Source organism: Mytilus trossulus, chromosome 2 (assembly GCF_036588685.1).
Source record: "Mytilus trossulus isolate FHL-02 chromosome 2, PNRI_Mtr1.1.1.hap1, whole genome shotgun sequence".
In the NCBI taxonomy this organism is placed as follows: domain Eukaryota; kingdom Metazoa; phylum Mollusca; class Bivalvia; order Mytilida; family Mytilidae; genus Mytilus; species Mytilus trossulus.
Window position 1 is genome coordinate 18,686,460 of NC_086374.1, and position 58,600 is coordinate 18,745,059.

Sequence of the window (58,600 nt, forward strand, 5' to 3'; positions counted from 1 at the left end):
ATTTCATCTTTTTACTGTAACAATTATCTCTTCTTCAACACTCTGTAACGGCTAATTACTTAAGGGTCAATTGCTTTAATAAGTTTCCAAAGCTATATATCCGAGGTATTATTATTAACACTTTTTCTTGTCATTTACACTGTTGATGTAATTGTGTAAACATTGTCGGCATTGTTGACCAGAAGATGCAATTTGCCAAAAAGGTTTTGAACCTAGCAGGTCATTTTATAACAATTATGTTGTGTGTTTCAAAGCTTTTTCCACCAAAATACATAATATAACTTATTGTACAAGTTATAGGTGAATTTTCGTCAAATTTTGTACAAATTGTGATTTGTACAGTCACTTTTTGTACAAATTACAATTTGTACTAAGTCAAAATACAAGTTATAATTTGTACATTTTTTTTTGTACAAATTACAATTTGTACAAAATGATAATAGGTATAGCTTAGTTAAGAATTGGGCGAGTACGGTTCAGACTAGGTCAAGCAAGGTTAAGAATTGGTCGAGAATGGTAATGATTGTGCCAAGTATAGTTCAAACTCGAATAAAACGGTTATGAACTGATCGTTTAATGGTCGAGAACAAGTTCAGCCATCACGAATTGGTTGAAACTTATGGAATAACCGTTTCACAATTGATATCGGATATATTCCTTACGTTGTAACTACAATCCACTTCCCTTTCATGAATGTGAACTACGAATAAGACTATTTAACGGATTTGTTATCACATAAGCAACACGACGGGTGCCACATGTGGAGCAGGATCTGCTTACCCTTCCGGAGCGCCTGATATCACCCCTAGTTTTTGGTGGGATTCGTGTTGTTTATTCTTTAGTTTTCTATGTTGTGTCATGTGTAATATTGTTTATCTGTTTGTCTTTTTCATCTTTAGCTATGACATTGTCAGTTTGTTCTAGATTTATGAGTTTGACTGTCCCTTTCGGATCTTTCGTCCCTCTTCCAGACTGCTTAGTAGGGGCCAGACTACAGTCGAGTAAAATCAAGTAAATTCAGACCAATTCAGACTGGTCGAGTGAAAATCAGTACAGTCAGGTACAGATATAGGCCAGTTAAGATTTTATTTGTTTGTAGTACTACGAATGTCTGCGCCTTTTTTAAGTCTATGTGGGTCATGAGTTTTGGGGTGTTTTTGTACACATTTTTTATGTTTCGTAAAATATTTTTCCAATAGGTATAGTATTTTTAGTACTTTCCATTTTATGCATTACAAATCAGTCTACTTAATACATCTTGAACCATTTATTCGCCAGTTACTGAAAATAAAACTTATTTGTGTGAGCTAATACAAGTTGAATGCTTACTAATGCTCAATATTGAAGTTTGCATTGCAAAATGCTCGTCTTGGGCGTTTTAGGCATACAACTCTTAGTTCGTGCCTTTTCCAGATTTACATTCTGTTGGACTATGTGAATTTACTAGAACTTTGTAGTTGATACAATTCAATGTCGCACATAATAACAGTAATTGCTTTTTTGTATATCACATTATGATATCATATATACCTTTTATGGTAATGACACAATACTAATTCAATGTATAAACATTTCTTATTGCATTCTCACAAACAAGATATTTTATTAAATGACTGTCACATATCCTTAACCGTTTTACTCCCAATCGTCATTTCATATCTATGTTTATCTTAATAATCTATTTAGTGTTGATAAGTGGAAGAAATGCAATTACCTAATTGACACTTTAAAACTATTTTGCGTATGCTTTCTTTTACCCGAGGCAATAAGCTAATAATGGGAAATTGTTTTAGAGAAACCAAAACGTACAATAGATACAAATTTAACCTGTTCTTCGGGTCAAATTTCCACTTATGAATTAATTTGCTTTGCAACATATAAGAAGAGTTTGGAGTGTCATACAATTCACAGAAAATACAATTATAAATTGTATCTCATAAATTTTTCTAGTTTATACACATGTTACCGAACTGGTCAATTATTGAAAAGCAATATTGAAAGTACAAACGCAACTGATCCAAATACACTTCCATAATCAATACGAGTCAAAATAAATGTGTCAATTTAATCAAGCTGAGGGTAACAACTGCCTATCAAAAAATATAACGAGCTTGGCAATATTGCATATTTATTTGTCTATAGATTTGTAATTGTAGGAAACTGTACGCTGACATTTATATACAAAAACAGGTTTCAGTGTGTCTTTGTGTTGCTGATTCATCAAGGACACAAATTGGTCTTTAAAACAACTGAATAATATGGGACGCTGATGCGGGCTTCATGTGGCCCCTAAACAAAAATGTGTACAAGTAGTGCAGAAAAATACCCACATCTAATATTGTGAGGAAATAAAAAAACACAATTTCTTATTTCAATGACATAAAAGTACAATGTTATTTAATTTACTCTTTTCACAACAAAGCAACTTTGTCTCATGTTTAGATATGGATCTTACTGGTTCTCCCCCCCCATGCAATTATGAAAAGGAGGAGAAAAAGTATATAACTATTGGCTTTACATTTCACCATACATCTTAATACGGACACGAAACTGAGCTAACCTTTACAGTCGTGTATCATAATGTAAATCGAGTCGGTTGAATCACTCCCATTAAAAAAATGAATAAATAAACAAACCAATAAAACAAACAGAGATAAACAAAATATCAGTATGTATCTTTGTTGTATAAAAATAATAAGAATTGAACTCAAGAATTTTATCAAAATCCTAGAAAAGCAAAATTAATGACAAGAAGAAAGATGCGTGTCATATGTCACAAATTTTAAACTTATAAGTATTACCATTTTAGATTCTTATGTTTGAGACCATGATGAATTATTCTAAAATTAGCTTTAGTTAGCGTATGTCCAAATGAGTAAATTGCAATGGTAAATTCTGATAAATAAGAACTCTATTATTGAGAGAAATTATGTACATATTAACAATCTCATAATTCGTAAAAAAAAATGACAACGCTAAAGCTAACAAGAAAAAGGACAAACAACAGTAAACAAAAAACAACATAGAAAAATAATGACTGAGCAACATGAACCCATGCATTCAAAAAACTTGGCGTGACGTCAGAAACTCTTGAAGGGTAAGCACACATGCACCCGTCCTTTTGCTTATGTTAGTACAAACCCGGTAATATGTCTAATAATATAGGTCACATTAAGGAGACAAGGAACGGAATTGCAGCTACAACATTTGGAAAATATCCTGCATCATAAAATCTAGAGAAGAAAAACAGACAAACAATGACATCAGAATTATAGAGCGAAAGCGCATGATTGAGATAAGAATTATAACAATGTCCCATAACATGGTCAGTAATTTGGCGATATTCTCAATACTAACTGCAGTTCCTTTTAAGATGAGTGTATAATGTGTTACCAACACCTACACATTCGCACAGATGGTAATTTCAGAAGGACCAGATTGTCCTTTGTGCGGAAACAGAGGAACTCTATAACATGTACTTTAAGGATGCAGTAACGCTCTTACACATGCGAGATGTACATGGCAACACAGTCAAGTACTGCGGGAATTTTTCTGAAGTGGTAAAGAAACAGAGGAAAAAAGCAAAACACATTCGAAAAAAACCTATTGAGTTTTAGTTGGTGAAGGAGGCGGAACCCGTTGGAAAAGTAAAAAGAGCCCATCAGGAATAATAAACCAATCGAGAGATTGGCAGTTAGAAGTAGATCTAGGAAATAAACTGTGATGTCATGATATCGTACCAAATCACCTTATACTAGACATGAACAGACATGGTTCTCTGGTCTTTTGGCAGTAGAAAAGTAATGATTAAAGAGTTGACGGTTCCCTTAGTGGTGATTTTTGTCGCAGCCAATGTAAAAAGAAGGCCAAAAAGTGAAGAGATAAAGGATGGTCGACATGGAACTTTCCTGTTGAGGTTGGCTGCAATGGATTCCCTGCACAATCAGTGTAGAGTCTGTTTTCTGTAGTAGGAGTGACTGACCGGCATAGAACAGCAGTTATTCAGAAACTAGGCCAAGCAGCAGGGAAAGCACTTTGCTGGATATAGACGAAAAAAGACAACAGTAGCTGGAAACCTACTAACAACGCGCTGTGAAAAGTAAAATCACAAAAATACTGAATTTAGAGGAAAATCAATTCGAAAAGTCCATAATCACATTGCAAAATCAAATAACAAAACGTACCAAAAACGAATGGACAAGAACTGTCATATTCCTGACTTGGTACAGGCATTTTCAAAAGTAGAAAATGGTGGATTAAACCAGGTTCTATATATGGCGCTAATCCTCTCACTTTCATGACAGTCTCATCAATTTCCGTTATATTTACATTGATGCATTACATAAGCAGACACAATAAATAAAAAAGTCAAGATATGGGTACATCAGTCATCATCGTATACAGAGTGTACAGAGCTAGGGATCAAAACACATGATGACGGTTGACGGATGGCCTCGGTTGGGGACATTGACGGTGTTTGCAGTAATTCCAGTATTGTATGTAAGTTAATGTTTTTTTCATTTTCATTCCTAAATGGAACTTACATATTTGTCTTATTTGTGAATGTGTTATTTATTTTACTCACAAAGGTCAGATGATTGCGTTTTCTTCCTTATAATCTGGAGAAAACAGTATATTTTTAGTGAGACCTAAAATAGACACTAGTAATTGAAACTTTGCGAAGATTATTAACAGACTATGTGCACTGGTCGTCCCTCGGAATCAATGGTATTGTAAAGAAAAATGAGGTGAATGATTAACAGGCAATTCGCCAGCTGATGTCTAGAACCAAATTACATTGTTACTGCTTGTCAGATGTGTCCCTAAACAATAATATATAAACCTAATCATATTTGCATCAAATATTAGGCAGAACTGGATTTAAACAAAACTCCTATAGTGCGTACAGTATTGATGGTAACCTTATTATAATTAATGAATGGCCTTTTAATTTGATGAACGTCATATACTAACTTTTGTTACCTTATTCGACAGTATGACATGTACCCCTACATACTGCTTCGCGAATGTTTGCCATTCTTCCAAGTTGTATACATGATATAATGATACTTTATGAGATCGAAAGCAATGTACATCATGTACATGTTGAATAGAAAAATAAACAAAAAAAGTTTTTTTACAAAGGTTCATGTTTGTATGGATATAGACGTAAATTTGATATGAATAATCATCTTAATAAACAAGTATTATTGTATAACACTATACACATATTCGACTCAGTGTGCACGGAATCAAAACCATACATTTTGATAATTAAATCCTTGTTAATTTTAGAGCCAGCATCACTATGAAACAAAACGTATTTCTTTCAATATTTTTCATGAACCACTGTCTTTCTAATTTCGATGTCGATAACAAATTAATCAGGAAAAGCACCATATCGACAATGATGAAATCTCGTGAGACTTGGTGGTTATGGGGGCACTGCCCACATCTCATTGATATGTTATTTGAAGGAATTCAATCAATTTACATATTTTTCTATCACTTTACTCCGTTACAGTCGCTTCGTGGCAAATGCATAGATATTCAGACTTGCTATTTTCAAGAGAATTGTTTTCTGTGACATTCAAAGAAAAATTGTTTCCGTCCCGCAAATAGCGAAGGAATATAAAACAGAGGTGTAAATGTCAAAAATGCAGAACACACTCATATAAATGGTGAAATAACTATTTCAAAGCATTTGTAACCTAATGTTTCATTAAATAAAATAATATTATTGATTGTGTGTTAACTAAGATGATTTTTATTATACGTTTAGCTTTAAAAAAATATTTGAATGAGATGAACATGTCATTTATTCCGATTTCTCGTGGGATTTGTTTAAAGCATAAAAATAATTATGTAACCTTAAATAGATCTAATGGATTAAATTTTCAAGCAGAGAGGTTTTCATAGGTATAAAAGGTAATCATTTGTATAATAATGACTAAAACACCGTGTTTCATACAAAAGCTAAATATAACATTAACAAAGGCAATTAAATTAAAGTAAAATTATCACTATAGAGTAAACTGGACCCTCTGAAAGATATTCTTAATGTGTATATGTTTATGTTTGGTTTTTACCTATGTTCGTTCATTTTGATCAATACCTAATTATGAAAACAAACTTTTGGCGCTGGATAAGATCCTTTTGTTCTCAAGATGATGTTCTTAACATAAGTTATAAACCTGGTTTCCGATCAGAGATCGAATGCATACACATCCAAATCTTAACATGAGATATCAGGAGTGTTTCCGGTCAGAGGTCGTACGAATAAAGACAACCGTAGTATACCGCTGATCGAAAGTCATAAATCGATTGAGAGAAAACAAATCCGGGTTACAAACCAAAACTGAGGTAACACATCAACTATTAGAAGAAAACAACAGAAACATTGAAGTGCAACAAAAAAAAAACCGACAATGCAACACACACAGAGAAACAAACTATAAGATAACAACTGCCATTTTCTTGACTTGGTACAGGACATTTTAAGAAAAAATGGTTGAACCTGGTTTTGCGGCTAGCCAAACCTCGCATTTATAGCAATGTTAAATTTAACACCAAAATGACAACATTACATGACAGGATTACAATACAAAAAAATGCAAGAACATTCAGGACATTTCGCCATGCTTATAGTCAAAGGTACCATGCTTATAATATAATACAACCTACGTGCGTTTCGCCTACATGAAACTCACCAGTGACGCTCAGATCAAAATAGAGACGAAGGCTAAACAAGTACAAAGTTGAAGAAGTACAAAGTTGGGATCAGAAAATCGTTAGTATTTAGAATGATTTTTACTTTTGGAAACACTAAATTTATAAAATTGACCATATAACTGATGTTCATGTCAACACTGAAGTGGTGACTAACCACAGAATTAAAACGAACACGTTAAATAAAAACAGTACAGCACACAAAACAGCACAAAAGAGCAATGCGCTGTCACCGACTGGATAAGGATACAAAATGACTTCACAGGCATATTTCTTAAAGTTTGATATAGTTCAAAATTAGATCTAAAATTATGGTAATTGATGCATAATATAACAACTATAATTTAGTTAATATAAAATTGTGTTAGTAATTAAATAATTAATTTTATTATCTAGCTTTGTCGGTATTTCTTTTAAATCAACTATGAAACAAAAAAATGTTAAACGTTAGGTCGCCCCAAACTTAAATCCTATAATTAACTTGGTGATTAATAATACTTCTGCTGTTGTGTTTTTTTATTTTGGTCGGGTTATTGTCTCTTTGACACATTCCCCATTTCCATTCTCAATTTTATTTACTTTTACACACGAATATTAGAATTACAACTACATGTAATAATTTCCGATCAGAGTTACAAAAACAAAATCTTTTATAAATACGTTAATGTTGATAACCTAATACGTCTTAAAGTAATGCGAAATAACTTAGCCAAACAGTCAAATTCTTGAATAGGTCACGTTCGGTACTGAAAAGACCAGACGAAGTAAATGGCTAACAACAGTCTTAGACTTGGTAAAAATTTCCTTAGTTAATTCAGACAGAGAAATGAGAGATAACTTTCATTCCGTTTGTCATAGATTTTAATGTTAAGTCTTCCATTTGTGTCAATATTGAAAAAAATTATCAAGGTATGAATCTGTCCTTTTAGTATCAGTAGTATCCTTAATTTCAAGTTCACTGGGATATATGAGATGTAAGTATTGGCTGAAATATGGATTAATCAGTGTAGAACATCATTTGAATACAGATCCAAATCTTAACATAAGATTTCAACCTAGTTGCCGGTCAGAGGTCGTATGAATACGGATCCAAATTAAGTCGCATGAGTCTTTCGGGGAAATTATAGTTTAAACATATTCATTTATAGTGGATTGGAAAACAAGTTTTGCAGCTTATATTGATCCCTTTCCACTTTGAGGTTGCGAGCGCTGCCTTGTAGCGGCACTAGCCTACTCTTTTTCGAAATCTACAAGGGTGTCTTTAATGTGCAAGAGATATGGCTCTCTCTTAACACGGGTCAGCCATTTATCGTCCCCTTATCGACGGACTATCATCGTTTCCTCAAGACCATACTCGCAAATGATGTCAAGGGAGAGCCGAAAATTGAGTTCCTGAAATTTTCATCCCGAACGGGAATCGAACCAGGAACCTTTGTTTTAGTAGTCCGATCCACTAACCACTACACCCCGGGAAATGATGTTTCAGTGTATGACAACAAAAAAACCAATTTGACCGCTGATAGCATGTTATTCAATGTTTGGCTCTTGTAAATGTCTGAAATATAAAACAAAAATACTTATGTGAATACCGCGTAAATCATATATATACCCAAATAAACGTGCACAGTTTTTCTGGATCTACTGTATTTTCGTAGAACCTGGAGTGACTTATTTTGTTATTTTAAAAGATATATCCTCTTGGTAAGATAGCCATTGTTGCAAATACGACGTTTTGAGCCTCGAAATGGGTTATATTATGTATGGTTGAGATCAGAAACATAAAGTACCCTTCAATTACAAACTTCATAGCAAGGCAATATTTTTGTCCCTATCCAACATGTGAATTTGGGTTTCTAGAATGAATAAAGACAACAGTTGTATATCGGTGTTTACAGGTCAGAAATCGATTGAGAGAAATCAAATCCGTGTAACAAACCAAAACCGAGGGAACACATCTTTTATAAGAGGAAAACAATAGAACAACAGGAACACCGAAGTGCTTAAAAAAGACCCACCAACAAACATCGAAACGAAGTATTTGAAAACAAAGGCCATATTTCTAAATTGGTACAGAACATTTTTAGAAAAAAATGGTGGGTTGAACCTTTTTTAAATGGCATGCAAAACCTCCTTCTGTATGACAATGTCAAAACAATACTGCTGAAATACTGCGTGACCGAAATACAGCACAAACACACGCAAGACCATTCATAACAGAGAAATGCAGAAACAAACATAAAAACCGCAGAACAACAACGAACATATTCCATTACATTTATTTGTAAGTTGTTCCTGTCCTGAATATGAATGACATATTTGCCATATGACGTTAAAAGAACAACACACAATCAATCATTTCCCTTTATTAAAATTATATAGGAAAACGAAAATTCAAAAAATCAGCCGAGTTATATAGACTTATCATATATAATGAGGACCGTTATTTTGATTTTTTTGTCGTTATAATGTGCTGCATGTATCATTGACGTTTAACCACTATCTCATTTAATCATATCTAATATTTTATAACCTAATTTTGATGATCAAAGCTATTACATTGTTCAGTGACTGCATCAATGTACGTTTCGGCAATAAGATCATTTTCATTATATAAGTATTACAATTGGCACAAATAGCGCTCCTTAAATAACATATAAATTGATTTGTTTGTATTACAAGTGTTCAACGCAACGTTAAGAACTATTTGTTATGCCGTGGTGATCATTTGTTATTGGTGGAACAAACTGGTGGAAACATTCAATATTCGGTAGGATGACTGATAATCCTAGTCAATTAAGATTGAAGTCAAGCTCACCAGTTACGTGCTGAATTCTAACTCACAACCTCAGTGTTGACTGTTTAGTATAAAGAAAAAATGAATTACTTAAACCCTCCGGACAGCGAGTTCAAAATAGGGGAATGAAGTGGTTCTTCAATTATAATGAATCACTGTTTGTCGGGAAATCATGTGAAAATTGATAAACTTGGCTGTTATCTTGATGATATTTTGCGTTGCTACTCATTACTAGTAGTTTCTTTTTATTCATTTGAATGTTTTAACTGTTTAACCGTACATGAATAAATTGAACTAAATTTTTATTAAAAGAGACAATTTGTCGTTCCCTTTTTAAATGCTTTTAAGACTATGGCTATCGCCCTACTCGTGGCATTTGTATCTCTAATTCGTTCGCTATATGTATGTACTTGTAGTGAACTTGTTGAGAGATGTATACATGAACCTTATTTTTTGTAATTTTAAAATAAAACTGTATCCTAATTTTTAATTTGCTATTTTTCAAATTCATGATGTACAATTCATGACAGAAACATCAAACATACTGGATTTTGTACTTACACATATTCTCAAACAAATCACAATAAAAAGAATAACCTTGAACTAAAAAAGTTGTTTTGATGGCTTCTATTATTTGCATTGGTCTAATTTTAATGGGCTTCCTATCCTCCTACTGTATAACAACAATAACAGTAGAACGTACTCCTAGGTATCAATAATTGGATAGCAAACACGTTGTATTATACGTGTACTTGATTAACCTGCATTTCAACACCTCCGTCGTATGATTTCATACAAAATCTTCCATAATTTACCATACCCTATAAATGTATACAAGCATACTAGTATCATATACCGACTACATAGTCACATTATTTTATGCTTCGTCCTTTTAAATTTCACCCAAAGGAGGGAATACAAAAATATACGTTTTTTTCATTCAAAACAATGGTTTCATTATGACTTTATTCCCACTGTTAAACATGATCCGACTAATTATTCATAATTCAATTTCACGTAGAACATCTAATTTACCCCCAACAGTCCAAAAGCATGAAATTTTAATAACTGAACGTGTTTTGTAAACAATAAATCTTAATTACCACCATAGATAGTAGTGAAATGACCTAGTAAATCATTGAATGTTATACAGTTCAGCGTTACCTTAGCGACATTTAGATGTTTTTGCATTGTTTATATGCGATTATCAGCTATATTTTAATTTTAAACGTCATGCATCACTTAATGCAATTTTTAAAATAAGATAATCATTACATTGCATTTATCACAATGACATCAACGGTATCAATTTAATGTGCCAGATGCGCATGATACTCGAGACCAACATATTTTGAATATTAAAAATCTTATACAAATATTCAACTATTTGTTTAAAAAAAAATGCATTAACTTTAACAAATAATAATAATGTTTTATTGAATAATAGTCGAGGAACGAATGAAACAGACAAAATATCAATTGCAGAACACTTTTGAACTGATGGATCGTTATTTGATGTTGTTTTATTTGTATGTGCTGTTTAGGTAACCAAAAAATGGAGAAACTTCAGATATACAGAGGAGATTCCAGTGTGTATTGGTGTGATTGTAATTTTTTTTTTATCACACTCTTTCTCTTTACCACAATTTTTGAAACGGAATGAAAAAATGTCTTTCAATTATTTGAAGAAACTGTTTCTAATCTATCCGATGCACATTTTGTTACATTTCCAGACTTCCGTGTCATTAGAATATTATACCATTAAATAGTTCTTTGTACAGTTGCACAATTAATATACTTCAGTCTAAGTATTGATATTTATATTGCGTGTTACAAAAGGTAGCTCATCGTGAAATAGATAAAATGTGATTCTAGGTAAAATCTTAAAGAAAATATTCAATTAACTAATAATCTGGAATGAGAAATTCGATGAACATTTTCTTTGCTTCTTACACTTGTGCGATAAATATGTACATCTTATTTCCCTATTTCGTTATTGACTGAATCTGTTATAGAATGAAGGCTATAAACAATGTGTATATGTAATATAACGCGTTCTCAATGCATATAAAATGTCATCAATATACCAAATATCGTTCAGTAATAATAAGAATATGCCTTTATACACCATGTCAGATATTTAAGTCAACTTTTCAGATATCTATAAAAGTAGACACATCATGAACGTGGATTTGTCACTTTTCTAAGTATTTTTTCAGATATCTTTAAAATTTAAGAAGGAGGCATACATATGCTAAATTATTTGATTATTGATAATGCTACATCATCGATAGGACAATGCGACATATGTATTTTGCGAAACATAATAGCTATCACATGGAGGTGTAAAAGCAGTGCATTTTAAATGTATCTGGTGTGGCTAAGATTAACAAAAAGAAAAATAATTTGTTTACATCGTGTTATTTTGAATGTGATACTTTTTGAAGAGAGGTTAATTTGGTAAGACACCTGGTCAAAATTATAACTTGTTTCGTTTTTTTCATTTAGACCAGCAGGTCCTACTCGGCTACTGATCGTTTTAAGTGAATAAAAAAAAATATTTCCATCTCCTCGCGGTATCCGACAATAATAGTTTACTTGTATAATTTGGATAAAAAAACTATGTATACATATACATGTCTAGCAATATGTGTCCTCGTATCAGTTGCTTCCTCCAGATGGATTTACTTTTGACTGTCAGATCGCTTACGTTAAAAGTAAAAGTATATTGTTCAAAAACATTTTGTCACATCTTCCCAAATAGAATGCCTGAAGAACGATTTGTCTGAAATATTAAATATTTGTGGAGTAAGGGCAAATATTGGTCTCCTCATAGTCCGAATAATGTGCCCGGGTAAGGTGAAATGTCTATCTAAGGACTGTCACCCTGTTAACTATCATTATGATTCAGTGTCTATTACAAAGAAGGATTAATATTCATATTACATTAACATGTTCTCGTCATGAATATGCATTCATTTGTCGTTAGAGGTTAGGCAGCCATCTATCCATCATCATAATATTTTTAAAAATGGTGTATGTGCCGTTGAGCGAGCACTGCTGTCTCATTCACACACATCGCCTTATATGCATGTCCGACGCAAAATTGTACCATTAAATCAGACTATCACCTTGCATATGTTACTTCTATTTCAATATGATTTAGTCAAAGACTTAAAAAAAATATATTATGTGATTGAGTCTACATATGATAGCTAAATAGGGAAATTGAAATTTTTTCTCCAATTACCAAGCACTTGATCTATGTTGGCTGCTGAATAAGGGCGTTGTTTTCTCAAATCTTGAACTAAATCTCGCCTCAGTACCTGAAAGTACAAAATAAACGGACTTTTAATTGAATGCATCTAAACTAAAATAAGATTGATAATTTATTTTTTATTGTTTAGTTTCCGGATCGTAGTAATGAAACCAGCTTTCGTCGGTTTTAATAATTCTGTATAAAAATCGTATGCCACTACGAGAATTTTTTTTAATAAATTGATTTGAAAATTCCATTCTTTTTGTTAAATGTTCGGCTGTAAGAAGTTGCGGTACCCATCTAGAACATACTCGATTCATATTCAAATGATTGCTAAAAGTGGTGCGTTGTAGTCTTTAAAATGTTACATTTGTCTGCAACTTCGCGAACTGTTAACCGCCGGTCACTGTAAATAACGTTCAGAACTTTATCTTTTATTCGTATAATTTCCTGAAAGATGGCGTACCTTCCCGCTCATCGTCTTCAAATTGCCTCTTCCGTCCTCAAATGTGATGCCGATTCTGGATTCAGTACTCCAAATCGAGATTTCGCCGCCATTTCTAAATTTTGACCATTTGAATTTATTAGATGTAACGTAAAGACTATTGCCGACGTCACAATGTAAGTGTCATGTATTTTTTGCGGATTTTGAAACAAAAAATAACCTGCATTTTATGCGATATTTCCTCCTTGCTCCGGGTCCCTATTGCATATATTTATATGCAGTAAGTGTAATTATTTCGCTTTTAAAATTGGACAAATATTGATATAACAGAACTAGGATATAGTTCAGAATTAAAAATATGCAAACAGAATTTACCGGCAATGATATTTTTATGCAGACTTTAGCTTGGCCACGAACTTTACGGAGAACCCTCATATACATGATTTAAAAAAAAACATCTATCAAAAGGGTTTGAATGGTACAAAACGGATACCAGTGGTCTTACCTAATCAACCTCTATTTTCAATTAGCGTCTTCTTCTTATTGAACGGTATTTGGTATTTTGATGACATTTTGTATGCATTGTGAATGCGTTAAACTGCATATAAACATTGAATCAATCATGTTTGTAGAATGAAAACTGTTAGAGATAAGTCAATAACAAAATAGTGAAATAAGATGTACAAATGTATATCAAAAATGTTGAAAGAAAAGAAAATGTTAATTGAATTTCTCAGTTGAAATTAGCACCTTCTTAATGATTTTACCTAGAATCACATTTGGTGTATCTCAAGTTACCTTTTCACACGCAATATAAACATCATTACTTAGACTGAGTTTATAAAAAGAAAATAGTATAAAAGAACCCATATGGAAAGTAATAAAGCACGACGACTCAAATCAAACTATATGGACTTAATATTCACACATAACGTGTCCACATTTGTATGTAATGAAGAAAGTTAACCTTCTTATATTTTTGCATATCTTTATAAAATTTTGCTTATTCATTATATCGCTATTAACTGATGAAAGTAAAGAGCAACAACCTGTTCCGTAGCTGGATAATTGCTTTAAGGAATGTCTTAATGGACCTGTGGATTTAGTTGTCGTTTTCTATCAATCTATCAACATACATGTTCAACTGTTAATTCAAGAAGGATGTCGTGCTAAATCTTTTACTTTTTCAAGTTTTGCTCGCATAAACGTGATATTTACAATTAGTTATAGTCAATAAAAATAATGAATCTCTTTCATCTATGGGACACCTGATTGAAATGAATGGAAACACTAATTTATGGTCATTTATCTATTCGATCTAATTGCGACAGAAGATAAGCGTGTACTAGAAACCAAAGTCAGACGAGAAATCTTCAGATAATTATTTTTCAATTTTGATTTTCAAATGTATTTTTTTTTTATTTTTCTTTATTTTTACACGAAGATCTCTTTTGTATTGAAAAAGAAGCCACATATACATGGTATTTGTATATATAGGATCAACTTGCATAATTTTAGTTTCTTTCGTGCAAGATTTTGTTTAAATGTTTGTAGACGGGATTTGGAAAAAGCTATTTATATGTATTTCTCAAAGGGTTCCATGTTTTACTCAGATTCTTGGTGCCAACCCTATTTGATTTGGATGGCACAAAAAACTTCAAAATTTCGATTCATATTTTTGAGCAATTGATCCGACAACGTTTACCATATTAGGCAATCAGAACAAATTGTTATGACCCTGTTATCGTAAAAGCCATAATAAATTTGTCATCAACATCAAAATCCAACATTTGTAAAGTATTCTCAATAAATTTTGACTTGGATTTAGAGTTTCTCAATGTATATCACAACTTTTAATGTCTTTAAAGAGAAGTTTCCTTCATTTTGGCACCTATGGTCATTATTGGTTTTCCAGAAGAAGATATGACACAAAACAAATGTGAGACAATAGAGTTAAATTGATGACACTACTTTGTGTGTTTACCCCAGTTTTAGTTTGCAACCCGGATTAGTTTTTTCCTCAATCGATGTATAATTTCGAACAGCGGTATACTACTGTAGCCTTTATTTTTTGCCATTTTAATCCCAATATTCGGCTTAGACATAAACAGGGTTAATTACCTATATGTTGCGAGTTCAGGAATTGTTGCATACAAATAATTTAGTATAAATTTTATAGCGACACCTACATATAAATGCAATCATTTGAACTTCGACATAAGTTACTATCGTATTTTATATACTCACTGATGAATATTAAAACATTTTTGTTGGTGATATATAGTTTAAGTATTATCATCCATTGAGAAAACACTGATGATGCGTATTATTGAAACCATTTTGTGTAAGACATTATGGTCATATATCCTTGTATTGTTGTCGTGTCATTGAATTGCTTTCAAACTGAAGTTTACGCTGTACCTTACTTTGAGACCTTTGAAAACGATTTATAAAGTACACAAATGCATACAAACACAAACACATATCACTACGATACGCTTATGAGTATGTGTATACTTGTAAGTATAGGCATTGGTGTTTCTTTTAATGACTGACTGACAAAAGTATACTGCTACGTTAATTCATCTAATCTTCTTTAGAGTATTTCCCAATAATTACGCTAGTTACACCTTTGAGAATAAACTAATTCATCAAAAGTTCGAGTTTGTAATCAAATTCATTGACTTCATCTAAATATCTCGAATATTAATACCAAAATAAATTCTTTCTGTTTTTAATATTGCCATGTCTACACATATGTATTTTCCTTCTTTATTGTGTTTTAGTCAACTAGGCTTACAATTTGGTATACGATTTTTTTCAATTTTAAGTGAAGAATGTGGATTCTCGACAAATATAATTTTGCATTTGCAATTGTGCACTCAAACTCTTGGGAGTGAGAACTAGTACTACATATATAACTTCAAATTTTATAACTATGGGGAGTTAGAAAATGATGTAATATATCATTAGATCAAGACTTAATAACCATCTGATAAAACGTTAATACAAACAGTGTTACTTGTTATGTTTATGCATCGTTTAATACTGCAATTAACTTTAAAGACTTTTCAAATATTGACTATATTTTTTTAATACATTTAGGTAATGGAATCTTAAACTCCCTGTAGAAATAGAATGTTCATAAGGAATGAAAGAGTTAGAAGAATGTAACATTTAGGATGAATTTTATACATGTAGTTCTTTGCCTTATGCAGAAATAGAAATGTGTTGGTTACATAAAATATCCCTCGTTTATCTTTAAATGATATTTTCTTTTGACATCCAGAAAATCGACATAAAATTTCGCATTACTTTTTGAATTTTTAATTAAAAGGCATAATTTTATAGATTATCAAGAGTTTTTTTTTCTCATTGATATCATCACGTTAACTCATAATGGGAACGTTTTTCGTGAGTGAGCGTAATGAACGAGCCGAAACTGTCCATGTTGGGTCGAGTAGCTGATATTGTACAAAGCGATATTTGATGAAAATATGGTCATTGATTTATCGATTCGTATTTTTGTGGTTTGTGAGACCGAAACGTGAGTTAAAACTATTATTTCAATAGTTTTAACTCACATAATTAAAGGAAAATCTAACATTTATTAACTGTACACCACAATATAAATATTATGATTGTTTATTAAAATTAATTTTCACTTTTTATTTTCAATAAATAAAAATGCTTATACAGCTGTATTTTTATGCAAAGGGCATTATGTTTTTCGGTTTGTTCTAGTGTTCGTCCGTCTGTTCAGCTTATGATTAAAGTTTTTGGTCAAGGTAATTTTTGATGAAGTAGAAGCCCAATCAACTTAACACTTAGTACGAATGTTTCCTATGATATGATCTTTCGAGTTCAAAGAAAAATTAGAGTTTTAACCCCATTTGCACTGTTTTCTTAACATTGAATATGATAGTACGAATGAAGCATCCGTGTACTATGGGAACATTCTTGGATGTAGTGACAAACACAGATTAAATGGTGTTGATTTAATAATGTTAAAATCATGACATTAGATATATGTTTCATTATAATACTTTTTCTGATTGGTTACCTGTACATCACGTGTTATTCCTTTAGCAGTTGCATCACTTAATAAAACTTTTCATTCATGATGACATGTGGTCCCACAATAAAGTGCACAGGTGAATTAAATAATGAAGTTATAAAAAATCGTGTTTTCATGATCATAGATAAAAAATGTCCGGACATTTTTGGTTTTTGGAATGAAGCGCTTCAGGGCTTCATACAAAATGTACTTCGGTCAACGCTTTTACACCCCGATGAAGTTACAAATAGAAGCATTCAATTTTTTATAAATGCAGGTCCATAATAAAAAATAAATGAGACGAGTGTACCATTTATAGAAAAAATAGATACATAGTTTACTGTTGAAATCTTTTCCTGACATGATAAATCTACTCAATGACATTACAAAACACCAGCTTCGTCTATGAATTTGTTATTGCATGTGAAATAACAGTTAAATTCAGTATATATGCCCTTTGTTAAACCAATGAAACGGAATTCAAGTAATATTTCCTTTCAAATTTAATTTACTTTCTATAATACATGTATATTCTGTTTGCATATCTGGCTTTTTATGCTTTACTTAAGTTGACATTCAATATTCACATTTTCAAAGAAAATCAAATGACATAAATGTGTCGAATTTCTGCAGTTAATACTTGCGTTAATATTCATTGTGATGTTAACATTTTGTTAATCAATGGAAATCGATTTAATTTCATGCATATTTTAAACCTTTTATAATGGCATTTTTTTAAATTAAAAATCAAAGATCGTCACTAACTGATGACTCAACTGATTGCATGTATCCATGATACTTAACGTTGCGAAAGATAAAGTAAACTCATAACCAATATTAAATAATTTTAGTACATGTATTTTGAACAAGCATTTTACTGGCATAACAAATATTCAATATTCACAACAACTGTCTTTTCATTGAAAAGATAGAAGTCAATCCCTTCGTGTTTGATGAACAAAAATCAGTAGTTTAGCCCATTTAGAAATAGTTCTGGTGATATCAAAATAAGTACCGTGTTTGACCAACCCGCGCTACCGACATTTCTTTTCATCTCCTTGGCATATAGCCTATAAACGTTTCTTATGTAAAATTGCACACCATTCCTGTTGCAACAGCTTTCAATGCTGTTTGAGGGTCTTAGGCGGATCTTTACGCTGATACACACGTTAATACAGTTGGTCTTATAGGAGATCAATCAGTTTTAATGCTGATGACTTGGAAGGCCATGCCGGTTAGCAAATTGATACACTAGTATTCGGCATAAACGTATTCTTCCATCAAAATACTGCATCGAAAACAGGACTCCATTTGTGTATGCGTAACTGCTCCTGACCCGCTTGATATGATTTTGTAAGACCTACGCAGATTTGTACTCGTATGCTGAACATACACACGATCTCGCTTAACCACGTCACATTCTATATGTTTGTACAAAAAAGAAGATGTGGTATGATTGCCAATGAGACAACTGTCCACAAGAGACCCATTGTTCCCGTCCAAAGTCAGGAGCCTGTAATTCAGTGGTTGTCGTTTGTTGCTGTGTTATCTGTTTTTTTTTTCGTTCTTTTTTTTGTACACAAATTAGTTACTCTTTTGAATTGTTTTACATTGGTTGTTTCGGGAACTTTTAAAGCTCTTACTATGCGGCATTGCATTTACTCATTTTGAAGGCCGTAGGTTGACCTATAATTGTTAAATGAGCGTGTGAACGAAGTAAGGAAGCCAATGTTAGTTTGTGCAAACGGACCCTTATTTCTTCATCAATATCACCTGAACGCCACTGTGTACAGAATTGTGTCGCTGTGATTAGGACCCATTAATGGCCCTCGGTTGTTGTTTTTTTGTTTTGCTATCTAATCGAATTGTTGTCTCTTTGGTACATTTCTCATTCCCAGACTCATTTTTATAGAACAATTCCCAGTCGGAAATACATAAATGCAAGATAGTGTAGTTTTCAAAAAATGCTGGACAGTGGATATCTTATAAGATACTTAATTTTGAAAACAACCACTAAGATCCCGACAGATAACAGAGTATTTCATTGATTCATATGAATATTGCTAGTACAAATCACGAAACTTACCATTTTGATTCTAGGTGACATAATCGTGCAAAGAATTTTAAAAGAGTTTACTTTATGAAATATCTTACTCAAAAAGTTTGTTTGAATTTAACTTAGTCTTTTGTTCTTTGTGTAGTTGTTTGGTTTTGTTCACTCATCTTTTCTTTATTTTGTATCAGCAGTATTTATTACTGCATGATATTGATCGTGCATGTCCGTTCAATGTTATTTCAAATGTCTAATATTTCAATCATCAGAATATACTATTGAAAACACTACTAGTTTTAGTGAGATTTGATGTGCTTTGAATTAGTACAGAATAATTATTCTTCTACTTTTCTCTGCCTTAAAATGAAGGCGTCAAACCGTTGTTACAAACGAATAAAATGAATGAAAAGAACAACCACAATTTGCCAGTAAAATTTAATTTAGAAAATGACATCGATTTTCCAACAATTAGCTATTAATTTCTGCAATTATCACAGCCAAGGAAATTGATTTGACAATTGTTGCTCGCAGTTCAGCACATTAGTGACAGTAAATAATTAATACAAAAAATATATAGCCGTTACAATTTGCTGTTTGATTTTTATAACAGTTTTGAGGGTTGTCAAACACAGAAGCTTATTGTTGCCGACATGTACATCTCGAGGGAGTTATATTCCTGCAAAACCTACCGTCAATATATTAATGTTTTTACTCTCAGTGTTTGTTTCATGAATGACTTTCATTTTTTCAAATTTTCATTGGCTAACCAAACAACTATTTTCATATCGATTCATTCTTTTTTGCAAGGTTCTGAAGGGTGAGATGAATATTTTTAGCGATAATCAGTATACCTTCTCTCCTTGAAAACTCTTTAATTGCTTGAGACCTGATCGTACTAAACATACATTTTATCTAATGAGACAAATGTTTTGCGACTAAAAAAGAGAAAAAAAATAACCCTTCATAAAATATCAACTATTACTTTGCATATTGAAATTTACCCTTTTCATCAGTGAAATTAACATAATAGTGATGATGGATTTTATCTTACCAATAGCGAGCCTAATGAATATTAACAATCGTTAATGTTACAATACATTTTCATTTGAAGTCCTGAATAATTAATGTCCCAACAAGCCTATACAAAACTCGGGAGACTACTGTAATCTTCCATTTTATCACAACTCCACTGAAGCAGGCACCGGAGACGAAGAAACTTTAAATTTCTATCTGTGAAAAATTAATTTTGACAAACAGCTAAACTGAGGTAAGGTATTTTATTCAAATTAATAAATTTAATTTGTTTTATTAGATTGCTGTTGCTCATTGATATTTAATTATGGCTATGTTGATGTAAATTGGAGGTTAATTAAACTTACATTAAATAGCTTAAAGCAACCTGCTTTAATATCCTTCGAGATATATTTAATTGTTTAGATTATCATTTGAAAACAATAAAATGAAGGTTGTCTGAAAAACGATTATTTCAACAAAGGAAGAATCGTTTTATATCGGTATTGACGACTGGTTTTCAATAGAGAATTAATAGAATTGCATTCTTTTTTCCGAAACAAAACTTTAAGATATTTGCATCATGCGTTTCTTGCTTCGTCCGTCAGTGTTGTTTATGACTATTGCAAGATTTATAATTATTCAATATGCAGTTTAAAAATTTGCATGAAATGAATATAAAAAAGAGTGATAATGTGGAAAAAAAGAAAATATTTTCGTACCAGATAGCTAAATTCGAATAGTAAGTATTGAAAAAAGTGTTCTGATTGATTGCGAATGTGATTTCGTCTTTACACATATATTTCATTATGTACATTGAAGATATTTTATTTTCCATACTGATATCGGATTAATTTGATCATACTGACGCTGGAAATTTATAATAGTAAAGTTAATGATGTAGTAGAGTTAAAAGCTGCATACAAATTTCAAATACTCTCACGTATACTTTTATTCAAAGTTTAAACAATTCAAAGTAGTAAAATAGTCAAGACTAACGTCTAGTTTCAAAACCAGTTATTAATTATAAAACACATTGCATCAATTAGTGTCAATTTTATACTGTTTTTTTCCATAGTGAATGGGATGGGATTCTGGCGAAAACTCTTTATCTATACAACATCCGTTTGAAAAGTAAAGTCACAAAAATACTGAACTCCATCGAAAATTCAAAACGGAAAGTCCCTAATCAAATGCCAAAATCAAAAGCTCAAACTCATCAAACAAATGGAAAACAACTGTCACAATACTGATTTAGTACAGTAGGCACCTTCTTATGTAGAAAATGATGGACCGAACCCGGAACCATAGCTAGTCAAACCTCTTATTTATTACAAGTAAAATGTATTATTTACAAGAGAACTAAAAACGTTTTTGGGAACGATGAACGTATTATGTCTAAGTTCTAGTTAATTGTTTGTATTAACGAAACGGGCTGTTGAAAAAGTTCCGATCAACAATGTTTGATACCTGAAACAAACACGACAATACTCAAGTTTATTTTTCATATATAGATAAACTCATCATAAATACCAGGATAGGAATTTTGTAATTTAGACGCGCGTTTCGTCCAACTGCACATACTCTTTCCCTTGGTTTGCTATTATTAAACTTTGTAAAAGGTGTACATGTGTCCGATCTTTTTTGTCTCTTTGCTTTAACTTCGGTAAGTTAACTGTTAATGAAATACTGAATTATATGAAAATTAAAAGTTTTTTTTTTACTAATGACAAAGAAGATATAGTTTTAGTTGGGTCAGACTTTGAGAATTTTTGGTTTTCAATACATGTGAATTCAGTATTTGAAGTGACCATCTAACTTGTGAATGTTATGTTAACGAAACGCACATCTTTCGTACCATTTAATAAACCTGGTATCTTTCGTAATCACAATAGTGATAAAGGTAAGCTATTTGTCTATTCATAATATAAGTAAGTGATATCATAACATCAATGAATTCTATAGGTAAGTCTGTGATAAAGGTAAGCTATTTGTCTATTCATAATATAAGTAAGTGAAATCATAACATCAATGAATTCTATAGGTAAGTCTCTTATCTTAGTTTTAACATTTTACTACCTAAGGAAAGGCTCTTAACCTTAGTCTTACTGTCTTACTATAAAAAATGCTCTGAATGTGGTCTTACCATTTTTCTGCCAATTTTTTTTCTGAAATTCTATGTGGCTCCTACTATCTTACACAAATGAACTGATTAAAAAACTCTGAAGGTTAGTCTTATTATTTGTCTCATTGGCACTCATACCAAATCTTCTTATATCTTATTAATATCTTTGACTTTAAATCTATCTATCATGCTGCCAAACCGACTATAAATTGTGGTCTTTCTATACATTTTACTACCCAAAACGACTTTGAATGTGGGTCTTGCTATTTTACAGTAAAAAACGATTCAAAAAGGAGGTCTTAAAGTTGTTTTCATTTTTTTTTTATGAGTTTTAGTTTTGATTTTGGCTTTTGCTAAGGGTCTTTCCGATTTTTCTCATCTTATTGTTTTCAATTATTCCGTAGTTTTCTTCCTACAGTTGATATGTTCCCTCGGTTTTAGTTTTTCAACCGGATTTGAATCGATTTAAGGCTTTAAAACAGTGGTATACTAAGTGTTAAAACGACCTTACATTAGGGATACTCTCTTACTTACAAAAAGACTCCAAATGTTCGTTTTATTATATTACTGTTAGGATGATCTTTTTTACTTTGGTTCCAAAAAGACCCGAATAGTGAATTTCAGTGTTACTGGTAAAACAATGGTTTAAGAGGAAACTATTTTACTTGTTAAAGACATGTGTTGCTGTCATACCGTAAGCCGCTATAAAAAAAGGTGCTACTATTGAATTGGTTAAACAATCTTAAGACAGGTGAACATTATCTCATTTGTAAAAGACTCGAAAAATATGTGAAATTTTCTGTATAACAGTCTAAAGATAGGAGTTATTATCGCTTACAGCCAAAAGACTGTAAATATTGGTCCCTCTATTCTTATTGATGATAACCTGGGATAACTTCCTCCTGATATCAGTGTTTGAAATAAATAAGAAAGCTTAAGGGAAAATCTAGCTTAATATCAAGAGTATCACGTTTTTCATAAGTTTTGTATAACATTTTCATTAAAAAAGAATAAAAGTAATAAACGAACCTAATGTGTCAAGTTTAATCTCACTCGTGCTATATGATTGTTCATGATATTAGATTCTACCGGAACATCCTTAGGCAAATATCTCTGTCAAGGAATGGTGGCTGAAGTAAGGTGCTTTAACGTCAACATTTCCATGTAAGACGACTGTAAATGCACAGAAATATATGAATCTTTTGTGTCTTTCGGGGGAAGAAATAGCTGTTTGTTTGTTGATTCACGAAGTGCCAGGCAATTGGTTATGTTTGGTGAAATAATGAATTTCAAACCCAATCTAAGGTGTCAAAATGCAATGCGTACATAACTGATGTAACTACTTCAATGTCCAGAAAACATTTAAGAAATGACTCTAATATTTTTCTGTCTATGAAGAAATAACATAAAAAATTTGGTGCTAACTGAATAACGCGCGTAGCAGGTTATTTAACAGTGTGCACCAAATTTTTATGTTATTTCGAATAGACAGAAAAAATATTACAATCATTTCTTATAATTCAATTCTATATTCCATTTTAAACCGTAAAAAAACACGAAAAACGTTGATGACGTCACAATCACATGACTAAATAGTGTCTATTGGCTGATACCAAAATAACGTCAGCCAATCAGAAGACGCGTTCCATACAAATTACTGAATGGAAACAAATGTAGTTCAATTCAAGACACAAACCGCCTTCACAATCATGCTTAACTGAAATGATATATATGCATGTGCTGTAGCACTTCTACGTACATATGATTATAGGTAGTTCATGCAGTTAAACAGTTTTATCTTTTTCAGATATACACATTTTCATAACAAATCGTAAGTAATCTTTTCCCTTTTCACATTTCTGACCCTTGGCATTCGCATGTATAACTTACGTACTAGTATTTCGATTTTCTTCGTGATACCTTCTTTTTATTATCGTATAGAATAATGTAATATTGAGTTAATTAAACTTTTGAACCTTGTTACTGCATAAGAAATCATTGTGTTTGTTATGTACTACCTTTCATACATTATTTAAACATATCCTACAATGTTATGTGCGATGATGACCTGATATGTAAACCCTGATCGATTGTTCTTTCGAGGAGCCAACATCATATGCATCATCTGAACATACTGAAGCCAAAAGGACATATTCTGTTGGTGAAAGTATTTTGTGGGATCTATTTTGAAATCTTTGAATGTCATTCAACTGGTGAAGCAGTGCAACAGAAAGTGTAAAAATATAACATGTTTTTGCCACACTTATTGTGCAGCATTCATTACGACGTGCTTCTTTCGCTTTTTGAATTGTCCTATGCTTTAAATGCAATAGAATTTGTTTGCGCATGCGTATATTGACTACTGCAGGATGATGAATTTTATCCCAGTGGCATGCGTTTAATATATTTCATTTACTTAAACCACTTCTAAACTCTTAAAAGATGCATATGTTGTTACTAATTCATTTATTATGACTGTAATGTGTTACAATTCGAAATTGACATATTTGACCTAGATACGACACCCGTTCATGCTGGCTGTTCAAAACTCCTTCCTCTGATAAATCGCATTGCCGGTCATTTGCTTGTTTACAAACAAAAAAAGGAGGTTCATGGAAGATCCTACATAAACGCTCTACACCTATACACATTGGACATAGATATTACCTTAATTGTCCTTATCAGAATCGACATAATTGATGCAAGCTATACTATACTATATAGTTTTAAAATGGGTAGGCATTATATTCGTGTTATTTTAGCCCTCATTATCACTCTTGCAAAAATAGTCACAAATATAATACCTACCCATTTCAAAACTACAATAAAGTATAGCTTGCATCAATCTTTTCTTAATACATTGGTTGTGCGATATACGTGTGTAAATTTCTTTTGGTCATAGAACGGAGATTTTGTGATAAACTGTCTGCGTAGTTTCTTGTTAACAAAAAATTAATAATGTACTGCCTTGAGGTATTTTATTTAAACAAATCAACCCCAAATCCATGCAACACATGTAAATATAAAAAGAAAATCCTATCGCATTTCAAAATAAAGAAAGTCTTCTTAAAACCGAGACTTCTTCATCCTGCTTATATAACGCTTTGGTTTATTTCCTTTGTAAATTATTTACAGATTAACTATGGTAAAAACATCCGATTTCTACATCCTTTCTGGATCGCGTCACCTGATGCTGATGCTTGATTGCCGACCTGATTGTCTTTTATAATCAACAGAGACTTTATAGTCCTAGTTCACACTAATGCATGGCGGAGTCAATAAAACATATTTGTTTTAATTCCACATTAGGAAATTGATGATTAAATCTCAATTGAACATGCTGATTCTTTATGCTTCACATGGATATTAAGATAACATTGTTATGCTTGTTGTTTTAATGCAGTATTTTTTGTTTGTTCTAGATCTGAAGCTTCTACATAATTGTATTCTGTAGTTTGTCTTTTGGAGAAAGCTTGAGAATTTTGAGCTTTTTCTACACCTTGATCGTATTTTGACAAGTTTTAAACGATTCTCAATTATTGAAATCGAGTAAGTAAAGTAAGAAATGAATTAGTAAAGGATAATGTACCTTAACGCCACTTTTTAAATAAAATAGAAGACGATGATGGTTTCAATTCATTTAGACACTTATCTATCGATTACAAGTTTTATATTGATCTGGATTATTTCAGTTTTATTGTGTTGGCGGGAAACTCTCCAAAATCATAAAGGACGGATATATGCAAATAGTTTTTAATCAAAACATTTTTGCAGATGATTCATAATGTAAACATCATGAAATTTTAATGAATTTTTTAAAAGGCCAGAAATTTATATGTAGTTGTTTGCTTTAAATTCGAAGCAGTTAAGCGAAGTATTATAGTATAGAATATTTAAGTTGATTTGTTTTCTGTGTATCTACTGAGTTAATGTAAACATCATGACAGTTCGTGTATTGCATGATTGGATCCTTTTGTAGTCGTTATCATCAAACTGAAGCGGATTTCAGGATAATGTCATTGTATTCTGCACTTACCATTGAATATTGTAATGCGACAGATCGAACATGTCTATTTTAAACATTAAAATGTCCTCTTATTCACTGTGCTTAAACGGCTGTGGGTAACTTAAGTTACCCACAGCCCAAGATGGCGGACTCTAAACTTGTTGAGATGATAGTTGATACGAAATCTACTTTGTGCAATGTTTTTCATGATCTATGTTAATATTGATAGGACTTTTGAATAAAGAAATCACTTATCATCAATTCGAATTTGTTAATTTTGACTTCATTTTAGCGCAAGGCCAACTTTTGAAAAATGCATAAGATGTCCGTAACTTATAAGTAAAAATTAATCATACTGTCCGTAACTTTATTTTCGGATGTGGGTAACTTTTTTTCAAAACTGTAAAAATTAACAATTTCAACACTTAAAGGACAATAAACACTATCAAACCCCTTATATTATTACATAGATTTATACAATAATAATATGCTTCAATTTAAACAAGCGAAAAAGCAAACTAGAGTGTCACGGCTTTTCCGTTAATTTTTAAAAAAATTATTCCCGGGATAAAACGGGATCTTACGGTACGGCGAAATTTTTCTAACATTCTTCTAGCTTTATAGATTGTTCACTGATGAGTCCTTGGTCGGTATAGCCGCGGAAAAATTGATATCCTTTCCTTTAAATAATTTCTCAATTGTTAGCCAAAAAAGTATGGTCTCTTCACTAAATCTACTGTAGTGTGGTGTGTTGTTGATTGTGAGAAAAAAAAGTGCCAATATCTAGGAATAGATGGAAAGCTATATTGTTGAACAGGATTCAGTTTATTATAGCAATAAAAGTAGATTTAAAATATTCTAAAAGTTTCATTGAATTCAGGGATTTAATCAGATCGGGTATCAAATCATACACATCTTCTTGAGAGGTTTGGACTGATTCATCTATGTATTTCTGCTAAGGATTGACCTCCGAACTTGTTCTCCTTAGGTCATTTTCATATGTTAATTCACTATTAATGTAATTTCTACAGTTGGAAATGGTGATATTTATAACCTGCATGTCATGATTTATCATCTAAAACTTAAGCAGTTAACAATCTATAAAGCCAGTAGAATGTAAGATGCATTTATTTTGCCGTACAATTTTCTGCATAAGAAAATGCCTGTACCAAGTCAGGAAAATGGCAGTTGTTATCCATTCGGTTGAGCTTTGGATTTTTTCATTTTATAAGGGACTTTCCTTTTTGAATTTTCTTCAGAGTTCAGTAATTTTGTAATTTTACTTTTTAATGCCTGTTACAGTACCAAGGCAGGAATATGACCGTTGTTTTCCATTCGTTTGGTGTATAAACTTGACTCGCTTTTGGCTTTGCCATTCTATAAAGGACTTCCCGTTTGAATATTACTAGGAGTTCGATATTTTTTTTATTAATCATTTTTATAATTACATCTACAAATAAAGATTCTTTGAAAGTTACCGACATCATGCTAAAGTTACGGACATCCCTATTGGTACAAGGAAAAAAGTTACGGACAAGTTGTTTTGAAGTTACGGACATCATAAGTGTTTTGGAAAATCGTGCTGTAATCGTTTATTTTGAAGTAACAAACCACGTTTTACATTGCAAAGTTTCCCTAAAAGATTTATATAACTTTTTAATTACTGAACATTTCTTTTGTATGCATGGCATTGTAATTATATAGGAGCAAACTTCCTAACGGAAGCCAGGCGGCTCCATCTTGGGCTGTGGGTAACTTAAGTTACCCACGGCCGTTTAAGCACAGTGTTATTACAGCTAGCATAAAAAAAAACATATAATGTCAATAAAGAACACTTTAAATAAACTCATCATAGACACCAGGATTGAAATTTTGTATTTGCGCACGAAGCGCGTTTCGTCTTCAATAGACTCATCAGAGACGATCGAATTACAAAAAGTTAAAAAGGCAAAAAAAATACGAAGTCGAAAAGAACCGGGGACCAAAATGTTCTAAAAGTTTTAGTTTAAGTGATATATTCTTTAGGTAGAAAGCCTACACAACACTGTGATAAGATCATTGAATATTGTTTTTATTGGTATAAATATTGACTTTGTTATAAGTAGACTAAAAGCTAACTAAATACAACTAGTATGTTATATATATATACATGTTCATGGATCTACAATATGTCGATACCTGTAACTTGGCATTGCACAATGTCATGTTTTTTCTCTTGCTGTTTATGACGTCTTTACACTAAATCCATTGTATGTTGGATGTGTACGGATTGATTGCTTAGTCTTAGAGGCATGCTTTTTTTATTAGTGTTTAATGGCTTTGAACTAGCTGTCAGGTAACTGCGAGTACTCTCAGATCTGTTCATTGTGTCTTTTTGTGTCGGGATGTATAAGTACCCGGCCACGTCCACTTTTTGTTTTGTCCATCTGATGAGTTAAGCCTTTTTCAACTGATTTTTATAGTTCGTTCTTATGTTATACTGTTATACCACTGCCCCAGGTTAGGGTGGGGGATCCCGCTAACATGTTTAACCCCGCCACATTATTTGTGTTTGTGCCTGTCCCAAATCAGGAGCCTGTAATTCAGTGGTTGTCGTTTGTTTATGTGTTACATATTTGTTTTTTGTTCATTTGTTTACATAAATAAGGCCGTTAGTTTTCTCGCTTGAATTGTTTTACATTGTCTTATCGGGGCCTTTTATAGCTGACTATATGCGGTATGGGCTTTGCTCATTGTTGAAGGCCGTACGGTGACCTATAATTGTTAATGTTTGTGTCAGTTTGGTCTTTTGTGGATAGTTGTCTCATTGGCAATCATACTACATCTTCTTTTTTATATAAACATTTAGCAAGTTTTGTAAACAGATAGATACAAAGATACCTTGAAATGGCGACTTTTTTTCAAACACATTTTTAAAGATGTTATTTGTTTGATTTGTGAGGAGCAAATGTTAGTTGTAGATTTTTGTTGTCATTTTATGTAAAATATGTATATAAACGGTGTTGAGGTAAGACTGTTGTTAAATTAATCATATATTGTAAAAGATTGTATGGTGATATATATAGATGGTTGTCTATCAATGCATAAGTATAAGTACGAAATCTATTAAAAAAAGAAACGATTCGCTTTAAGGCAGAAAGTAAAATCACAAAAATACTGATTTCCGAGGGAAATTCAAAACAGAAAGTTCCTAATCAAATGGCAAAATTAAAAGATCAAACACATCAAACGAATGTATAATAAATGTCGCATTCCTAACTTGGTTCAGGCTTTTTCTGATGTCAAGGAGGGTGAATTAAACCTGATTTTATAGCTTGCTGACAATAATGGGAGAACAAAACAAACATACATATAAGGTAAAAATGTCAAAAAGGGGTTCAACAGTCCACATTTTATCATAATTGTAATCGCTATAAAAACAAATAAACTAATAAGTAACATGCATTCATTATATGTAAAAACAATTTCAGTTTGCACTGTCCTGTCCCACTGTCCCATTTCAGGAACCTCGAACTCACTTATTTCTTTTCGTTATTCAGAAAATATGGTTTCAATACAATTATTTGATTGATTCTGTGAAAGGTAGATTCATGGTATACCGCCATCTTGGATTGTACTATCACAGTACAAAGTCGGTCTAGTTATTTTCCCAAATCAGCAAATTTTAAAACAGATTTGCAATTAAACACCATGTTTTCTTTTTATTTTCTTTAAACATACTATGAAACCTATCTCCTCACAATTTATTTCAAAATTCTATCTCATAGATTTTTTTTATGCACTCTGATGTGTTTTTTCATGAACAAACTAAACAAATTTTGGCAATTTTCAACGACTCATAGCTTGAAAAATAGCACGGTTACCCATACTTTTTATTATATTTTTGAAAAAAGCATAGTAAAATCTTTATTTTGGCAAATTATAAAAAAATTCTGTCTCAAAAAACATTTACTTATGATCTACCTTACATGTCTTAACTTATTTTATAGACAAGGGACGATTAAGAGCTTGTCTTGTTGTATAGACACCTGTCTAGTTCTACTTAGACTTAGTTTTTTTATTGTCTCTTTGTTTATTCTTCTAGAGTTCGTGCGATTTTTTTTATCTACGAATATATGTTTTATCTAGCTTATGCATATCCTGCTCTGTCAGGTTAAACTCATTCTAACATTTGCAGAGAAAGTTGCTTTATCCTTACCATATAATGCCAATCAATTATTTCAATAAATCACACCACTCTAAAACTAACCCAAAAAGTAATTAGGTATTCCCGTAAAGTGATTACCAACAATCGCAATCAGCCAAAGATGCAATATTCCATTGTGTAATATTAATCTAAGAAAAACTGGGATGGGGTTGTCATTAGGTGTCAGTGGTTCAATCTTTCATCATAAGGAAGTAAAAGCATATCATGGAGTGTCGGGTAAAAGCTTTTAATATAATTAAGTAATCATCTAATCGTCATCTTATATCGTAAACGTCGGGATAAATAAGCATAAAAGTATGAAGATCAATCCCAACACATATGCAAATCGATCTTTATAATATATATTTCTATCGCTTATTTTATACGGGTATTCGTAGACACATTGAACAAATTGTCTTTAAAAGCACCTCAAGTAACATGTTGCAATGTAACATACAACAGCGCTTAAAAGAGAAAAAACTCAATGACAAGTATCAAACTTGACAAAACTTCCAATTCTAAATGAAAACAGAAGAACTTTTATTTCATCAATTTACAATCTTTAATTTCATTAATCGATACCTAAACAGAAATGCTTTATGTTTTTAGAAGGATTTTTTTTTTATCATTTGTATAATGCAGATTCGGCTTTTTTATCATTTGTATTTATGCAGATTCGGCTTTATTTATTTTTGTTTCACCGTCATTTGATGTTGTTTGCTTTTATAGTTTTACACTCTTGAACTCAGAATATTATATTATTTCTCAAATTCATGCATTCGTTAAATTTACAAATCAACTGTTGGTTCTGTCTACTATCAATGCACCAGCAGTTTGGTTGTACTCACTACGCCTTTGCGTTTTTTTTTCTCAATTTAACCTCATGCATTTTATCCTCGCTTAACGATTTGACGCATTTGGTTTACATTATACAACATTAACAGTAGATTATCTCTTAGCATGTCATTGCGAATGTAGATTGTTACAGTTCTATTTGTGTATATAATAAAGCGTGAACTTTTCATAAAACTAGATAATACAAATACAGATATTGTTATATAATTCATAATATTACGAGACGTTCAGTTCTTGTGAAACATCACATGCCATTATTTCGTTGATGAGTGTACTTATTACTATTGAAAAAAAAATCGTATAGATACACCATAATCAATAATTGTAAACAATATTAACAACAGCTTATAAAGAAAGTAAATTATTTAAATGAATTTCAAAAATAATTTAATAGTTCCCATGATTGTTTGTGATAAAGCAAGCTAATGTGAAGACAAGAAAGTCCGTGTATTTATAGTATTTTGTAAACAGAAGATGTAAATATTAATGAGTCTAACGTAACGGAGCTGATAGAATTACTAGAAAACACTAAAATTCGTAACAAGAAAATTGAAATATAGCAAATCAGTCGATGGAATATGTAGTTATGACGTGTTATTTGAAAAATAATTTAAAATAAGTAGATCATTGAACTAGGTTTATTTTGTAACGATTCTGATATAGAAATGAAATGTGTCTAAAATTAATCAAGCAAAAATATATCCTACAACATTGAATCATTTCCAAAAATAGAAAAAAAGGGAATAACCATATTTTTTTTGCTTCAAAATAACAATAAAAGAACATATTGTAAATCAACTGAATTATAGGAGTATCTCTACATGCACCCTTAAACACAAAATGTATTAGATTAAGTTACACAATGTCTAGCTTTGTTAGAAGAAAGTACTTTTATGAAATAGAATAATTTCGATTTTTTTCTTAAATTGAAAGACCTGTAAATAATTGAACAAATGTATCACAACTTGCCTATTATATAAACAAAAGCCGGACTTATAGTTTGTCATACTTTTTTTTATTCCACATGGCGAAAAACGCACGTATATATTTTTTTACACATCATATTATTTTATTGCTATTTATAAAATGAGAGACGATACTGACAAACACAGACATCGATATACCCTACAACCAATCCCTAAAACGAAAAAAAAAAAACCCCAACAAACTTTGATAACAAAATACTTCTTTGAATACCAAAGATTTAGCAGCACAAACCGCATCAACCAAATACATGAAGTGTACTATGGTACTCCAAACGAGTAAAAAATTCCTTAAATACAAGTTACCTAAGCCAGTTATTTGTAGAGATTAACAATAAGCTGATAAGTCGCAATCAGTAACTTCACAAAATTGAAAAACAAAATTGTTGCTACAACAAGTAGAACATTACCGTGGTCAGTTGTGATACTTAGATACCATAGCGGAGAACAAAGTTACTGCGTTTGTGTCTGCAAACATAAGAAGATATTCATTACAATTTTATAATTTGAAATAGATTTGAAAATGTGAAAGCCAATGGAGGATATGTCAAAACAGACAAAACATTCGATGTAATAAGCCTGATACAGTAACTACCTTTTGTGTCAGAAGTAGGAAATGCCAACTTACAAGTGAAAAATTTCAAGTTGGAACTGAGATATGTTAAGTTGAAAATGAGAAGTGTCAAGTTGTAACTGAGATATGTAAAGTTGGAAGAGAATGTCAAGTTGGGACTGAAATATGTCAAGTTGGAAGTGAGAAGTGTCAAGTTGTAACTGAGATCTGTCAAGTTGGAAGTGAGAAATGTCAAGTTGGGACTGAAATATGTCAAGTTGTAACTGAGATATGTCAAGTTGTAACTGAGATATGTCAAGTTGGAAGTGAGAAATGTCAAGTTGGGACTGAAATATGCCAACTTACAAGTTAAAAGTTGGAAGTGAGAAACGTCAGTTTGGAACTGAGATATGCCAGGTTGGAAGTGAATCATATTTAGTCAGAACTAAGAAATATCAAGGTGAATCTAAGAAATGTCAAGTTGGATCGAAACAATGAACGTTAAATTGAAAATGTTAAATGGCAAGTCTCAAAAATATAAAGCATGATAAAACTCAGGAATTTCAACCGAAGTTATAAATGTCACAACAGAGTGTTACAACTATCTTTAATAGAAAAACTATAGCGTCGTCTTAGATAGTCCCATGCACTACAATTTCATCCCTCTTGTGTATACAAAAATAAAAGTGATTAGATGTATCATGCAGTCACGGAATAGGTGTTTATTTGTGTCTTTGCTGGCGCATCTGTTATTTCTTAAAATGAATTGTATATTACACTAATTATGGAGTTTCAGTAAATTGGACTTCTTTTTGTCTCATAAGGAAACTATTTTTACCATCGTAAAACAGAAAAATATAGGACAGACTGATTATGTCTACATATGAAAAAATATCATGTGAACATTTCTAAAAATATAAAGTCAAATAAAGTCAAAAGCAACTGATGACATATAAAAAGATGCAAAGATGTTATTACATGCTAGACGGTTTAATTTATCCAACATATATACCATTTAAAATATTTATAAGATGATGTGGTATAATAGGTTTATTTCATTAAAATCTATATCTGAAATGATATCATGGTTTGAAAGAATTTGTCAGGGATTATATAATATGTACTGTACTGGGTATATAGTAATAGAGAAATGAGCTTTATGTAGATATCAAACTCTAGGATGCCGAATGCATTATGTAAACACTTTCCGTCAGCTTAATATTTATTCTTTATAGTAAAACGGGAATGTAATATTATAAGTAAAAAAATCTTTATTTTTCTTAAACGTACAATTTTAGAACAACCAAAGGGCTAAGTTCAACGGATCAGATGTTGTATAGTTTCGACACGGTAGATCCAAAGACCTCGGGCCGGATTGTACTTTTTTTTTTATCAAATTAGTATATTATAACTTTCTGTGAAAATGGTCTTTCCTTAAATTATTTTTGTGAATTAAATACCATTATAAGGTACTTTATATTGACAACAATGAACAAGTTTTATATACCTAGCAGATTATGTGAACATTTCATATAAATGACTCCTTGCTTACTTAAAAAGGTATATCCTGCAGAACATTCTGTATCAAACGCCGACTAGAATGCTTTACACGTTTATACAGGATAATTAAAGTTTCATTCCAAATGGAAGCAGATAATAAATTATATACAAACAATCAGCAAGGCATATAATCAATGACATTTAGTCTTGAACTCGTCAACTAGTTGCAATGTGAGAATGTTTTCGTGATTAATTGACCATAAATAAGTTTCAATCTAAAACTAATGTTGGGAATTTTTGAATTTCTTGTGCAATTTTTATTATATTCTAATGCATTATGCGATGTTGAGTATTAACATTCACACAACATTTATTATATTTGAACGTCTATTGATATAGGAAGATGTGGTGTGAGTTCCAATGAAAACTCTCCATCCAAATAATAATTTATAAAGGTAAATGATCGGTCTTCAACACGGAGCCTTGGCTCACACCGAACAAGCAATAAAGGGCCCGAAAATTACTATTGTCTGAGTTTGACTGACTTGCTTATTAGTTATGAGTAGGCTTATCGCTGGTCTATACAAACATGAAATCAACTTTTAGCAACAATATACCAACATCACCAGCCCAGTAGTCACCACTGTTTGTGCTGACATGAATTATCATTGATATGGTTATATTTATAAATTAACTGTTTACAATTTCTTATTTTTGTGTTGTTTTCGTGATTTGTTTGTAAGTCTTTTTATTTTTCTTTGTTGACATATTTGTTTGCTTATATAGTGATTGATATATAACAACACAAGGTTGACTGCTGTATCCCTTCTTTGAAATGCTTACCGATTATGTATGTTTATTTTTTTCACACATTGTTGTTAACATAATAAAATTGTACACGACTGTCGTACAAGTGAGAGTATAAGCTTGTTATAAAACCAGGTGTAATCCGCCCTTATCTACAAAATAAAATTTCTGTACCAAGTCAGGAATATGAAAGTTGCTTTCAAATCGTTTGATTTGATTGAGCTTTTGAATTTGCTTTTTAAATAGGGACATTCTGTTTTAAATTTTCTCGGAGTTTGATATTTTTGTGATTTTACTTTTATGCAAAAAAAGTGCTCAGATTTATTTCATTTAAAGGGACACTAGCTGTATAATTCATTTCGGTATAAGTGGATGTATGCAATTCGCGTATATGAAAGATTAAAGTAAAGTTCAGAGTAATTCAAGATCTCGATATCCATGACTTAATATTGTGTTTATTACAACTAAAACTTTACTACAGCCACAGGCTAAGGCGAGTGAGATTGGATAAACAAATACCGTTGGTTACGTAAACACTTGCACTTACTTTACAAACATTCTTTGGAAGCTAAAACTATATTTCTTATTGATGTTCGAATATTGCATAAAGTTGTTAGCACGTCTATTCTGAAACGATTTTTGGTTTAATTATAGATATAGCCCCTACAAATTAAAGCTCCGGTACTTTATGTTAATATAAGTTTAAATAAGTAGAAATATATTGACGGCAGTATGCTCGTAATTAATCCTTTTACAGTCGTTTCCATTATAATAGTACCTGTACTTGAAAAGACAAGTTTCTTAACTATTTGGTATATACATTTGTTTTAACAGTTAGCAATTAAAATATTTTGTTCGCGCTTCAGTGCATTTTAATCGTCATTACTTACAACCCAGTTGATGCCAACAAACCTTTAAATACAGTAACAGATTGAATAACTCCAAAACTACTAGTCACCCTAATATAGTTTGACACGTAAATGAAATTTTTCTGTTGGATCATTTATCATGCTTGTATTTTGATGATCCCCTCTGTGATAATTAACTTTAATTTCCAAAGCAATAAGCAGAACCAGGCTTTAAATGGTGCATCGCAGATGTGTTGTGTCAACGTGGTTATAAGATTAAAATTGGTTATGAAAAACTTCACCGTGAGGAAGGTACACATTGAAAACTGAAAAAGCTGCAAGGTTAATTTGAGTAATTTTCTTAAGAAATTGTTAATCAAATTACTTTAGTTCGCTTATGGGAAAACAAAATAGTTGATTTACTTTGCAGAATTGAGCACAGCAAAAGCAATTTCAATATAAACACAACACGTTAAGTGAATTGATCCGTTTTCATTTATACATCAGCGGATTTTATCAGCAAAGATTTTACCAACGCTTCCAAACATAGAACATTTACTTTTAAACGATGAAAATCTTATAACAAAAGTTGTACGGAAAACTTTATGGTTGGGAGAATTCGCATATTTAGTTCCTTCATTTTCATACTACGTAAAGTTTTGTCTTTTATGAAGTGTTTTTGGAGAACATTGTGTGTTTTTTTTATTCCTATCATTGGCTTATAATTCAGTTGTTTGAAGGCTTCATGTATCATAGAATGAAGAAGATACCTTTAGGGTCACCAAAAATTTCACGATGAAGAACCTTCTGAATTTGGGGTATAATTCGAGTGCTCTCCCATGAAATACGGTCTCTGATTCATAAGTAGTTCTGTTTTCTTGAAAAGAAAATATCCCAAGATACTCGCTTATAAATGTGAAAAGGTTTCACACAATATCCACTCACAGGTAGAGGCAAAACAAAACAAAATTATGTGAGTGATTTATTTAAGATTTGACTAGATCCATTGAAGCCATTTAAGATTGCGCCATTTCTATTCATCAAGTATGGAGTTGTATAATGACAAATACTAAAACAGACATACCAATATTCTACAAACGGAATTATTCAGAATATTTCAATCATAACAGAAACATTCAAGAGTAAAATTGATTGATCTTTGTTTATCTAGTATTGAATTGTTTATTTTTCATAAATATCCAATGCGAATTCATCAAAAGATGATTAGGAAATTTAAAAGCACAACTGGAAGAAATGACTATCACATGAAACAAGAATATTGAAAATTGTGTTAAAAAGGTAAAACACATGACATATCCTTTTCAACTATTAGACCAAGAGCTGAACTAACTAAGTGTATCAATCTCTAAATATATAAATGTACACATTAAAAGTCTACCTTTACATTATAAAGGATACATCTTTATAGTTGAATCAACTACTTATAGCTAAATGGTTTAAAAAAGTCTACATAGTCATAAATGTCTACACTCCATTTTTTATCCCTAGATATGGTTAATTTGAGTTATCTGTAAGGTTTTGTCTCATTCTAAAACTACACTGACATACAGTTAAACACCTGCATCTTCTCGAGAACTCCTTAATTATTAAGGTTTTTTTTCTCTAGTTTTCAAAGTGATCGAACATATTTCAATCTTCTACTAGTTAATTAGTGCTTAATAGTATTGTCTTACACTTAAGGGATATAATTTGTTTAACAAAATCTATCAGCACCAACCATACCAACTAACTTCGGCTAGACACGCAATAAAAAGGTCATTTCTTATTAATAAACGCAATTCAGAATAGACGCAATCAGAATTACTTTTGAGTATTATAACTTCTGAATCTTTCTGCTAACAAATAAGTATTTTATTTATATTTGTAGAAACATTTTTGATAAATAAAGGCAACAGTAGTATACCACAGTTCAAAATTCAGAAATCGATAGAGAAAAACAAATCCGAGTTACAAACTAAAACTGAGGGAAATGCATCAAATATAAGAACTACGACACTACAGAAACACAACATTAAAATGTAACACACACAAAAACAAACTATAATATAACAATGACAATTTCTCTGACTTGGTACAGGGCATTTTAAGATAAAAATGGTGGGTCGAACCTGGTTTTGTGGCATGCCAAACCTCCCGCATTAATCTTTGAACAGTTGTTTTGTTTGATTAATGTCAAATAACCGATTTTGCTGTCACATTAAGGACGCCACAAATAAATGAGGAGTCAAATCTATAAATATGTAGGCTTACGAAATAGAAGGATCAGTTTGATAATTTGAGAAGACCTTTGACTGACGCATTAAGGTTCGCGTGGTATATAATCAGAAAAGAACTTTATGTTGTAATGTCGACTTACTTAGAAGATCGACAAAATAGAGATATCTAAAGACTCCGAGAGAAGTTATATTTTGTAACCAATAGTTGAATACTTGTGAAGAGCCTGGTATGACATTGAACATAATACAAATGCGAGTCTGCTAAACCCGATATTTATTGTGAATACAGCTTTAGTTTTATACTGCTACAGGTTTATCTCATTAGTAGCAAAATCTGTCTGCATGTCATGTGAAGATGAAAACATATGAACTACAAAATACAAACCAACGCAAACACCCTTAAGTTATTTCTTTTGTTTTGTTTTATTAAAATGCACACTCCTTTATCTTGGGAATTCATATAGCTAATCTATACTAAAATTTCAAAGGATAAATTGTAAAAGGAAAAAGAGACTGTGAAGTGTTCATTTGTAGAGTTTCATTTTGTAACCTGAAGGCGTAAAGACCACTTTAATCTTCACCGAGAACTTTAATTAACGTACATTACATGATTGTTGATCTCCAAGTTTGTCATCATCATGCTAATTTTGTGATTTGCGTTTATAGCACGTGTTAAATTTTAATTGTACCAGGAACTTCACAGAAATTGTCTACTTGGTGGTCCTTCTATTTTGCACTTTCGGAAATGTACAGGTTTTTATTATAATAAAGGAACTAGAGCAATGTTGAAGCGTTGACATTTGAAGGGTCGGTTACAAATAGTTCAACTAAATATGTGAATAAAATATTCAAATCCTAATGGTTTTCGTGTTTTATTTTTTTTAATGAATCCAGTCGTTAGCAGATGTCCATTTAAAAATATTTGAAATTCATACATTTGTTCTCTATCTATCGTCGGTCGAGAGTTGACTTAAATATTTACCTAATTAATGAAACTGAAATTTTCATGTCAAACCCCCACATGCAGCATGTGTTTATATAAAAACTGATATAGTGTAAACAAAGGATGGCGGTATAAACACATATTTTTTAACAATATCATATTTCCTTTATTGTAGAATGGAGATCAACATGATGACTGTTACATACTGTTTGTTGGCCTTTGTTACACTTATATCAACAGTTATTTCAATACCAATTGACACACAGGAAGCTACTGATATGGTAAGTCACATGTTTTTGTCTTCGTATCTTACACACAGTAAGCTACTGATATGGTAGATCACAGGTTTCCATTTTCATACCTCACACACAGGAAACTACTTATATGTTAAGGCACATGATGTCATCTACCTATCTGACACTCAGTAAGCTACTGCTTTGGTAAGTCACAGACTTCCATCTTTATATCTGACACATAGAAAGCTACTAATATGGTAAGTCACAGGCTATCGTCTTCGTATCAGACACACAAAAAGCTACTGGCATGGTACGTCACAGGCTATCGTCTACATATCTGACACACAGAAAGCAACTGATAAGGTAGGTCACAGGTTTTCAATTTCATATCTGACACACATAAACTACTAATATGATAACTCAAAGGTTTTTGTCTTCTAATTTAACACAAAGAAAGCTACTGATATGGTAATTCACATGCTTTTGTCCCCCTTTCTGACATTCAGTAAGCTTCTTACATAGTATGTCACAGGCTTTCATCTTCATATCTGACACATAGAAAGCTACTGATATGGTTAGTAACAGCTATCGTCTTCGTATCAGACACACAGAAAGCTACTGGCATGGTACGTCACAGGCTATCGTCTTCATATCTGACACACAAAAAGCTACTGATATTGTAAGTCACAAGCTTTCGTCTCCTTTCTTACACGCGGGAAGCTACTGATATGGTAAGTTACATGATTTTGTCTTTGTATCTGACACCGAGAGAACTTCTAATAGGGTTAGTCTCAGGCTTCAGTCTTCAGTCTTCGTATCTGTGTCACAAGACACAGTAACCTTTTGATTTGGTTAGTTACAGGCTTTCATCTTAGTTTCTGTTTCACAGGACACAGTAACCTTCTAATATGCTCAGTCTCTGGCTTTAGTCTTCGTATCTGTTTCACAGGACAAATAAACCTTCTGATTTGGTTGGTCAAACGCTTTCATCTTCGTATGTGTTTCACGGGACACAGGAACCTTCTGATTTGCTTATCCACGGACCTTTGTCTTCCTACAGAATCTTTGACATTATGTGTCCTTATTAAAGAAAAGCTCAAATATGTATAAACCTACGAGAATGAATTTTTCTCTATTCTATTTTTAAGGAAATCGGATTGCTAAAATTAAAAGACATATAATTCAGATTGTGGGTGTTGTTTTTTAATTTGAAGGTTTCTCTTAGAGGTTAAAAAAAAAACATATTCGTACGGTGTCCTATAGTTAAATCCTGTGTCATTTAATTTTATTGGCAATCATTTTCTATTTTTCTATGTTTGTGTTTATTTACAAATACATGGTCGTTTTGTCGTAATTTCCATTTGCCGGGTTCGTGATAAGTAAACAGATGCAATGGTACTTGCAAGGTGTCTTCTCGCCAAAACATCGTTACATATTGATTAACCAAGGCTAGTGGAGTAAAAGAGTACCTTTATCATACTCGATAAAGACCGATTTAAGTTTGTTTTTTTTGGCAAAAGGAAAGGCATTGTGTATATCGTTACGTTTCTTAAATAAGTAAGATTATATTGAATACATTGTTATTATCGAACTCCAGAATAAAGTCGTGTCTTTTCGCCTTAAGAGATGTTTTTTCACTTTTCTTTTTCGTAGATGCGTTTGTTAACCTTTTAAACCATATAATAATTTATAGATGTATATTTTTATTGAGTGGTGATGTTTGATTGGTTTATCATAGTTATAGGTAACTTAAAATAAAAATCTGAATAATAAATATATTAGAATTGGAATAACGTGCTTTCATTTTTTCTCAGCATTTAGAAGAAAAAAGGCCGAAATACATGGATACAAGAGATCTGGACTTCTTTAAAGAATTGGTATATGTATCTTTACAAAAAGTAAGTTGATTAAAATTTCGTAGAAATGCATAAGTTTGGCTTATCCCCTTGAATTGGCAACGTCTCTCAGTCGCCGAAATCAGGAAGAATTCCAATACTAAATGATCTGGTTAAATAGTACGTTGCAATATATATAATAAAACGATCAAATTCCTATCCGGTGCTTTAAATCTATATTTGAATAAGATATTGAAATTTGCATGTTGTGGTTAAATATTACATCGAAGGAAACGGTAAACGTAAACGAATGCATTCATATTAACAAGTTGGTATATACATTTCTCTAATTCTATGAAAATTTATCGCTTTCCTAACCCATTGTATAAAAAAAAATAATCAACGTGTGGTTGCCGGTGATCTCAGATCATCATTGGATGATTTTAAGGGTCATGACCTTTTTAGCTAACTGGATGAATCAAAATATGCTATCAGGTGTTAATGAAATTGACAACTTCGTGCAATGTGAAAGGCACTCGAAGGGGATTTTCGGTTAACAAAAAAAGAAAATGTATTGTTTAATCATTAGAGAAACAGATTCTTACATAGTTACTCGTGAATTATCGGATTTATCCAATCTCGATAGTTAAATTATAAATTTTAAAGTCCTCGCCGAGGCGGCTCGGGCTTTAAAATTGATAATTTAACTATCTCGATTGGATAAATCCGATAATCCACTGGTACCAATGTAAGAATCTATATTTATTACATTTAAATTTTTGGTTTTGTTAAGAAACATCTTCCCCGATCGTTTTATATAATCAAGAAATATAATCCTTTCAAAGTTTTTAGCCAGCTTTTTTATTAGTTTAGAACACAAAGATCGGATGATACGCCATACTAGTGTATGATCCAGAACATAAAAATATGAATCTGATATCCAGTCAAGATTGAAAAAATAAGAATGTAAATGGCACTAGCATTAGATAGACGTGTTAGAATTTGTACCTATAAACATTATCAAGAAAAATACCGCATTGATGCCACAATGGCAGTCATTAGCCTCTGTGAGTAACAATATGGCTCATGGCAATATACAGGTATACAAGTATACAAGACAATTCCTTTTAGAGCTGATTGACAAACTTGATTTTAAAATGCCCGTGTAGTTGTCAATATATTTTTGATTATGCGTTTGAATGTTCACCTTGTATCTTTCGCCCCTCTTTTAGCGTAAATAGTCCCAATAAGGTTCGTTGTGGTTCTGCAAAGCTACACGAATGTGGTTGTGTAATAAGACATATAACATAAACAAACAGTGTATCCGCAAGGGCTTTTGCATTCAGACAAGTCTGGTTTCCCACGCATTTAGAATTAACCCCGAATCAGTCAGACGGGACTGCATATTTATACATTCTGCATAGTTTACGAGGTTTATTTGAAAATGGGATTATATCTCTTGTCAAAATCCCATAAATTCGTTACTAGCTTCTATTGCGATAACAATTACTGATCAAGAATAGTTTAGTTTGCTCAGTACAGTGACAACAGTATAATACAAATCGTAATCAATCAGCAGAACGATGAGCTATTCCAGTTCCGTGGATGAAATAGTGCAAATGCAATTAATTCGACAGTATTATTGTCCCTTGTGCAATAGATATTTATTTAACGTGTATGTGAAAAATTTCATTGTGGTGACACTTCTAATGATGCCCGATTACAGATTTGATAACTTTTTAAAAGTGTGTTTGATTTATTTTTCATATATATCATAAGAACGTGCTACTTTACAAGCTAAACTGCAGTCCAGATAAAGACTCGTTATCATTACCGGACAAATCATTCTGACTCTGAATCGACTAAAATGTATTCAATCTTACTCACAAGTTGCGTACTTCACGGAGAAGTAGCAAATACCATTTTTCAAGCTTACGGCAAACCAATTGGTATTCGGCCCTAGTAAGACCTCCCACACTCTTATATCTTGCATAGTAAATCTATATGCTAAGTTTTCACAAAGTTTACAAGGAGTAGTTTGCAGAATAGAGGCGATAGATACCATAGGGCAATTCAAACTCATGACTCATAGAAATGGAATGCTACAATTGAGATAACTTTCAATGGGTTGTCTATGCTTAACACTTTCATGAATGGTCCGAGGCAGCAGCACCTGTCTCATTTATGTTGTACATGATTAGAAGGAAATTTTGGGGATTGACTTCAATAAATAAATACAAAAAATATCATATAGAAATAGGAAGATGTGGTGTGAGTGCCAATGAGACAACTCTCCATCCAAGTAACAATTTAAAAAGTAAACCATTATGCACCTTAAAATGGAAATAAAATAAGACGATATAAGATAGCACTCAAACAGAAAACTATAAGTACCAAAATGAAAGCTGTGTCTAGGGATCACAAACGATCTGCATAAGGTTTGTGGTATATCAAGTACATTAGAGTAGCCTTTAAGAAACCACACATATTTACTTTGATACATCAAGATCCTACGAGAAAAAAAGTGTGATATAGGCATTTTATTTACATGTACTTTACAAAATTATGGCTACATGTAAATGTAGGCAATGTAATGGAATGAACTCTTATGTGATCCTCTATGGAAAAGTATATAGAAGATTCGATAATTCTTTCAAATGCTATTACGGATGATCAAAATATAAATTTGTTACTTCTGATACCGTTCTAACACCAACTCCAGCTATTGGAGTGTCACATGACAATTAATTTAATATTGATTGGAGGAGATGACAGTATGGAAATGTCTTAATGTTTTAGTTTGTGTTTGATTAAATAGTGATATTAATTACATACTTTCGTATTTTTCTTCGTAGTCCCTTGATAACGTTATAGATTGAACTTTACCGAGTAATATCATTGACTAAGAATAAAATCTCATTAATATAATCCCAGATGATTGTAAGGATGACTCGTTTATTCTTAACATGTTTTCAAAAAGAATAAAATTGATAAGATATTAATTACAATATTTCATCTTATGATGTTAAATGTAGAAATTTGCAGTGCTTTGTTTTTACACTTAATTAAAGTTACAGGTACCTTAATGGACGGGCTCATAGAAAAATAAATAGAAATATACCACATGAACATGTCTACAAAGAAGATCAACCAAAACATAGTTTTTAATAAAATTGAGAAAGGAAATGGCGAATGTGTCAAAGCGACAACAACCCGACCATAGAGAAGACAACGGCCGAAGTCCACCAATAGGTCTTTAATGTAGTGAGAAACTCCCGCACCCGTCAGCGTCCTTCAGTTGTCCCCTTAGAAAATATGTATACTAGTTTAGTTATTATGAACGTCATACTAAACTCCGAATTATACACAAGAAACTAAAGTAAAAAATCATACAACACTAACAAAGGCCAGAGGCTCCTGACTTGGGACGGGCGCAAAATTGCGGCGAGGTTAAACATATATATGAGATCTCAACCCTACCCCTATACTTCTAGCCAATGTAGAAAAGTAAACGCATAACAATACGCACATTAAAATTCAGTTGAAGAGAATTCCGAGTCCAATTTCAGAAGATGTAACAAAAAAAAAAAAAAAAAATGACAATAATACATAAATAACAACAGACTTCCAACAGAGCTCCAGACCTCAATTAAACTGATTGAAAGATTGTGTCTTCATCTTAATATTTATACTTTTCAAGACAAAAGAGTTCGAATATATTCAATGAAATGAACGTCAAATTACACTATATCCATGAAGTGGCTATCGTACCTTTAATATAATTCACTTAGTTGTTCATTTTCAAAAACATTAGGCATACTAATTATACTATACAAGTATGCAACACAAAACTTACTAAATACTTACTTCTGGGTTATCATTATAAAATACAAAACATACTCTTCTAAATAATATAAAAAGCGAAATAACAAAAAAAAAACGAGCTCAAAGGAAAATTCAAATTGGGAAGTCTATCAAATGACAAAATCAAAAGATCATACACATCAAACGCATGGCAAAAAAATGTCATATTACAAATTTGAATCAGGCATTTCCTTATGTAGAAAATGGTGGATTATACATGGTCTCTTAAAGCCAGCTTAACTTTGTACTTGTATGACGTTCGCATAAAATACGACTAAATTGACAACAATGTCTAGACAAAACAAACCGACACAATTAGTTATAATGTTAATATTAAGGATACATTCCATATAGGAATATAATAACGCCTTATTTTTTGATTATAAAGCCAAAATGGTAAATATGTCTTTCATTCCTTACTCGTTATATAGTTGAAAGTGGTATACAATTAACTGGTATATCCTATATGGTCTATTTGACCGTAGCCGTATTTGTCATAACGATTTGGAATTTTAGGTTCTTACTGCTCTTCAAATTTGTATTTCTTTGGCTGGTATGCAACATAAAAAACATGTCTGGCGTATTTTCATTGTTCATGCCTTAAATCTTTGACGAGTTTCTACAAATAGAAGGTAATTGTTTCTAAGATGACACGTATGTGTACATTTTCATAAATGCACCTCGTCTCTATTCAATTTTTATCTTACAAATAAATGCATCAATAAAAATCGAAATGTTCTTATCTTAAGTTTGGAAAAATGTGTAACCTGTGTGACGTCAAACGCGCGATTCTACGTCAGAGTTAAATTTAATTTAACCATGTGTCTGTCAGGGTAAGGATTCAGTACTAAAAATTTATCAATCCTTTAAGATTGAATTTTGCATAGTTAATTATTATTGTATAATAAAAAAGCAAAATGAGATTGTTCAATTTGATGTATGCCTTTTTGTGCTTCTTAGATACATTTGTTTGTTTTCAAAGTGAATAAGATGATTACACACTGTTGACTGCTCTGCTCCAAATTTCTACAATTTTACCTATTTTGTCTGTTTGTTTTGTGCATGCATCGTTGTCAATATAACGGAATTCGATGCAACTGTGAGAGGTTTACCTAGCTATAAAACCAGGTTAAATCGACGATTTTCAACATAAGAAAATGCCTATACCACGTCAGGAATATGACAGTTGCTATCAATATCCATACCTTGTATGCTGACATTGCCTATGTGATATTTAAAAATTGTTTGTTTATACATTGAACGACAAATATATGTGACGTATAACATTTTCTGACGTCAAACTCGCGAATCAATGAGTGTGTTTGTAGATAGATGTTTTTGTGTTCTGTTAAATTGTTCATTTTAAAATTGTTACACGATGATGACTGCTGTACTCCTATTTTGACTACTGTGAATTCATTAATATTCGTTGGATACCAATTTTCGTGGATTTCGTGAAGACAGAGGAACGAATTTAAATGTTCAACGAAATACAGATTTTCTACAAGAATGTATGCAAAATTTGCCAAAACAACGAATTAACATATCCACGATTATGCAAGTTGTCATCAATCCACGAAAATTGGTACCCACGAAAATAAATAAATCCACAGTATTTGTTTTATTATGTCTGTTTAGTTCACGCATCATTGTAAATATTACGGAATTTGATGAGACTGTCATCAAAGTGAGAGGGTTAGCGTTATAAAACCAGGTTTAATCCACCATTTTCTACATTTTAAAATGCCTGTACCACGTCAGGAATATGACAGTTCCTGTCCATTCGTTTATGATATTTTTTGTTATTTGATTTTGCCATGTGATTATGGACTTTCCAATTGGATTTTCCTTTGAGTTCAGTATTTTTGTGATTTTACTTTTTGATATGTTTGAGTTTTTTTTATTATGCCGTTTTAAAAAGGAGTTTCTTTTTTTTAATTCTTCTCGGAGTTCGGTAATTTTGTGTTTTTACTTTTCATGTACCAAAAGTATATGTATATGTATACTTAAATGTTATGTTCTTATGTCTGCTGTAAACGTTAAAACGATGGTAACTAAATATTTGATTAGAAACCAATACAATACCCGTTATAGGATGATATAACATATATGAGACATGACTCATTCTAAATCCCACTTGTGAGATGTTTGTCATTGCCTTCCTCTTTAACGTATTTATATTTAACTTTTACTTAAACAATAGATACGGAATTCAATTAGAGATATAAGAGAGATGATTAATGTGTCGTTTTAGACGTCAATTCGCAAGTCTATCGCATGTCTTGAAAAAACACATTTGACATTCTTAAGACATTAGATATGACAAACTCGATTGACAAAATATCTTAGCTTTTCTGGTCACGATATTCGAAACATGATTAAATTTGTTTGATTCATGTAAACGGATATGACATTGTCCCCAGAGGTGAAGAAAACATGAGTTCGCGCCGTTCAATAATTTTTACATAAACCAGACAAGATTTATCTGTTCTATAATTTGTTTTAGTTTTTTTCTTTAATGGATATTTAAAATGTTCCCTTTTTAAGTTATTTAACGTCGTATACATATTTCAGTGTTCTTCTTAACTAAAACTAGTCAATTCTGAAAGGCACAAAACGAAAGGGCATTGTTTTTCGCAAAATAAACTTACACATACATATTTGGAAAATATTATATTATAAGTATTAAAAAAAAATTGATTTATGTTTATTGATAAAGATTAAAAATTGATTTTTGGGTTAAAACAAAATTATAAAATCAGCAATTGAAACGAATTGTCTCCAGGTGAAATCACATTTTTAAGTACAAATGTATATTCCTTGCTGGAAATATGATTTTAAAGAAAAAAAGTTTCCTTATTAAATATTAGATTTCGCTTTTTTCTTATTGAAGTATGGATTTTACCCTTCACTAAATAGGGTCACAAACAGCAGTTCACTAGTCTGGTTTTGTATATAACTTTACCTCTATCAATTCAAAAGGTTCACCACAGGTGTCGTAAAAATACAACACATACAATAAACAACATTCAATATACAGTTATAAACGGTGTGATCCCTTACATATATATTAATGACTATATAAAGTACGACCTTTTTTCTCTCACTATTTCTGTTTTAAATAATTTTAGCATAAGTTTTATTAGATTTAGATCATAGAAAACTAAAACTAGTTGTTTCAAAAATTGTTTCACTTTCACAGTTTGTGTAATATAAAAAAGAAGATGTGGTATGATTGCGAATGAGAAAACTATCCACAAAAGACCAAAATGACACAATCATTAACAATTATAGGCCACCGTACGGCCTTCAACAATTAGCAAAGCCCATACCGCATATAGTCAGCTATAAAAGGGCCCGATAAGACAATGTAAAACAATTCAAGAGAAAACTAACGGCCTTATTTATGTAAAACAAATGAACGAAAAACAAATATGTAACACATAAACAAACGACAACCACTGAATTACAGGCTCCTGACATCGGACAGGTACATACATAAATAATGTGGGTTATTTTATGTGGGAAAAATCTGAAAATATTCCCGCTGCTGAAATATAGTATCACAGTGCTGATTATATAAAGTTCGACCTTTTTCCTCTCACTAATTCTGTTTAAAATAATGGTGTATCTTTTGCATCACAGTAAACTAAATTTTTATTACAATTTCGAAGGATGAAATTGCTATAAATGTTACAAGTAAGACTACAATTACTGTAGCACTGATGTAAATTGGCAAGGTGAAGAGTATGAAAAAAGACAATATATAAGTTATCAGAAAGCACCTTGGTGATATTTAAATTCAGCTATCATGGTATTTCATCATAAACCTTAGCATTCATTGGACTATTTTCATTAGACTAAACCAAGATTTTGTCAATATCTGAATGTTGGTGTTAACGTTAATTGATTGTTGTTTATTTAAAGTCTTTTTTACTGATATAATGCAGACATTTTAGAAATCTTTCAACATAATGCTATGCCGCCTACTTAGGAAATTGCAATTAGGCCAAACCAGCTTAATGTTCAGTTCTAAAATTCAAACATTATTTTACCTTACATTATTTCTGTCATTCCTTTCGAGTTTTTTTCAAACAAGACTCTAGAAGGCGAAATACATGCGTTACTATTGTACACAATACATTATTCATGTCATTTTCTTATTTCAGTTGGAAAAGGAAGGCAAAATCAACAAATACGTACTAGAGAAGGAATCGATTGAAGACGAAACAGACAACGAAGAGAACAACGGAACTGTTGACAAGAGAAACCGACATTTGCGATTGTGTCTGCGACGAAACGGAAGCAGTTACATTCCTTACCCATGCTGGAGACGAGGTATATACATATTGTCGTTTCTTAATCTAAATGCAGTTTATGCTACTTTCATCAATTTTCTATTAGATATGACCGAAAAATTATCTCTATGCTCTCAATTCTCAATGTGCTTTTGCATTTTAACTAGTATCTTTGCAAGATTTAATTATAAATATAAAAAAAAAGATGTGGTATGATTATCAATGAGACAATTGTCCACAAGAGACCAAAATGACACAGACATTAACAACTAAAGGTCACCGCACGGCCTTCAACAATGAGCAAAGCCCATACCGCCTAATATACTTTAATATATGTTTGGAAGCACAAATTGTTGTTTTACCTTAATTGACAAGTTGATATAATAAAAGATAAGTTAATGTTTTTCAATACGCATTTTTATCATTCATTAAAACAGTGAAATTCTGCATAATTTTTAATCTGATGAAAGCGAAACATACTGAGTAAAGTACAGATGCACCAGGATGCTGTTAATTAGTTTTGTTGTTATAATGGACTAAAAATCTTTCATGTGTGTATCAAATTAAATGATAAAAAATATTGATTACCGCATACTACCACAGTTTAATCACGGTAATAGTAAAAAAAAGTACATTTAGATTTGCCTCTCCGGTCATGTTTGTTTGACGTCATTTTATTTATACCTTAGATTTTTAATCAACTAAAAGCTTAATCCATGAAATAACTCCAACCGGGAGATAATTGTCAGTATACATCCCGTTCTGATACAATCAATACAAGTACATATAAAATACATATAGATACAATTATAATGATTCTTATCTTAACATCATCTCAATCTACTTATGTCTCCATGTATCCAAATAATTCATTTATCAAACGGAGAGGGTACTTTAATAGCATTTTACACTACTCATTTAATTTTGTAAAATATGATATCAAATCAATGGACGTCATACCGGCTTAATTTTCATCAAGATTATAATTCATCACAATGCTAAAATGAAAAATTCACATTATTGGACGGCTTCCTCATAGTATTTGAACATTGTGCGAATGAGATGAAATATTGTTATATGTCCATTAGTCAGAAACCGAAACACTTAACATCAAATCCAAAGGTCAAGTTAAGGTCTTAAATTATATGGAAAATGACTTAGAAATGTATTGTGATGGTCAAATATGCTACCTCAATATACCTGTGGCACTCCATCACAAACAAATCTGAATTCCGTGGAAAATTAAAAATGGAGAGTCCCCGATCTCGTGGCAAATCAAAAGCTGAAACACACCAAACGAATCCTTGTATCAATGATGAGTTTTTTTACCATGATAGCTATTTTACCAATAATAAATCGAAACCATAAGAAATTATACAAAGTATTGGTAAATATAAAAAAAAAAAGATGTGGTATGATTGCCAACGAGACAACTATCCACAAAAGAGTATTTCGTCTACCTTTTGCAAAATTTTGATGTTGTAAATGATGTAAATGCACGGCATTGGTCTAATTTTGTTTTAAAACAATGGTGGAATCGGTCGTTCATAGGTCAGAGAGACGAGTAATATACGACAAACCTTTTACTTATTCCTTTTCTTCTAACATAGGTCAATAAGACATCTACGGACTATAAAGGTAGATATTTGAAAAGAGTAGATTTTCATCATAATGTACATGTCAGCTGATAAAGTCTGCTTTAATTAGAAAATATATAAATGAAAATGTTTTCTTTTAGACTGCAACTCAATTGATCACGATAAATATTTAACTTTTAAAAAAGGGCATATGTTGAAATAGTTATGAGATGCAAATCTACTTTTTATCCTTCTCCTCACGTCAGCACAAGTAGACAGGGTATTACCATGATCATTCCTTACTAACAGCTTATAGCACTTAGAAATGTCACATTTGTTTATAGTCTGTAGTCTTTCAACTCCTTTTTGCACAATTAAACCCCTAATTGTATGCACTGATAACATTGTATTTATTATAGTTGTGTCTAACAAATATATGATACTTTTGTTCAAACAGATTCAATTGATAAGAGTGTGTACAGGTGTATACATTTGAAAACGTCGATTTTGATCATTGTTGAATGCCACTAATCTTTTAGTTGCTAACAGCTTCGTCATTTGGTGTCAGATAGATTTTTGTCTTATTAGCAATCATATCACATCCTTTACTTTTATATACTTAATTTTGCGGTGAAATTCAATTCAATTCATGATTGTTTCTGGGGAAAGTGAATGGTAATCATATATTTATATTTGCAAATATATTTGCTTTTGTATTGACATATTATTCTGATAATTATTTTATAGTCTCATCATGATGATAAAAGGAGTACATTTGATACTTTAATTGACTTTAATTGGTCGTGTTGACAACTTGATAGCAAGTGTCACTGCATTCCATTGATTTGTAAAGCGATATTGAAACGATATTAACATGATTTACGTGTACTTAACACGTGTTTGCCTCATAAATCAGGTACTCTAGGGACCGAAAATCTTTGACGTTATAAATATTAAACGTTAGAGAGCATCGGTTGTTGGTATAAACCACAGTTTAAGTTAAGTCAAGTTACTTTTGGAAGTATTCGTCTTGTTTGTGGATATTTTTGGATGCTTGTCTGCTCTAGTTGTCATAAAAACACTATGATTTCATTATAGCTTATCCTGAAGTCCAGCAGTAGACGATGGCTGGTGTCTGCTCTAGTTGTAATAAAAACACTATGATTTCATGATAGCTTACCCTGAAGTCCACCAGTAGACGTTATCTGCTGTCTGCTATATTTGTTATCGTTTATTCTTGTAGTACATTGTACTTATCAGGCATATGTTTTTTTTTCTTTTAAACACTTAGATTTTTGTTGATACAAGAGTCCATTATCGAACGATAACCTGTTCCACAAATTGTTCACATCTCTGTCCTCTGATCTAGATCTCTGGAAAGCTATCTTATTGGCAATCATTCTACGTCTATTTAATTTAATGTAAAAATGATATGTTAATTTTCTTTTGAAAAAAAAAGAGTTTTTACCATTATAATATCTGATAAATAAATAAAAATGTTCTTTTCTTTTATTTTCACAGGTTAAAGTTCACTTGGACTACAGATACTCACGTTCTACATATCGGAGTAATATACAATAGGGAGAAATAGTTTTCTTATTACATTGGATCAGGAATATACATGATAGATTTTTATTTTTAAAGGAACAAATGTTGTTTTACAGTTATTTTGTTTTTGCAATTATTTTTAACAATTTTTCTAAATGTAAATAGTATAATACACACATGATCACCTACAGTGTAAGTCACAACAATGAATTAAATCAGGGTTGTTTGTATCTGAAATATTTTTATATCGTTCATGAATGAACACTTTAAATAATTGTGAAGGGACAATGGATATTCTAAATTACGTATGCGAAAAATATTCTTGTATTTAATCTAAAAGTTTTAATTTAATTTCATGATATTTTAAGCATAAATTTTTGAATAATAAGTTTGTTTTTTTATCAGATTTTCTTCATAATAAAAAAAAATCCAAAACAATTAAAGTTGTTTACATATTTTTGTTTTAGACTCTAAGCCTTAAGCTACAATGATGTCACTAAAGAAAGTAGTGAGCCTTTAAATTCATTATTGTCTATGTACGCGTTCACCAGAATTATTCTTGTTTTAAAACAAATGAGTGCAGATATGTCAATAAATGACAAATTAATTCTTTGATATAAATTTCATTAGAATTTCATGCTTAATATAATCTCATAACTATTTCTAAATGATACAACAAAAACGCATAAGTTGTATTGCACGTCGACCAACTAAAATTAATCAATTAAAAAGAGATAACAAGTCATTCCATATTGGAAAAAAATATGCATTCACTAATGTGTATTGAAACATGAGTAATATAGTTTTATATAGAATGTGATGATAGAAATTATGAAAAAAACATATGAATATTTAATAATTGCTATAAATTTATCGACGTGCAATGTAACTTTATGCCAGTTGAGTTTTGCGTAGGACTAAGCATTATATGGTACGCTCGATTACATGATTTGAAACTTGTATATTCTGGTTGTTACGTCATTAAAGGTATAAAAAATTATAAAGAAAACAATCTCATATAAAGAGATTATTAATAGAGGTCAAAAACAATGATCGTTTCTCTTGCATAAACATATCAACTTAATACTTTGAAATGTCTGTATTTTCTGTGGTTTTTACGACTATGTATCTATTTTCATCATCACTAAATGTAAAATTTGTTTGGAAATAAAATCTCTCACATAAAATTGATTCTGTGGTCCATTTATTGTGTCATTTGTTCGTATCTTTTGGATGTATTGCTGAAGCACTTTGTTGACCAATATAACTATCACATTCAGAGGGTGAGAACTGTAAAACAACCAAACACCAGAAACAACAGAAACACTGAAGAGCAACAAAAAACCAAACGACAATGCAACACACACAGAAACGAACAATAAGATAACAACTGCTATTTTCCAACTTGGTACAGGACATTTAAAAAAAAATGGTGGATTGAACCTGGTTTTGAGTGACTATGCGGTATGGGCTTTGCTCATTGTTGAAGGTCGTCCGGTGACCTATAGCTATTAATTTCTGTGTCAGTTTGTTCTCTTGTAGACAGTTGTCTCATTGGCAATAATACTACATCTTCTTTCTTTTTATTTTCATTAAAAAAAGTGATTTGAAAATGAGATCTCGACGTGTCGATTCAAAAGTACGTCAAAACGAACTTCTTGATCAAATGAAATTGAGAATGGAACTAGGGAATATGTCAAAAAGACAACAACACGACCTGAGAGCAGAAAAAAACAGCCAAAGGGAACTATCGGGTTTCCAAAGCAGCGAGAAAATCCCACACTTGATATTGAGTGGCGTTGCATTATTTTCTTCATTTTTAGGAAAATCGGAGTTGTATAAAATAAACTTTTCAAGCGCAAACGTTTCCTTTACTAATTTGTTATATCTTTTCCGTGCTTTGATAATGAACAATTGTTGCTTGTTTGGTTGTTGTGGTGATAACAATGAAGTATATTTTGGGGACTTTTCTTGTTTCTTCTAATTTTTTGTGTTATTAAAATTTGCTGTTTCAAAATATTAGAAATTATTTTAAATTAAGGAATGTATCTCCCTCATGCAAAGCTCTGTTTCCTTTCACGGATTTGGCTATACTTTTTAGACCTTTTGGATTATCGCTCTTTACCTTTTATATAAGCTTTGGATTTCAAATATTTTGGCCACGAGCATCACTGAAGAGACATGTATTGTCGAAATGCGCACCTGGTGCATGCAAATTGGTACCGTTAATTTTATTATTTAATAACTTTATTTTCACTATTTCAACATAACTCGTCTTAATACTCATTTCTATAATAGTTATGAATGTTGACTTATTTAACATAATTTAATATTTTCATTTAACCCAACATAGGAATCTGATGTACAGTAGTTGTCGTTTGTTTATGTAATATATACGTGTTTCTCGTTTCTCGTTTTGTTTATATAGATTAGACCGTTGGTTTTCCCGTTTGAATGGTTTTACACTAGTAATTTTGGGGCCCTTTATAGCTTGTTGTTCGGTGTGAGCCAAGGCTCCGTGTTGAAGGCCGTACTTTAACCTATAATGGTTTAATTTTTAAATTGTTATTTGGATGGAGAGTTGTCTCATTGGCACTCACACCACATCTTCCTATATCTATTCTCTTCTACCAATAATATGATATTGTATATAAGTCCTAGGTCCTACTTTAGAATAGTCTCCTTCTGTCAAAACTGACTAAATTGGACGCGAAGTCGGTGGTGAAAATTTTCTGCTCCCCGCTCATATATTCACCGAGTGGCCACACTATTACTGGTGACATTTGTGTTATCAAACAAACTTATCTGCGAAATGTGTTATCAAGGGGCTCGAAATATCATCCTTCTTAATTTATTAATAGGACAAATTTGAAAAATCTGAAGGATTCAACCAACGATGTAGAGCTGGACCTTTCTTCTCTGTATTGTATACTGTAGCTACATGTGTTTGCTTACAAACTACGTTATTTTGGGTCTAAAAAGTAAAAACACAAAAATACTAAACTCCGAGGAAAAATTCAAAAAGAAAAAATGGCAAAATCAAAAGTTCAAACACATCAAACGAATGGATAACAACTGTCATATTCCTGACTTGGTACAGGCATGTTTTATGTAGTGCAGGTGCTCCATGAGATCGCTTTTAAAATACTTAACAACATCAATTTGATCAGCAATTAAATCCTGGCATCAATGTTGTGAAAAAACTACCTACTCTAGAGATGGCGTGAATCTGGTGTGGATACTAAAAAACTACCTACTCTAGAGGTGGCGTGAATCGGGTGTGGATACTTAAAAACTACCTACTCTAGAGGTGGCGTGAATCGGGTGTGGATACTTAAAATCTCAAAAAACTTCCTACTCTAGAGGTGGCGTGAATCGGGTGTGGATACTTAAAAACTACCTACTCTAGAGGTGGCGTGAATCGGGTGTGGATACTTAAAATCTCAAAAAACTTCCTACTCTAGAGGTGGCGTGAATCGGGTGTGGATACTTAAAATCTCAAAAAACTTCCTACTCTAGAGGTGGCGTGAATCGGGTGTGGATACTTAAAATCTAAAAAAACTTCCTACTCTAGAGGTGGCGTGAATCGGGTGTGGATACTTAAAATCTCAAAAAACTTCCTACTCTAGAGGTGGCGTGAATCGGGTGTGGATACTTAAAATCTCAAAAAACTTCCTACTCTAGAGTTTTAAAATCTCAAAAAACTTCCTACTCTAGAGGTGGCGTGAATCGGGTGTGGATACTTAAAATCCCCAAAAATTTCCTACTCTAGAGGTGGCATGAATCGGGTGTGGATACTTAAAATCTCAAAAAACTTCCTACTCTAGAGGTGGCGTGAATCGGGTGTGGATACTTAAAATCTCAAAAAACTTCCTACTCTAGAGGTGGCGTGAATCGGGTGTGGATATTTAAAATCTCAAAAAACTTCCTACTCTAGAGGTGGCGTGAATCGGGTGTGGATACTTAAAATCTAAAAAAACTTCCTACTCTAGAGGTGGCGTGAATCGGGTGTGGATACTTAAAATCTCAAAAAACTTCCTACTCTAGAGGTGGCGTGAATCGGGTGTGGATACTTAAAATCTCAAACAACTTCCTACTCTAGAGGTGGCGTGAATCGGGTGTGGATACTTAAAATCTCAAAAAACTTCCTACTCTAGAGGTGGCGTGAATCGGGTGTGGATACTTAAAATCGCAAAAAAACTCCCTACTCTAGAGGTGGCGTGAATCGGGTGTGGATATTTAAAATCTCAAAAAACTTCCTACTCTAGAGGTGGCGTGAATCGGGTGTGGATACTTAAAATCTCAAAAAACTTCATACTCTAGAGGTGACGTGAATCGGGTGTGGATACTTAAAATCTCAAAAAACTTCCTACTCTAGAGGTGGCGTGAATCGGGTGTGGATACTTAAAATCTTAAAAAACTTCCTACTCTAGAGGTGGCGTGAATCGGGTGTGGATACTTAAAATCTCAAAAAACTTCCTACTCTAGAGGTGGCGTGAATCGGGTGTGGATACTTAAAATCTCAAAAAACTTCCTACTCTAGAGGTGGCGTGAATCGGGTGTGGATATTTAAAATCTCAAAAAACTTCCTACTCTAGAGGTGGCGTGAATCGGGTGTGGATACTTAAAATCTCAAAAAACTTCCTACTCTAGAGGTGGCGTGAATCGGGTGTGGATACTTAAAATCTCAAAAAACTTCCTACTCTAGAGGTGGCGTGAATCGGGTGTGGATACTTAAAATCTCAAAAAACTTCCTACTCTAGAGGTGGCGTGAATCGGGTGTGGATACTTAAAATCTCAAAAAACTTCCTACTCTAGAGGTGGCGTGAATCGGGTGTGGATACTTAAAATCTAAAAAAACTTCCTACTCTAGAGGTGGCGTGAATCGGGTGTGGATACTTAAAATCTCAAAAAACTTCCTACTCTAGAGGTGGCGTGAATCGGGTGTGGATACTTAAAATCTCAAAAAACTTCCTACTCTAGAGGTGGCGTGAATCGGGTGTGGATACTTAAAATCTCAAAAAACTTCCTACTCTAGAGGTGGCGTGAATCGGGTGTGGATACTTAAAATCCCCAAAAATTTCCTACTCTAGAGGTGGCATGAATCGGGTGTGGATACTTAAAATCTCAAAAAACTTCCTACTCTAGAGGTGGCGTGAATCGGGTGTGGATACTTAAAATCTCAAAAAACTTCCTACTCTAGAGGTGGCGTGAATCGGGTGTGGATATTTAAAATCTCAAAAAACTTCCTACTCTAGAGGTGGCGTGAATCGGGTGTGGATACTTAAAATCGCAAAAAAACTCCCTACTCTAGAGGTGGCGTGAATCGGGTGTGGATATTTAAAATCTCAAAAAACTTCCTACTCTAGAGGTGGCGTGAATCGGGTGTGGATACTTAAAATCTCAAACAACTTCCTACTCTAGAGGTGGCGTGAATCGGGTGTGGATACTTAAAATCTCAATAAACTTCCTACTCTAGAGGTGGCGTGAATCGGGTGTGGATACTTAAAATCTCAAAAAACTTCCTACTCTAGAGGTGGCGTGAATCGGGTGTGGATACTTAAAATCGCAAAAAAACTCCCTACTCTAGAGGTGGCGTGAATCGGGTGTGGATATTTAAAATCTCAAAAAACTTCCTACTCTAGAGGTGGCGTGAATCGGGTGTGGATACTTAAAATCTCAAACAACTTCCTACTCTAGAGGTGACGTGAATCGGGTGTGGATACTTAAAATCTCAAAAAACTTCCTACTCTAGAGGTGGCGTGAATCGGGTGTGGATACTTAAAATCTTAAAAAACTTCCTACTCTAGAGGTGGCGTGAATCGGGTGTGGATACTTAAAATCTCAAAAA

General features: G+C 32.1%; 1 protein-coding gene across 2 annotated transcripts; it reads left to right on the forward strand.

The window, feature by feature from the left end:
• Window positions 1-20,443: 20,443 nt before the first annotated feature.
• On the forward strand, window positions 20,444-53,938 carry LOC134706668 (uncharacterized). 2 transcript variants are annotated; one of them, XM_063565804.1, is made up of 6 exons: window positions 20,444-20,604; window positions 39,567-39,672; window positions 41,442-41,525; window positions 49,496-49,664; window positions 51,235-51,262; window positions 52,723-53,938. In XM_063565804.1, the coding sequence occupies exons 2-5, from the start codon at window positions 39,568-39,570 to the stop codon at window positions 51,240-51,242; spliced, it is 366 nt and encodes a 121-aa protein (XP_063421874.1). In that variant the 5' UTR covers window positions 20,444-20,604; window position 39,567; the 3' UTR covers window positions 51,243-51,262; window positions 52,723-53,938. The 2 variants fall into 2 exon arrangements, with proteins under 2 accessions (XP_063421874.1, XP_063421875.1); XM_063565805.1 differs by lacking the exon at window positions 51,235-51,262 and having other exon boundaries at window positions 20,462-20,604.
• Window positions 53,939-58,600: the final 4,662 nt, after the last annotated feature.

Bases quoted from the DNA above. Each gene is read 5' to 3' on its own strand.
- LOC134706668 (XM_063565804.1), top strand. From the start codon at position 39,568: ATGGAGATCAACATGATGACTGTTACATACTGTTTGTTGGCCTTTGTT. The intron at 39,673-41,441 runs GTAAGTCACATG...ATTTTTTCTCAG, and splicing joins CACAGGAAGCTACTGATATG to CATTTAGAAGAAAAAAGGCC. The intron at 41,526-49,495 runs GTAAGTTGATTA...TTCTTATTTCAG, and splicing joins TATATGTATCTTTACAAAAA to TTGGAAAAGGAAGGCAAAAT.